Source organism: Oryza glaberrima, chromosome 10 (genome assembly GCF_000147395.1).
Source record: "Oryza glaberrima chromosome 10, OglaRS2, whole genome shotgun sequence".
Classification (NCBI taxonomy): domain Eukaryota; kingdom Viridiplantae; phylum Streptophyta; class Magnoliopsida; order Poales; family Poaceae; genus Oryza; species Oryza glaberrima.
In genome coordinates this window covers 17,454,184-17,524,915 of record NC_068335.1, presented here as the reverse complement: position 1 = coordinate 17,524,915, position 70,732 = coordinate 17,454,184, and the positions used below count along the sequence as shown (strand labels likewise).

General features: G+C 40.9%; 5 protein-coding genes, 2 long non-coding RNA genes and 1 pseudogene across 15 annotated transcripts; 4 read left to right on the top strand and 4 right to left on the bottom strand.

Annotated features, from left to right (window-relative positions):
• The first annotated feature begins 327 nt into the window (after nt 1–327).
• LOC127785921 (replication protein A 70 kDa DNA-binding subunit B-like) lies at nt 328–2,750 on the top strand. Its single transcript, XM_052313259.1, has 10 exons — nt 328–460; nt 545–647; nt 805–947; nt 1,029–1,107; nt 1,191–1,311; nt 1,395–1,549; nt 1,633–1,754; nt 1,819–1,983; nt 2,441–2,521; nt 2,611–2,750. Exons 1-10 carry the CDS (start codon nt 328–330, stop codon nt 2,748–2,750), a joined length of 1,242 nt encoding a protein of 413 aa, XP_052169219.1.
• A 13,052-nt stretch (nt 2,751–15,802) lies between these two features.
• Nucleotides 15,803–23,025, bottom strand: LOC127753385 (UDP-xylose transporter 1-like). Of its 4 annotated transcripts, none has more exons than XM_052278869.1 (8): nt 22,740–23,025; nt 18,854–19,471; nt 18,493–18,677; nt 18,343–18,410; nt 18,082–18,214; nt 17,787–17,948; nt 16,816–17,106; nt 15,803–16,176 (listed from the first exon to the last, which is right to left on the bottom strand). In XM_052278869.1, the coding sequence occupies exons 2-8, from the start codon at nt 18,981–18,983 to the stop codon at nt 16,027–16,029; spliced, it is 1,119 nt and encodes a 372-aa protein (XP_052134829.1). In that variant the 5' UTR covers nt 18,984–19,471; nt 22,740–23,025; the 3' UTR covers nt 15,803–16,026. The 4 variants fall into 4 exon arrangements, with proteins under 4 accessions (XP_052134829.1, XP_052134830.1, XP_052134828.1 ...); XM_052278870.1 differs by having other exon boundaries at nt 18,854–19,374; XM_052278868.1 differs by having other exon boundaries at nt 18,854–19,005.
• A 2,255-nt stretch (nt 23,026–25,280) lies between these two features.
• On the bottom strand, nt 25,281–27,980 carry LOC127786023 (mitochondrial import inner membrane translocase subunit PAM16 like 2-like). 2 transcript variants are annotated; one of them, XM_052313348.1, is made up of 4 exons: nt 27,848–27,980; nt 26,979–27,066; nt 25,763–25,893; nt 25,281–25,634 (listed from the first exon to the last, which is right to left on the bottom strand). In XM_052313348.1, the coding sequence occupies exons 1-4, from the start codon at nt 27,848–27,850 to the stop codon at nt 25,506–25,508; spliced, it is 351 nt and encodes a 116-aa protein (XP_052169308.1). In that variant the 5' UTR covers nt 27,851–27,980; the 3' UTR covers nt 25,281–25,505. The 2 variants fall into 2 exon arrangements, with proteins under 2 accessions (XP_052169308.1, XP_052169309.1); XM_052313349.1 differs by lacking the exon at nt 27,848–27,980 and adding an exon at nt 27,640–27,793.
• Nucleotides 27,981–29,069: 1,089 nt separating this feature from the next.
• Nucleotides 29,070–34,039, bottom strand: LOC127753357 (probable cytokinin riboside 5'-monophosphate phosphoribohydrolase LOGL10). Its single transcript, XM_052278834.1, has 7 exons — nt 33,634–34,039; nt 32,721–32,818; nt 32,488–32,518; nt 30,445–30,544; nt 29,947–30,017; nt 29,714–29,857; nt 29,070–29,596 (listed from the first exon to the last, which is right to left on the bottom strand). Exons 1-7 carry the CDS (start codon nt 33,733–33,735, stop codon nt 29,528–29,530), a joined length of 615 nt encoding a protein of 204 aa, XP_052134794.1. The 5' UTR covers nt 33,736–34,039; the 3' UTR covers nt 29,070–29,527.
• A 15,303-nt stretch (nt 34,040–49,342) lies between these two features.
• Nucleotides 49,343–55,601, bottom strand: LOC127752758 (putative pentatricopeptide repeat-containing protein At1g13630). 5 transcript variants are annotated; one of them, XR_008012406.1, is made up of 8 exons: nt 55,059–55,601; nt 52,648–54,710; nt 52,449–52,550; nt 52,271–52,338; nt 51,272–51,445; nt 50,610–51,164; nt 50,266–50,468; nt 49,343–50,178 (listed from the first exon to the last, which is right to left on the bottom strand). XR_008012406.1 is itself a non-coding variant. In XM_052278168.1 (3 exons), the coding sequence occupies exons 1-3, from the start codon at nt 55,441–55,443 to the stop codon at nt 52,976–52,978; spliced, it is 1,959 nt and encodes a 652-aa protein (XP_052134128.1). In that variant the 5' UTR covers nt 55,444–55,601; the 3' UTR covers nt 52,827–52,975. The 5 variants fall into 5 exon arrangements, 1 of the variants encoding a protein (XP_052134128.1); XR_008012405.1 differs by having other exon boundaries at nt 49,346–50,178; nt 50,971–51,197; XR_008012403.1 differs by having other exon boundaries at nt 49,347–50,178; nt 50,610–51,197.
• Nucleotides 55,602–59,947: 4,346 nt separating this feature from the next.
• Nucleotides 59,948–61,467, top strand: LOC127786182 (uncharacterized). Its single transcript, XR_008019924.1, has 2 exons — nt 59,948–60,292; nt 61,078–61,467. It is a non-coding gene; the product is annotated as an uncharacterized LOC127786182 (long non-coding RNA).
• A 549-nt stretch (nt 61,468–62,016) lies between these two features.
• On the top strand, nt 62,017–64,150 carry LOC127752766 (uncharacterized). The gene is made up of 2 exons (XR_008012408.1): nt 62,017–62,400; nt 63,848–64,150. It is a non-coding gene; the product is annotated as an uncharacterized LOC127752766 (long non-coding RNA).
• Nucleotides 64,151–69,442: 5,292 nt separating this feature from the next.
• Nucleotides 69,443–70,228, top strand: LOC127785920 (exocyst complex component EXO70E2-like; annotated as a pseudogene).
• The last annotated feature ends 504 nt before the right edge of the window (nt 70,229–70,732 follow it).

The following is a 70,732-nucleotide window of genomic DNA, read 5'->3' as shown; positions in this document are numbered from 1 at the left end:
ATGAGAATGAGCGCCTTTGTGTTCGATTATCTAGACTCTGGGATTTCTGTGATGCTAAGGATGAAAGTAAAATTTTTCACAAAGACCTTGTGTTGCTTGATGCAAAGGTAAGATAGTTCAGCAAGTAAATTTTGAGTTCGATAATGCTTTACATGTTTCCTTACATTGATTTGTCATATTATATAGGGTAATAGCATCCATGCACAGATCTTTCCTCCTCTTACGGAAAAGTACAAGCCTCTGCTTACAGAAGGAAAAGTCTATTACTTAGACTCATACACTGTCAAGTATGGAAATAGGTTATACAGGCCAGTTCCCAATGAAATGATGATCCTATTTACTACTTGGACTGAAATTGAGGAATGCATTGGTGGCCCTGCTGATTTCCCTACTATTGTGTACTCCTTAACATCTTACAATGATGTTCCAAATCTGGTTGGCAATGCTGATCGCTTTGTTGGTATGCCCATTGCTGTTATGTCTTTACAAAGTTTATAAATTACTCTGTTGGCTCTGATATTTACAACTTTTCCATTTTCCCCAGATGTTGTGGGTGTCATTACTGAGATAACTACACCGACAATGCTACGCCCCAAGTCAAGAGAAGCTGACAGCTTAAAAAGGACAGTTCAAATTTGTGATGCCAAGTAATGGTCTCTCAACCTGTTGTTTCTTCTCCTAGCTATATTGATTTATATTATATACTAACCAGTGGACTAACCTCAAACACAAACAAGAACTAGCATAGGGCATTTAATTTTTTTAACATGCCTCCCAACTTTTTTTTTATGTTTACACAAATAGCAACTCTATTTTAAATGTCGCTCTTTGGGGTGAACGAGCACTGGCCTTTCAAGCTGAGGATATATACAATGCTGGTAAAAAGGAACCCCAGATTGTTCTCTTTGTTGGGACACTTGTCAAGGACTACACCAAGTCTGGGATAGGTGAGTTCTAATAGAAAGCAACAAAATATACCTCATACATACAACATATATATGCCATATCTAATTATTGTACAAATGTAGGCTTGGCGCTGTCTGGATGTTCTGCATGCAAGTGGTATATTAATATCGATATACCTGAGATAGCTGAACTAAAAAAGAAGTTAGTGCATAATTTCCTTTTTGCATGTGCAGATTCTAAGATAGGTATGCTGTACATATTTTCTCATAACAATCGTTATACAGGCTTGGGGAAAAATTGCAGCCAATCAAATGGGTTGAAACAGCAGCCACTGTATATGAAGATGACACTGTTGAGCGAAAGACTGTGGCAGAGCTTAAGAAACTCAATCCTCACAAATGTCGGGTTAGTGTTGGGTAGGCTAGATTCACATTGTCTATCAGACATTGCTTATTTCTTATGTTGTTTCTCTTTGTTCATTGGTGCAGAGGCTTCGATTTATAACCAGTGTAACTATAAGAAAAATCTGCAACGAGAACTCTTGGTGGTATCGTTCCTGCCAGAAGTGCTTCAAAGGAGCAAAGCCATATGGATACACGTACAAGTGCGGCAGCTGTTCTTGGATTGGAATGGCAACACCAAGGTAAAGTAACGATTATTGTCTATTTTGACATAACAAGTTCTGTTCCATTCAATAACTCTCATCTTTTGCGATATAACATGCAGATACAAGCTAGCACTCACAGCAGGTGATGACAGTGATAACACCGAGTTTATCCTCTTTGGGAAAACGGCTCAACGCCTCGTGCGGAAGCCAATTGAAGCTTTGATTGACAAAATACCAGAAGGTTCTAACTTCATCCCAGATGAGATAACATGCTTGCTTGAGAAACAATTCGTCTGGAATGTCAGCATCACAGAGAACTCAGAAACTGCGAGGTTTCATTCCAAGTGAACAGCATAATCTCAGGGGATACTTCTGGACAGCCTCTTCTACTTATGTCCCCAACATCTTCTCAGACTTCATCAGCTATGATGTCACATGGATCAAGCAGTGCTCTGTTGTCACCAACAAAAGTAATTAAGGTTGGTTGTTCTTCCCCACCATCCACTGCAACAGCTTCTCCATCTGCGGCAATTAGCACACCCAAGAAGCAGGCTTTACAGTCCTCAACACCTCACACGCCAACCAGCAAGTTCTCTTGTGCTCCAACAGAACAAGTAATCTCACTTGACACGCTTTTTCCATCGATGGCTCAGAAAGTTCAGGATAAAACTGCAATGGTATAAATTTCATAATCTGTCTAATCTTTTTATCTTAACACAATTTATGTTATTACTCTTGGCTACACAGTACCTTACTTCCCTTTTTGTAGAAAGCAAAGGTTGTGGCTGTGCATGATAAGACTTTAATCCCAGTTGCTCCTTCGCCCGCTTCTGCCACTACCTCCAAGAAGAGGTATAACTGTTATCTCTCATTGTCCTGTTACTGAATTTTCCACATCCGCTTATACTAAAATATGTCCTTCAACAGAGCGCACCCTTCTTAGACAACACCACCAGTTAAGAAATTGTTCACTGAAGATAACAACAAAGAGAAGGATGACACTGATAGGTATACTCACCAACTTATAGCTAATACCAAATTATAAAACATGTTAGTATAGATATAGTTTCTAACAATGTGTTCTCCTTTTTTTTCAGTGCACCAGCTGATGCTTAATGCATCATTCATGTATCCCCAGTCAAGCATTTTGGTCATCATCCAAGTTGTAGCGTCTCCATCAACCTTGTTTGAAGTACAAGAAACAATGGTGCCCCTGAGACTTCTGTCTCCTAAATGATGCTACATGTCTAAGCCTTTTGCTATAAACTATGCCCGTCTCTTTATTACTTCAAGCCTTTTGGAACCATCCTTATCTATATATGTATGCTATTGTTGCTGTTATGTTTAGTATGCTCCAGCTATATGCTCAGGATCCATTACAATTGCAGCTAACCTAGCAGAGCAATGGGTCCTGAACAATTAGCAGAGACATGGCCACATGTTACTTTATCATTCTGTTATGTCAGACAAATATTAAGACTGCTTATGGTTATATCCTCAGCTATCTTCAGATCGTTACGTTGTTGCTATGTTCCATGGAGTTGCTATCTTTACCTGTGTTACATTGCCAGCAGTTACCTTCTTGTTTGTATCTTCATAGTCTCTCTGCAATGGCGTGCCCTACACTGTTTTTAATGAAAAGTATGAATGTCGTTCTTGCTATATCCGGTACATGTAAACATTTGTCACTTTTAAAACTGTTTGTTTGCTTTTTATGAAACTATACTTTTTGTTCTGTCATTAGCACCCTGATAGGGCGCGCATAGCGCGCTCCTATGTCTAGTGATATGAAAGCGAGGTATGGTGTGTGAGAGCCATATAGCAGGGATGGTCAAAATGACAAATGATTTTACTTGTCTCTCACGACATGAATGTATTGCGAAGAATTTTCGAGCAATTTGGGACATATGAGGTGGTACATGAATTGTGTTTGTGTTTCCTCAACTTCAGTCTTCTTTTAACATTCCAAAAGTTTTGAGGGAGATGGAAAAAATCAGTTACAGTGAACATGGCCAGCTTGGTTGGTCGACCAGCTTAATTTTCAGAGAGACTGTGTCCACTTATTTAATGGGACAAAGCGTAAAAATGCCTAATATATAATTTTGAAAATGTGAAACCTTCTTTTGTTCGTGTGGTTTCGTATCCATGATTCCATGATCGAATAAACCTTGCCATTAACAAGTTGAGGCAAACGGTACTAATGGAAAGACTGTAAGACAACTGAGCATTTGAAGTGTGAACTCATTATTAAGCACAAACTAGAGGCAAATTATCTTACTGATTTATTGCCACCAAATCTAAATCGCTTTGCTGTATAATACAGGCATACAGCTAAACTCGCCCATTTTTATGGTGCAATTTGGCTTCATAGATATTTATTGAAGAAAAAAAAACAAACACAAATCACAGATAAATATGATTTTCCACATTTTTCATATCGCTAGTAGTACAGCTCATTTCTCTATTCGTTGTAATTAATGTCATCAAACAAACTTGAAATCAGTCAAACTTGGAATTGATGGTGCAATAATATCACCATACATGCAGAACACATATTTCTGCGGCAAAAGCAGAGTCGTATCCACCTGTGGCTCTGCCAAGTTCCAAATTAGATCGTCGGAACATGCCTTCAAACAAATTAATTAAGTGATCATCGGACATGCCCTGCACTGCAGGTCGCAAGTTGCTTGTTGAATTTATTTTTCTTTTTTTTCCTTTTTCTAATTGTCTGTCTTTTTATTATCTTAAAAAAAATTGTCTGTGTTTTTCGTCAGGGTCTAGCTGGAGTAATGGGCATACTTGTTGCCCTTGCCCATATCATTTCAATTTCATCATCTGGGTAATTAAATGGGAAACACACTAAAACTGCGAAATGCAATTGCAACAAGAAATGTTAGGGGAAAAAAAGGGTTATAACAAAGTTGATAGTGGTATATGCTGAGCAACACGTACCGAAAACTAACAGCGGGTCGCATGGATGACTGAGGAATTGGAATGTTTTCGCGTGGAATTATTATTTGCACGAACGGGGATATACGTGCGATAAAAACGTCTCTCTCTCACGTAATTTCTTCATATAAACCAGACACAGAGGTGCTCCTAAGTTATAGGTACTAACAATGGTGTGATGCCCGCTTATAGGAATACATACTCCCTCCGTCTCATAAAAAACTAACCAAATACTGAATATAACACATCCAAGTACAAATGAATTTGGATATGTCTCCGTCCAGATTCGTCTTCCTATGATGTGTCACGTCTAATACTAGATTCGTTTTTTAAGGGCGAAGGGAGTATGCGATGAAGGGGAGAGAAAGATGAGAGAGAAGATTGACATTTGTTAGATAATACTCTCTTTTTGTCTTAGAATATAAAAACTTACGACTGGATGTGACTCAACCTAATACTATGAATATGTCATATCTCATGCATGTCCCCTGTCTAGATTCGTATTAATAGGTTGAGTCATATCTGGTTATAGACAACCTTATACCGCATATATACATCACATACTATCTATCTCTACTATTATAAATATTAAAAAATTTCTGGCCAAAATTTTGATACGTCATCCTATTTCGATATGATGTCAGTGTGTGAGTACATGATTTTTGCTTATATATCTACTTAAAATAATATGTAAGGCTTCGATGGATTTTTCATCCGTTGTCCAGCTTTCCGACGCTCGCCCCCCGTCAGCACCACTTGAGCTCGTCGCCAACTCACGCTCACGAGCCATCCTCGCCGGCTCTCCCGATGCCTATCGGTTCCTTCGCGGTCGCTGTCTAGATTTGCCTCCACTCCTGCCTGGGCCGCCACTAACACAAGGCAAGCTCCCACATGGCCGCCGCTAGGGGCATCGGTTCCTCCACCTCAACTTCCTCCGTCTAAGTTGTCTTTACCAAGCTCTTCACGCTGATCTCTCCCACCATGCTCCTGCTGCCTAGCGCTACCATTGGTCGGCCCCACCACCACGACACCCTCTCCATCGCTGGCGCACAGAGGGACTCTTCCCGTCGGGCCACCGTCTCTGCTCTTCCCCAACCTCTGCACAAGCTATAGGTTGTCGTTAGATTGCTGGCGCAGCCTTGTAGCCATCCGCCTCGCCGATGGGGCATTACCCCTGCACCTCGTCCCAACTCCTCTCCAACATCATTCGCATCTTTGGCATCCTCCCTTGACCTGTACGTTCGAGACACCAATGCACGGTTGTCGCTGCCTAAGGGGAAGGGGCGACCTCTTGTGCCCCGTGGTCTCTCGACAGCTTCGGCGCTCCACGCGGGCCACCACCAGTTATCGCCTGTGCCCCCCGAGCGTGTAGTTGTCGCCTACTCGAAGGACGCTCGTCTAACCGGCCTGGTCTGCTCTGCAGTCTCTGCTCCCTCCGTGCTCTCTTGTTGTACTCTTTACTATGAACATGTGCTTCTGCCAACAAAAGAGAGAGAGCTTAGATTATAATTTGGTCAAGGTCGACTATGGATAACTGGAGGGGAACAGAGGATGTCCATACACCACTGTTGAACTGATGATGTTGTATCTTTTTTATCTGTTATGACCTTTTCTTTTCCAAAACAGAGTTTTGGTTTTTTTAAAAAAATTAATTTAATAATTCTTAAAATGTCGTAACACAAGAAACATTTTTTTAAAGAGTAGAACTAAGTAATTGAAGCGATTTTAGAGACAACAACGTACCACTGTTATCCTTGACAGCTAAAGCCGACGTGCATGCATCACGCGGAAACCTTAAACGGAGTCGTGGGATGACGCGGCGCACGAGCCGATCGACCAACCACGCAGATTAAACAAGTGCAACCACGCACGCAAGTGTGCGCAGCAACACGGCCACCTCGCGCGTCACCGTGGCCTACCATGACTTTCCTGCTGCTGATAGCGGCAGCTGCTATAGTTAACTACCAGTATGTGTTAGTCTAGGGCTGTGTTTAGATTTAAAGTTTGGATCCAAACTTCAGTCATTTTCTATCACATCAATCTGTCATACACACACAACTTTTCAGTCACATCATCTCCAATTTTAACTAAAATCTAAACTTTGCGCTGAACTAAACACATCCTAGGTGTATACGTATGTTACACTTCGTACGCTAATTGGACTTAGAATCATTATTACTCCCTCTGTTTCGAAATATTTAAAGCCGTTGACTTTTTAAAATATGTTTGACCATTCATCTTACTTAAAAAAAATTAAGTACTATTAATTCTTTTCCTATCATTTGATTCATTGTTAAATGTACTTATATGTATACATATAGTTTTACATATTTCATAAAAGTTTTTAATAAGAAGAACGGTTAAACATGTGCTAAAAAATCAACGGTGTCAAATATTTAGAAACGGAGGGAGCACTTTTTTTTGGGTGTGTGTACATAACACATGGTTTATATATGTCACACTACGTGAATTATGTTATATTTTTTACTAAATCAAAGAAACGAGGACAAACCTTACTACTATATTACAAAAAATAGATAAAATACAGGAGTTATCACGATAGTAAAGGGGACTCTAAATCTTAAAACGCGATGAGATATATGTGAGCATACGAGCATAATCGGCTCTTCCTGCACGCCACAAATGGAAAAAAAGAAAAAGAGAAGAATCTGAGAACAGAATGGAAGATTGCTAACCAACAGAAACATAATAAATTACTAACAAACTCAATTAGTAGCTAGCGTGATTCACACTAGTTTAAACTTTGGTACCAAAAATAGAGGCAATTTTTGGTATCCAGAATAGTTCTAGATCCTTCTTTCAGTAAACTAAAACGTAAAATGGGAAATATTGTATTGCCAATTGCAAAATGCCAATTTTGTGAAAAAAAAAAAGTAGTCGAAAGCATCAAGGACTGCTAAATGTAAACGGATAGTATTATTTTAGAACGGACGAAGTATTAAATTTTAAACCAAATCAACCCTGAATTTCTAGTTTTAGATGAGTTTAGTTCACGCTAAAATTGAAAATTTAGTTAAAATTGGAACGATGTGACGAAAAAGTTAAAAGTTTATATGTGTAGAAAAGTTTTGATGTAATAGAAAAGTTGAAAGTTTAAAGAAAAAGTAAACTCGGCCATTGCTGTTACTTCTGCTGCCCACTCCATTTGGCTCGAAAGCTTTGAGTCCCAATTGTGATATCCTCATCTGGCAATGCATGCACGAGTTTATATATCCTCCTGTCACTAGCAAAGATGCTGAAGAAAGAATGGATGAAAAAGTTCGTGATGAGCACTGCTCCAGTCTGCACTCTGCAGTCTGCAGGTGAGTTGTCTTCGTCTCCATCGGGGAAAGCGATCGAACCAGCCTTTTCTCTGAATCTCTGCACTGCTCTCCATTCACTTTTCTGCACACACGCAGCAGCAGCGTCGCACGTTGATATACGCAGAGAGAGAGAGAGAGAGAGAGAGAGAGAGAGAGGCGGTGAATGCTGTCGTAAAATCGGGTGTGACGCGACGCGAGGCACATTTGCAGCAGCAGGGAGCTTTGGCTGGCCATGCACGGGCTTCAGAAATTTCGTACTCCGTACAGTTATAGTCAGGGAAAATTTGAAGTACTCACTCCATCCAAAAAAAATCAACTTCTACGGTTTGAATTTTGTCCCAAAAAACCAACTTCTATCATCCTATCTACTACTACACTCAAACACGTAAAATGAGAAGTTTCATTCCTTCAATGTGCTTTACCTACTTATCATTCTTACTACTTTTTTTCAATGATTAAAGGCATTTTAGTCATTCTACATCTCCACTAAAGCCACCTTGAAATGCTAGGAATCTATTTTTTATGAGACGGAGGGAGTACTATCACGATATAGTGATTTTTTTAAAAAAAATTGTACACTCTAAACTGGTTTGAAAAGATTCTCTAAGGATTGGATCATCCTTAGGACATCCACAATGTAATACTCCCTCCATCCCTAAAACCCTTATATTTAGGGACAGATAGAGTATAAGAGCAGGTAATAAGTATTAAAGTACTAGTTGATACCCACGCTTTGCCACGGGATATATGGATGAATACATGTTATATATTATAGAAATGATAGTTTTACATATTTAAATAATTTGAAAATGATGTGGAGATAATAGCTTAACGTTGATTGCGCATTAAGTTCTAAAATGCAATAAAATTACAAATGATATATCATATTTACATAATATTTAAAAATCTCTAGATAATAATTGCTAGTGGGTGATGATGTGACACACTTACATGCTAAGCTTCAGAAGTTAGTGGACATCAATTTTATACTAAGATAGGATTCCTACTACCAGATGCTGTAAAAGTAGTAGTACTACCTATTTTTACTACCAGATTATAAACACTTTATAATGGGTCACACATATTTTTTTTAATTGTGATATGACTTATGTTTGATACTCCCTCTGTTCCAAAAATAAAGTATTTTAGGTGGATGTGATATTACCTAGGACTCTGAATCTGAATAATCCACCTAAATCTCTTATATTTTGTGGAATAATTATTTAGGTGGGTCTCATCTTACTGCCCACTTTACACACATACATTGTGTGGTATTTTTACTACCTAGTTTTGTAACAACCATTAATGATGCCGTAAGATGGTCAGCCTGGCAGCCGAGAGTTTTTCCTCCTTGTAGTTGAAAACTGTAGTTTTCGAGTTCATATTTCGTGCACACTCTCCTGGTAATAAAATGTTATTTTCTGCTTAATGAAATTTTTGGAAAATATGCAGGTTTCCTGAGCTATTAAGCAGTGCGGTTTTACGAAACTTTCTACGTATGAACTGCTGAACAAATGATTTTTAACTTTATATATTCAATTTTTTTATTTGTACCCTAAAATAATTATCACAAATCATCCAACTATTTATCCATTCTACACAAAAGAACAACCCGAGATGGCGGATGTCTCAAACATTTCGGATCATTTTCCTTTAGTTTGAGAGATCAGCCTATCGATTAGTAACTTAATTTTAATTTGGCTAATCGATCAGATAATTAAGATTAAAAAGGCTCAATTGAAAAGATCCGTGCTACCCACTTTAATATTCTAACTTAACCACTTTAATATAGGAGAATTAGAGATAGGTATAGGTTGGTTTGGAATATTGTGCTTTCGTACTCTTCCAGGGTGTAATTTTCAGAGATATTCTCTTCGTCCGAAAAAGAATTAAATCCTGACTACAAATATAGACAAAGCTATATCCATATTTTAAGATTTGATTTATTTTAAGACGGATGGGGTAAAAGCTAGCACGCGTGGGACAACAAACGTGGAATAATGATATTTTACTAGATTGTGTTCTAATTAAGACGAGGGTTGGGAACCCGTCTCTCCCTGTACGAGAATAGAGCGATGGATTAGCGTATAATTAATTAATATTAGTTTAAAAAACAGATTAATATGATTTTCTAAAACAATTTATCTATATATAGCAGTTCAAAAAATATGCGTGTGAAAAATGAAAGATTAGAGAAGTTGGGAAACGAGAGAAAAACTGACAAACTGGAGCAATCTGAGAGCCAAAAGAGGCCTGTGGTCCCACTGTCATAGTGGCTGAAATAGCTGAATATCATCATTGCAGTGATGGTAGTACTTGTAATGTTCTTAGGACCAGTTTAATTAAGGACTGATGCTATAAACAAATCCAAGTGTCCATTCTTTAGTTTGGAGATTCTCCAATGACAAGGCATGGAATAAAAATATCATTTTCTAATATATATTTGGCCAGTTGGGAATCGGATATTAAAACCCCTTACCAGGGTGAAACTCATTTGATCAATTTATTCCGGATGGTAGCAAACAATTTAGTGAATTAAACATGGCGTGTCTTTTTATGGATTATTAGTGATAGTTCAGTTTTTTTTTAGAACTAATGATGACAGTTTAGTAGATACAGTTTCATTGAGCACTCACCAATAATTTCCAAATGTAGATATGACATTTTAGACTTCAATTTAGTATCTGATGCAACAAATTAATATGAAAGAAAACTAATGTAATTTCTGTTGAGCACTATTACTTTATCAAACTCATATCCACTTGTTCTCTACTTTATCCAGCTCTAGTACGTACGCTGATTAATCTAAAGATCTAGTCTTTGTGGAATAAATAGGGTATGTGAAGATAGAAGTATTTTGGGATGGAGATAGTAGTACCAGCTCCATTTGAAAATTTTAAAAGTCCTAATTACACACTTGATTCAAACTAGTACTACGTACAGAATTTCTTATTCCTCTTTCATTGCATTTGTAGCTGAGTCAATCAATATATTCCTCTGGCTATAGTCGCAACCATAGGCTGACAATCACATGCGATGCACTTGCACTCAAATTAATGTCCACAATTAGAGCAGAGTAATAGCACGGTTTGACTCATTATTAGACTAGGTCCAGTCAACTCTACGGTACGAGTAGGATAATCGCTGTTCATTTTTGCCGATAACATTATATATTTGAACTAAGTTTGGTTTTATATATTCTTTAACTAACCTCGACCCACAAATCAAATAAAGAGTACTATTCAATACTTTTACCTACCCATTCACCGAATGCTGCTTTGCTATTGATGGGAGTATTTTCATAAACTTTTTTACTAAAATTTTAAGATATACTATGTTACGGTAAGAATATGTGCGCCACGTACGCGCCACAGTTTGTAGCCTATACCTGTATTTCTTTACCACCATAAATTAAAAAGGTTGAAATATGTAAATAAGGTTCGGAATTTTTTTTTTCAGAATATATTATAGCATTGGACGCATCTATTTTCGCCCACATGATTTTCAACCAATTTTGTTTTCCAGGCATACTTTGACCTCTTTCGATTGATATTCAAAACGAGGCCAACTTTGTTGCGTTCTTTTTTTTTTCCCTCTGTTATTTTGTCCTGGTATTCCACGTCCAAATTAACTAAAGCCTACCAAGACTAAATCTTGTAGCTGAAGCTGATTCTCAATGAAAACGAAAGAAATCCAGTAGGTAATTTGATTAAAAACCAAGTAATTAGATTACTACAAGATTTAGGGTTTGGTTGGTAGCGTGCTACCACTACTCATGAAAATTCAAGCAATTAATCAAGCGCTTTTCAAGGCAAAAATCGCACGAGTTTGTCGCTGCTCTGCACGCCAACATTTTAGCACCGACAGTCCGAAAGAGCTGCTCGTTTGTCGGCTCAAAAACGGGCGTCTCATGAAATGGAAGGAAAAGATATACTACTACCTCCGTTTTTTAATAGATGACGCCGTTGACTTTTTCTTAAATGTTTAACTATTCATCTTATTAAAAAAATTATGTAATTATAATTTATTTTGTTATGAGTTGTTTTATCACTCATAGTATTTTAAGTGTGATTTATATCTTATACATTTGCATAAAATTTTTGAATAAGACGAATGGTCAAACATGTGAGAAAAAGTCAACGGCGTCATATTTAAAAAACGGAGGGATTATATCATACGGCCGGTTTATGTCGCTGTAAACGTCACCTTTTTGTTGATCCATATGGCCAAAAATATTCTCTCCACCAATATAATTATTCCATACAAGATGCAAAAAAACAATTGTAGATTGACTATCTCGACTATTGACTAGAAGCTGTAATTTTTTCGATGCAATATGGCCCTACAAAATCAATATGATCGACGCTCCTTTTAGAACACATAATTCTTTTTTGGGAGGTTAAAAAATGAGATCGTTCGCACAATCCAACCAATTCAACTAAAAACTAACGATATTATTAAAAAAAGAATTTTAATATGATGAGAGACAGACATATAATTTACTTGTGCTAATTTTTTTTTTTAAAAAAGCCTATGGTCATGTGCTACGTACAATGATTTTCAGTCCGGCATTGTACAAGAAGACATCCAATCCCTGCCAAAAATTGCACAGGGGATCGATCAAATTCATGGGCAGAATGATTAACTATCCACGAGACAGCGTAATTAACTATCCAGCTGCATCGCATTATTTACAAAGCCACAAAGGCCTGCATGACACACGTGATCAATCGATCAGATCAGGAGGCTAATATCGTGGTTGGCACGAGCTACTCCCTCCGGCCCATAATATTAAAACCTAGAATTTGATGTGACGTTTCATAGTACAACAAATCTGTACAGATGCATGTCCAGATTTATTGTGCTATGAAACATCCTATCCAATCCTAATTGTAATATTATGGGACGGAGGGAGTAGCTATTACGGCGCTGTGTCCCCTTATTGGGCTATGGTTTAGTACAACATGAGTTTGCCTAATTAAGTGGATAGCCATGGTCAGTCACATGGTGCCGATCAACCTGTGCGTGTTTTACTGATTTGTTAATTAATGTACGATAAGAAGAAACAGCAGCTGATGATGATCACCAGGTATAGGATTAGGGATTCTTATCTGATCGACGCTCCTTTAATTAATTGTTCTCCTGGGTGCAGATCGACAAATGGTACTGGCGAAAATCATCCAAAGCCGCTGAAAAGCTTACCTGCTTTTTTTTCGAGTTGAACTAAACAAACACCATGTCACATGCACTAATTTACGGCGAGAAATTGAGAATTGAAGGCCAGCAAAGGCGAGAAATTTAAACACGACTGCACGAGCGGCGCCAACGAAAACAACGGGCGCCCGCCTCTCCGCTTATTCGCTGCACCACATAGTTAGGATCTACGGAGTATTTGGCATAGCTCAGCTCCGGCTCGGCCATACAGTTCAGCTTTAATAAATTAGAGGTAGAGCTATGGACCCAACTCCATTCTAGACGGAGTTGGAGTACCGAACAGATCCGTAGTTTCCTGTTTTAAAATATAACAACATCTGACAATGTGTATATATATACTACCACTATTTTTTTTAGAGATAATCCCTTATATGCCACTAAAAATTGGTCTGATCCCTTATGCCATTGAAAATTAGCTATTCCCTTTTATGTCATTGGTCTAATTTTGCGCTCACTTTTATGCCACTCCCGTCAGTTGACTGTGGGTTGACTGCTAAATCCAAAGTAAAAAAGACGTATTTACCCTTCTGAGTTGTTAGGCATGTCCTATGCTCAGAAGGGCAAATACGTCTTTTTTACTTTAGATTTAACGGTCAACACACAGTCAACTGATAGTAGTGGCATGAAAGAGTGCGCAAATTTGGACCAATGGCATATAGGGAAAGAGCCAATTTTCAATGGCATATAAGGGATCAGACCAATTTTCAGTGGCATATAAGGAATTCTCTCTTTTTTTATGATTTTATGTTTGATCATTTGTTTAAAAAATTATATAAATATTATTTATGTTGTTGTGACTTGTTTTATCATAAAAAGCTATAATATTAACATATATTTTGACATACATATTTACGCTGAATTTCTAAATAAAATGAAAGATTAAATGTTATGAAACAAATCAACGGCGTCATTAGAAAAACAGAGGTACTTCCTTCGTTCAAAATTAATATAGCAAAATTTAAGAATGGATGAGATACACTCTAATAGTACAACGATATCTACTGTTGTATTATGATATACTCCCTCCGTCCCAACATCCCCTTCTAAATTGAGGTTTTTTTTTTTTGGACGGAGGGAGTCCCGTTTTATGTTCTTATGAAGTGTAGTATATATTTTAAGACAGCCGTAGTACGTCAATACCATCCTGACAACGCCGATCGAAACATCAAAACTCGGACGCGCGTTGGCAGAGCCTGGTTGGTTGGTGATTTGGGCATTTGGCCGGGCAAGTAGCGCGCATACTTCCTCCGTTCAAAAAAAACTCAATCTCATAGGATGAGACACATTACACATCCTAATACAACGAATATGGACATAGGATGTGTCTTATCCTTTTTTTAAAAAAAATTTAGGATGTGTCTTATCCTAATACGAGGTTAAGTTTTTTTTTAACAGAGGGAGTAGGTTAGAGGTTGGAGGCAGAAGGCCGGCTGGCTGGCACGTCCGTTTCTGTTTGGGACTTTGGACACCATTTTAGCAGTGGTGGTGGTAGCGCCCGTGCCGGTGCCGCAACGCAATCTCGTTTACCTTCTGGCTCGTACAGGTGCGGCGGCCTAACTCCCATCATCCACCACACGTAACACGCAGTACATACGGTCGTGGGGGGGGGGGGGGGGGGGTTGGTACAATTTGGCGAAGAGCTTGCCAACACACCACAGCCGCCTCAAGGTTCACGCAACGTTGTATTACCACGGAAGCTTCGAGCTGTGTTTCATAAAGCTCGAGTTGGGACCTCTTTCCCCATTGCACGCAGAATAAAACGATGGTTTAGTGCATGATTAATTGAGTATTAGTTAAAAAAATTTAAAAAAGGATTTTCTAAAACAACTAATTTTCTTTTCTCTAAAAGAACATATATTTAGCAGTTTCGGAAATGTGTTCATATAAAAATGGAGAAACGGAGAAATGAGAAGTTGGGGAAGTAGACTAAATAACACAACCTTAATTTATCCTTATCCAGATAAAGCAGGTGAATGATGATGTGTATGTACAGTGTACCCCACGGATGGCAGGTAACCAGTCCACTTGACTAGGATTTTCCCCTCGTGTCGTGTGGTTCAAAGTGGTGGTGAAGTGGATGGCGAAAGCAGATGCGCTCCGTCCCCGGTGGCGGCTCAGATGCTGAGATGCCCCCCTCCCTCTCTCACTTGGATAAAGTTGATGTCGACAAAATGAAGCCATCGCGTGGCGATTACAGCTAGTAATCCTTCCGTCCCATTTAAAATTTTTCTATGATTAGTATTTTTTTTATTAGATGATAAAATATAAATATTTTATGCGTTATTCTTTTATAATTTTTTTAAATAAAACGGACTGTCTGACTGCTGTACTTAAAATGGGACACGGATGGAGCACTACTGCAAGGTAATTTGTGCTTAGGAAAGCCACAGCCCAAGCCCACAACAGTTAGCCCAGGTACGTAAATGTAGCAGGCACAACATATATGGGCCAGAGTTAATTAGGCCATGTCTCGCAAACTTATGAGATTCTGATAACCAGCGGGGTATCACTAGTACTACTATCTATAAAGCTGGTGAAATCTGATGATTACTTGGTCGTTTTCAAAATTTTACAACTACCTAGTTTCACGATATGAATTGTTTGAAGATGCTGGAGATTTTTAGAGTAGTTACTACAGTTGATACCAGATGTCCCAGCATAGGGCTTAGTAAGTTTATAAGGTTTCATGAGATCTGTTTCAAACAGAGGATGCAGTGTACTCAAGGAAAATAATGGATTTTTTCATGATAATAACCTTAACCCTTTCTAGAAGTGCTTATATTTGTGAACGGAGTTAGCATATCTGTCAGAACCTCTCGATGCTTCCCAAGAACCATTAAAAATTTCAACAAACCAACACATTACGCCATCATCTACAACAAAAAAAGAACAGAAAGAACTGCGGTGAGATGAGACGCGTATGATATGTTCTTTCCCCCCAAATTCTCCTTGTGCTGTCGCAGCCCAAATTGCACTAGCTACAGTCCTAGCTGTCACGCGCGCACGCGTCCGCCCTCGTCGTCGTCGTCACGGCCGGCTGAACGCGCTCTTCGCCGTCCTCGGCACCTCGTCGAAGCTCTGCAACCCCTTCACCTCGTTCCACGGCGAGCTCTTCGCCGCCGCGCCGCCGCCGCCGCCGCCGCCCAGCAGCGGCTCCGAGTCCTTCATCTCCCCCATCTGCAACACACAAGCACACTCATGTCACTATGTCAGCTAGGATCGATAGTCTTATTTCCAAAATCTGAACCTTTTATCCACGGTCAAGTCATTCGTAATGGACGTAACAATTTTATCATGACGTGGCAAGACAACATTGTCACACCATTTAAATTGGTGTGGCAATGTTGTTTTGCCACATCAGATTGGTTGGTGTGATCAAGAGGTTTAGATATTTTTTTTTAACGCAAAAAAGGGTTCAGATATTAAAAGCTACTCCCTCCGTTTCTAAATATTTGACACCGTCGACTTATTAGCACATGTTTGACCGTTCATCTTATTCAAAAACTTTTGTGAAATATGTAAAACTATATGTATACATATGAGTATATTTAACAATGAATCAAATAATAGCAAAAGAATTAATAATTACTTAAATTTTTTGAATAAGACAAACGGTCAAACATATTTTAAAAGGTCAATGGCGTCAGATATTTAGAAACGGAGGGAGTAGTATTGAAAAAGTTTGTTTTCAAAATTAAAAATTGAATAAGTTCAATATATATATATATATATATATATATATATATATATATATATATATATATATATATATATATAAAGTGAGAGAGTAGCTAGAGTGAGGTATGGTGGATGGACCTGGGAGGAAGAGATGGGGAGAGGAGGGGAGGGGCCGTCGGAGAGCTTCTTGTCACGGGACTCGGAGACGGAGAAGAAGGAGTAGAGGCCCATCCCGAAGATGGCGACGAGGATGCCGGCGACGTTGCGGAAGGTGAAGGGGTCCCTGAGGAGGACGTAGCCGAAGGAGAGGATGAGGCACGTCTTGAGGTGCCCCAGCACCTGGTACGTCACCGGCGACGTCGTCCCGATCACCAGGAACGTGCTGAAGTTCACGCACACCGCGATCGAGCAGGACAGCACGATGAACGCCTGCAATTCAACAACAACAACCACAAGAACACCATGTCAGCTCAGGCTCTGTTTGTTTAAGCTTAAGATTATTGTAACATAGATTATTCAATCAGATTACTATAAGCTAGATTATAGTAAGCTAACATAGAATAAATTGTAATTTGTTTGTTTCTTTGGATTATTTGAGGCATCTAATAAGGGTAGTGGGTCTTTAGACACACAATAATCTAAAAATAACTCCTCCAGAGAAGATTATTAGATTATACTCCCTCCATCCCAAAATGTTTGACGCCGTTGACTTTTTTAAATATGAATGACCGTTCGTCTTATTCAAAAAAAATTATGAAATATATAAAACTATATGTATACATAAAAATATATTTAACAATGAATCAAATGATATGAAAAGAATTAAAAAATACTTAAATTTTTTGAATAAGACGAAAGGTCAAACATGATTAAAAAAGTCAACGACGTCAAACATTTTAGGACGGAGGGAGTACTGATATGGATTATAGATTATAATAATCTATCATAACAATCTACTTGTTTGTTTTAGCTTATTACTAATAATCCAGATTATAATAATCCTAAGCTGAATCAAACAGGGCCTTAATCACGTCAACCATGGCGGCCGCGTCGTCGTCATTCCTTCACTAGCATGATATGGCTTGACACACCAAGGTATACGTACGTACCACGACTTGGAAGGTGTAGGTGAAGGCGAAGACGTCGCGGTTGGTGAGGAGCTTGTCGACGAACGGGCCGGTGACGAGCAGCACGGCGGACTGGTACGGCGACGACTGGTACAGCAGCTGCGTCGACGACACCTTCAGCCTCCTCTGGATTTGGTTCGTCAGCTTTAGTTTCGCTCCAGGTGAAGGAGAGACAATAATCACACAAATTTGTAGAGTTCAGAGAACGAATAATGTTCAGAGTGTGACGGGTTTAGTTCCTGATTTTAGTTCATTTGAGCTAGAAAATTAAGGATACAATCTGGCTGACGCACGTCGCGGCGATGGTGAGCACGGCGATGATCGAGCCGAGGAGATTGAGCTGGAGATCGGTCACCGACGCGATGCCGACTCCAAGGAGCAAGACCATGAGGGAGATCTTGATGCTCCGGCTGCAGGACAGTAGTGTTCAGTGTTGTGAATTGTGAGAAAAAAAAAAACATCTTTGGTTGCATCAAAGTCAAGTTGATTCTGTACAACATAGTGCTATCAGAGAGTGAGGTGTGAATTTGACAATGACCTGAACTTCTTGCTAAGAAAGATGGTTTCCAAGAGCATGGTGAATGGTATGATAGCCAGCTTGGTCATCTGCAGAGAAAAACACCCATGATTTCAGAAGTGAGAAAACCAAAATGCAGTGATTGGGGTCAGCAAAGTGAATGGTGCTTGCCTGGTAGAAGCCAACTGAGTTGAATCCAAGGCAAAGGTTGAGGAGGCCAATGGAGATACCATTGAGCAGCCCGAAGGAGATGACGGTCTGCGCATCGATCGGCTTCGCCTCGAAGAACCGCAGCCGCTGCGCGACGTACAGCGTGCAGAAGGTCACCATCAGGTGCCAGCTCGTCAGCGTCGTCGCTGCATTTTCCACATTTCCAAAACACAAAATGACATTCAGAAACATCTCTACACACCAGAGACCAGACATTACAATTTACAAAATTACAACCAGTAAAACTACTTGACAAAAAATTTGTCGGACGGAGTACAGTATCTGAAAATCTCTGAAAGTAAAAAAAGAAATTTTCACTGACCGAAGAAGAAGCCCAGGGTGCTGATAAGGTACTTATTGCAGATGACAATAGCCACCGACGACGTGACCGACATCCCCAGAGCCCCGGCGACGCCGAGCCTTGACGCCGCGCCGTCCGTCGCTGATGACATCTCCTCACCGGCGATCACCTATCTGGTGGAAGAAGAAGATCCCATCGGTGAAACAAAAGGGAGGAAAACCTCTGTTACAAAATCTTGAACCACGCAATTAAATACACAGGTGAAAGAAGAACTGTCCCCTCTTGATTTGTTTTTAGGAGAGACGTGATCCCAGCAAGGAAAACCGAGCGTTGACATGGACGGCAGCGATCCCGATGGCGACCTCCATTACTGTACGGCTCGACCTCTGCGTGATGGGGGTGTGGTAGAGAGCACCATAGCGTCCATGTGAAGCATGTGTTCATGACAACATTGATGAACTCACTATTCATTGCTCCATTTCTTTTTGCATTATATGACATGCTACCAAAATGTGACAGGGAGAAGTGTACACTAGTAGAATCTGAAAATTGGGTTTTCTGTCATGTTCTGTTGTAAGATCGAGGCATATGACTGCGGTTAGTTCAGTTATCACACCCAAGTTTCAGTTATCGAGTGACCTGAAATTAACATGTTTGTCTGCTTAATTGCATATCTTATATTGACAATGCTCAACAGCCAACAATACATGTGCCGAACAATGGGGTGCTCACATCACAAGAACACACAAAATAATTGGAGTGTTTATGACCATCTTACGTTTATATATGTATACTCATTTGGTAGATGGTCACATCATCAGCACTGTGTGTGTGGCAGATGGATATGAAATGGACGGATGCTTCAGCAGTTCAACGCTTCAACAGCACAAGAGATCAATCATCAATGGCGTCCAAGCTAACTACCAGTACTCACTCCGTTCCTTAATATTAAGAGATTTTGACATTTTGCTTGCACTGTTTGACCACTCGTCTTATTAAAAAAAATTGTGCAAATATAAAAAACAAAAAGTTGTGTTTAAAGTACTTTGGATAATAAAGTAAGTCACAAATAAAATAAATAATAATTTTAAAATTTTTTGAATAAGACGAATGGTCAAACAGTGTAAGCAAAATGTTAAAATCACTTATATTAGGGGACGGAGGGAGTAGTACTCGATCACTATCGTACTCTTGACTAGTACTAGTACTATAATTGACACATGTGATGGTCCAATCTGTACATAGGAGACTGCATGCATGGTCTTCGATCGCCTAATATTGAATAATTTAGTTGAAATCTGAGCTCTAGGGCTCTTGATCTGAGCAGTAATTTGCTATAGCCAAGGTCATTATTTAATTTGTTCGGCAGGAAGTACATTTGGGCTAGTAACGTATATGTAGCTAGTCAAACGAGGTAGAGGCTGGGACGTGTGAGATTCTTGTCCATTATTAGGACAAGGAAACTCTAATGTGCGTGTCCAAGGAAAATTTCTAGGGAAATAAAATCCTTTTTACCTTTCTCTAGAACACTTGAATTCCTAAGTCATTCTCAAGGCAAGATCTGCCTTTATTTTTTTAAAAAAGAGAGGCATCCTGCTGAAATAAATGATAACTAGTATGGTGGCCCGCGCAGATTGCGCAACTAGCATCATTATATTTTCTCTCATATAATAGCATATATGTTTTCGCATTATATTATTCAAATATATTAAAATGACAACATAATTTTAAATTTTACAATAACTTTACAAAACTACTAATGTGTAATATTGATATTGTATTTTATATACATGTTAGTTATCAATTATTTTTAATATCAAATTTTAGTTATTTGTAAATTATATATATTCCTACATGGACTGTAGACTCGTCTTTTAATATTTCTTTTTTTTAGTTCCGAATTTTCTGTAAATTGTATTTCTATATAGACTCTAAGCTCTTCTTCTAATATTATTTATTTTTATTTCTGAATTTTTATTATTTCTAATTGTATTTCTATGTGGACTCTAAATTCACCTTTCAATATTCTTTAATTTTTAATTTCGAATTTCAGTTACTTCTAAATTGTATTATTATATTGACTTTAAACTCTTATTCCTATGTTTTTCTTAATTTCGAATTTTAGTTATTTGTAAATTTTATTTTTATACGGACTCTAAACTCTACTTTTAATTTTATTATGTTTATTCCAAATTTTAGTTAGTTTTAAATTCCTATATGGACTCTATACTCTACTTCTAATATTCCTTATTTTTTAATTCTGAATTTCTATTTTTTTCTTAATTGTATTTCTATATGGACTCTATACTCTACTTCTAATATTCCTTATTTTTAATTCCGAATTTCTATTTTTTTCTTAATTGTATTTCTATATGGACTCTATACTCTACTTCTAATATTCCTTATTTTTTAATTCTGAATTTCTATTTTTTTCTTAATTATATTTCTATATGGACTCTATACTCTACTTCTATTATTCCTTATTTTTAATTCCGAATTTCAGTTATTTCCTAATTGTAGTTCTATATGGACTCTATACTCTACTTCTAATATTCCTTATTTTTAATTCTGAATTTTAGTTATTTCCTAATTGTATTTCTATATGGACTCCAGTCTCCTCTTCTAATATTCCTTATTTTTTAATTCCGAATTTCAGCTATTTCTAAATTGTATTTCTATATGGACTCTACCTTTTCTTTTTCTCCGATTAATGTGAGAATTTCTAGGCCATGAGAGCGAACGTGGAGACTCATTTTTCTATTCCTTTAATAATATAATAGATTACGTAATTTCTTTTGAATAAGACAAATGATCAATCGGCAATTGCACCTTAAAAAGTTAAACGTACCATATATCATAAAATGGAATGAGTACTTACGCACTCCCTCTATCCAAAAAACGATGTCATATATGATTGATCACTTATATTTTAGGATAGAGGGATTATTAAATATGACGGTCACCCACGCCCAAAATTAAATTAGGTCGGCCTCGTGCGCAATTGCGAGATGAAGGTTCGCTCAGGAGCCAAAGGAATCGCGAGGGAGATGCCGCCAGCGTGGCACCGCCACGTCAGACGGCGTGTGACGTCAGCAATTGCACGGAACGGGACAAAGGGATCAATCATGCCCACTTATCTCAGCCAGTGAGCGGAAATAAAAACGATGCAAATGATCTACACCTCTGAATTGATGGATTGAATAACTAAATAAATAAGCTGCTGGAACAGCTAGGAACGACTTTGCTATAGCTAATACTAGCTGCATAATCTCGATCACATGATTCATGAAGTACACCAAAACCAAAGTCAGCCTCTTGCAAAGCTCTCCAGTTTCATTCAGTTGTACTGCACAATTAGGGAACGTACGTACTAGCTAAATAGACAAAAAAAAATTAAAAAAAATAATAAAAAAGGCAGGAAATATGGTCACCATATAAAAGGATTAAAATAAAGAGAAACTCGCAGTTAACCCATTCCTTTCTTTGCGACGTGCGTGCGTTGAGCTAGCCAACTCGATGAAATGCCAATTATTCAACCAAAACGAAACGACTCGATCAAACAAGCACAACACGCAAAGTACACACACAGAGAGATATATATGCAATCCATATCCAATCAATCCGTTCTATCGATCGAGAAGGGGAAAAAGGACAAAACAAACAAGAATACAAGCCAGAGATGTCGCATGGTTTTCAGGGAGCAGCAGTATAATAACTTCAGCAGCAACGCAAACGCAAACGGAAACGACGCATGCATGCAGCGGAATTCACTCCCCAAATTTTCAACCGATCGAAACAAACACAAAAAAAAAGAATTAATCCAGACGGGAAGAGATAGAGATCACGAGGAGATCGAGAGGAGAAATCGATAAACACGGGGGGATGGATTATGACGATGAATACGCACCGCTCGCTTCTTCTGACGACGACGAACACCTGATCGAATACTGCTTTTGTTCGATTTTGGAGATCGATCTTCTTGAGACGAGAGAGAGAGGGGGATATATCGCTAGCTAGCTCGCTCTTGTGGTTTCGATTAATACGGAGAGGAATTGAAGAGGATGGATGAGGAGGATTAATAATGGTTGTGGTTTTTGTTAATCGTCGCTGGGTTTGAGCAAGCTAGCTAGCTAAGCTAGTTGTTGGAGGGACAGCGAAGGGGAGAGGATCGAGTCGTGTGTACTCGTGTTGTTGTTGTTGGGAGAAATGGAGGGTAGGTGGTGAACAACTCAAAACACACATGCACACACCCGTCCGCGCGCCGTCGCCCATGGCCCTCTCTCTATGGCATGTGGGCCCCACAAAAGATGAGGCCATTGAGGATCTTTTTTGTCGTTTGTGGAACTAAAACTTTGGCCCTGTCTAGATGGCACTACAACGCAAGTAGTCTATATTTAATACTCTAAATTAGTGTCTAAATACATATACTAAAGTTAAGTCACTAGATTCAAACACCACCTAAATTATGGGCCTACTTGTAAGTAGAGGGAGATAAGCTTAGCTCTTTTTTACTTTTAATGGAGGGATTAATTTTACATGAATTCTGCGTAATCTCCTTCATTTCTATCTATCTATCTATCTATCTATCTATCTATCCTATCTTATCTATCATTGTTATTGTATTTATTGTTCAGGTAGTTTTAAAAGAAACTGCTATATTCTTTGAAGGTTAGAAATTATACAACGTAAATCATAGAAATAGAAAAAAAATATCTACTTCCTCTATCTAAAAAAATCCTGTCATGAGAATAAATATAGACATACATTATATCCGGATTCATCTCCATGACTCCAGGAATTGGTTTTATGGGACAAAAGAAGTACAACATTTTAACCGTGTAATCAATAGTTATACACAAAATGAAATTGTGGATATGCAAGCTAACAGTTGTATAGTACTAACACCACATCATCTCAGATCTATCTCCAGATAAAATTATGCAGGAAAATCCACTAGGTAAGCTAATACCCATAAAATTTCTACATGTGCAAACCAAACATCCGCTCAAATTTTCCCCTACTATTTTTTTTGGTATTATAAATATATTTATCCCTTATTAGTACTAATCCATGTACAAGCTATCAACACTACATTACCAATATCTCATAGTGCCGAAGCTTGTCAAGTGCGAAGCTTGTCCAGCACTTGACAATGGGTAGAGATAAAAATGCCATTGTTGCTCTACTTTTTTTTTTCAATACTCCTACGAGGAGGTAGAAATGGTTTTATAAGCTTAAAGTTAGAGCTTTCTATATACTCCTATTTTGGATTACATGGTTTGGATTAACCTCTCGTGTGAGGAGGTGGACACATCAATTGATCAATCATTCACCAAAACGAAAGGCGCCGATCGATTGCCTCACCTCAACTGCCGTTAGTTCACAACGACACCTATATTTTAGCAGCAGCTTAGCAAAAACCTTCGCTCCCCAATCGTGTCCGGGCACGTGACGGCACGCCGTTGCCGTGCAAAGTCTACGAACAATTCGTAACGTGTGTTCTTCAGACGAAAGTACTATGAATGTTGTGTATTGCAATTTGCGTGTATCTTATGAATTATGTCGATCGTCGGTTGAGAATGTGAGACGGAGAAAGAAAAACACAACTGATGCAACCGTGAGAGAAACATTGGTCAGGCCTAGCTAGAGGAAGAGATCCCATCTTTTCATTTATGATTATACTTATTAGCCAAAATTTAAATTTTCAACCTTAGACTTAGAGTTGATTTTGGGGTTTTTTTTTTCATCGCAGTTTATTTTCCAGTCTTTGCTTTTCGTTTGCAATGTTGTTTGGCTTATTCCCTAAATAAGCCAAACGATAGCCCCGCAAATCTGCTGTAATTCACAAAAGATTTGCGCATCACTGCGCCCCCGAGCTTCAAATTGAGTAATTTTTGTGAATGGAATTCAAATCGAGCAATTGCCAAGTCTAGGCCATTGAGATGCCAAAACCTTTGTTTGGTGACACAAAGTGCCTGCCTGACCGCTAGCAAAGCTAACGCAAATGCCAATGGCATTGAAATGGTGAGCGAGATCATTCCATCTGGTTATCTACAGCATTTTAAAAGTTTAAATTGCAGGAATCCACTTCAAAACCGAAGAACCCTTCAACTTGCACGTTTTATAAATACAGGAATGGATCGATGGTAAGCCTATACCAAACAGAAAGCAACGTGTATGACGCACGGATGTGTCCAAAAGAAAATGTGCTTGTGTCCTATCACCTTTAGGCAACATATGTTGACACTCGACTGAACATTTGGACCAGAAGCTTTGGATGTGCAAAATTCCGTAGCTGATTGATTAGCATAACACAAAACATTGTTTTCAACATTGGTCCATCTGGCAGCCTAACTGCAATGCCAAACTTTGATGAGGGACAGTACATGTTCAAATGTTTAAACCTAACTAGCAGCCACCAAGATGACAAAATTTGCATTGTTTCCTAGGTCAAATCAAAAGAACAAAATCGTACTTCATGCTAGAGTTTATTGAAACCTCATAAAACAGTTTTCCACAATTCCAAGGTCTCGCTGCACTTTGATTCTTATTGATTCCACTACGTGTACACTACAGTTTTCCACAACAGCAGCGACCAATTCTGGTATGTACACTTCTCTTATGAGTGGGAAAGAATATATCTGAAAAGATGCTTTTTCAAGGACTGCAAATTTCAAGGTGGTGTTCCATCTTGCTTATTCTTTTGGTACACATTCTCTAGGCATTCCTTTGCTCGGTGGACCTTCGACTGAAGATAAAAGCTCCCAGATTTTGCATTTCTTTCAAATAAATTATCATAGCGCTGCAATTTTTAAAATATATTTGTTAGGATAGTCGAATCATAATCAAATGATTTTTTTAGGAGCGCTGCGACCCCCCCCCCCCCCCCCCCAAAAAAAAAAAAAAAAAAGAAGAAGCCAAGTAGCAGACCTGTGCAATCTCTTCCCAAGTTGACTGCTCAGATACACCGAGTATCTGCCTAGCTTCTTGCTCAGTCATTGTTTTGCTGGCTCTACGAATGTTATTAATTGTTTCATGGGCCACACCAGTTTTATTTGCATCTGGCAGAATATAGGAGGAAAACTAACATAAGTCATCCTTCTTTCAAAAAAGAATAATAACAATTCTCCTACAGTCAAAGATTTGGCAGGAAAATATTAAGAAAGGTCATATTTGTCTTGTGGTGGCTATTAATAAGTACTAATGTATTTCCATTTTCTGATATTCAGAAGTTAGTTGTGAACATGTTTTTAGAGTTGTAAAACTTTAGATACAAGCTAATCAGATATATAGTTGGCCTGATCTCATAATTATGCAAATCAGAGTTCTTAGATAACACAGAGGTGAGTTCTGTATCATTGTATTGCAGACGACATTTATGTTCAACTTAGGCAAATAAAATCCAGGCAAACAAGTACCATTAAAACTAGTAAAATAGAGTTTGTGCCTTTATGGTACTTCTTTAAAATCTACCATAAGTTAGGCAAAAAAACAAAGATATCCATTTCTTCATAAAATCATAAAACCGAAGAACTGACTTAACTGCAGGTACCAAATTGTTAAAACATAAGTGGACCCAACTTGTAAGTAGCTAGCACAGAATGATATTAGTAAACAATGAAAGTTCAAACTTGTTATGACAGTTTTAAGCCCCTAGATGCTAGACATCCATGTATCATAAATATGTCTCGCATGTGAGAAGAAATCAAACAACAAATCTCATGAGCAACAGGCAACATAAAACCAAATTGATATTGAGGGAGATAGCGTTATATGTGTAAGTAATACCAAAAAAGTTATAGTCCAAATGCAAGCATCTATAAAACAGGGTCATATCTTACTTGGACAATGACAATATGAGGAATTTTAATTAATAATTATTTGACAAGACAATGTCAATATAAGGAATTTTAATTACTAAGTATTTGATAACATCGTTTATGGTTCATTTTATAGAACTTGGTGCAGTATATAACAAAATGCAAAATTACCGTCCATTTTAGTTTTTGAGCGATTGTTGCTCCACGTAAGCGGTCTTTTCACTAAAGTTTGCTGATATCAATCCACATCTCATGTTTCTATCTACTCAGTCAAGGAACAAAGAGGTAACCTCTATATACAGACTGCAATGGATGAAAAAACTTACTATCAAGTGCTTTCCGGTATGCTTGGAGCATAGCTCTTCCTATAATCCCAGAGCCCATGACAATCAAGTTTGCAATAAGCTTCCCTGCCTGTAAATCAAAAAGCAAAACTATGTAAATAAGCGGCACAACTCAAAATAGCAGTAGTTCATGCATTTGGATTTTTTTTGGATATGTATGCTTTCAACACTGGTCCTTGGAAGGGGGAGGACATTTCGCAACATATCCAATGCCAAATCAACCATGAAGCAAAGCCAATCCATTCCAATCAAACCTACGGGCACGATACCACGCCACAGCGGTCGCAGAAACTAGTTACCACAAAATAATTGAAGAGCGAAGTCTCTAATTATCACAACGCGATGCCGTAATTCGGCAGCTTGCACAGACCAAATCATTTGCTGATGCGGTTTGACTTCGTTTGTACTGCCAAATCTAACAAACGAAAGCAAGGCGCGATCCAAGTATAAAAACAGGCAAATCCCTGTGCCGGTTTATATTCGAAAATTATTTTTCCCCTGGAGAAATCTGGCAAACTGAACCCCCGGGATCGCATGCTGTTCTTCCACTCCCCTACCCCGCGAAACCGCGATCCATTCCCTCATGCGCATCGAATCGAGCGATTACACCAACCACACGAGGAAATTTAACCCGTGATCTTACACAGGCGGCGTGTCGCCCATCGAGGAGCCCCGAATCAAGCCAATCGAATCCGGCCTCAGCATCCACCCATCCACGGGTCTCTACTTCTCCCAAAACAACACAAAAAAAAAAAACAAAAAAACAAAAAACAAAATCAGAGCAGCATCGCGCGCGCGCCGAGCGGGATGGGGGCGAGGAGGAAGGGGTGAGGGATGCGAGGGGAACTCACCATGGCGGACAGGCGGCGGCGGCGGCCGTGGGATTGGGCAGCTGCGGGGGAGGGGAGCAATGGAGGGAGGGAGACGTGGAGGAGGAGGAGGGGTGGACACGCGTGGTGATGCTTTCGCTTCCCCGGGCTGGGCCTCGCGTCGCGCTTGGATCGTCCAGTTGGGTTGGGCCGGCTAGCTTGTTCTGGGAGGTTCTAGAGATGAAAGGAGCGGAGGCTCGGACCGGGCAGGGCTCAATAGCCTGTCTCTGGACTCTTCGTTCGGCCTAGTCCATTTTTTCCTTGCTAGTATGGGCCTACAAGCCCGTGGTTCAGCTGAGGATGGAAAAACACCATTTTGACTCTCTCAAGTACTATATATAAAATATATAAAATCTGAAGGCCTCATTTTTTTCGCTTATGCTTATATTTATTAGCCAAAATTTAAATTTTCAACCTTAAATTTAGATTGATTTTGAGGATTTTTTTATCGTAGTTTTATTTTTCAGCCTTTGTTTTTAGATTGTTAAGAACACGTATATAAAAATTTTATTCACAAATTATTTTTCATTTGTAAATATGCCATTTTGTTTTTTTTCTCCAAATAGCCAAACAATGGGGCTGTGATTCGCTCAACCACAGAAACCATGTATGACATCTTTCTCAACTATCAATACCATTTAATTTGTCTCCCTAGACGGTTTGGATGGGAAAATATGCGATGGAAACTACATATGCAGTGGAAACCTGTAAATTACCGTTGGATCGAAAAATAGATATATGAGATTCGTCCACGTTATTATGAGTAAAAATTTTACTCATTGTCCATTTTTTGATCCAAAGACAGTTTCTACTGCATTTATGATTTGCACTACATATTTTCTCGGTTTGGACATCATTTTATGTTATGTAGCAGCTACATGGCACGCTAACATAGTCTTTTAATCAATGTGACGTCCACGTGGTATTATATCCACTAATTCATTGTTAGGTTAAATTATTTCAACTCCTGGTTGACTGCCAATAAAAATTAAAATTCTAACGGTAATTCTAAGCATGTTCAAATAAGTTCCCAATCAACTAACATAGTTAAGTTTTTTTAAAATAAATAAATAAAGTTATTCCTATAATCAAATTGATAATCCATGGTGATAATCTGCTCAACAATTTACCATGGTGATAATATTATATGAATATTGACTCTAATCAAACACATACAAAGCTACTATCAAATTACCAAACGATCGATTTTGGAACCAATCCAATTCAGACCTCATGAGTCAGCCTCTCAACGCTTAGTTACACACATTGCATTACGGGGGTGATACAAAAACAACTTTGCTGTGGTCAATCGAATCTGGATATCTTGAAAATTACTGACATACATACGCTACTGGAATACTACTACTACTACTACTAGTTCTTATCTCGGTAGCTAGGTAGAAGATCAAGAGGACATCAAGCATCCAAGTTACTACAGTATTCAAGCTGCCCCTGATCGAAGCAAACATATACAAAATGGACGCACGCACGCCACACTCTCGTTCTTGGCTTTCTTGCTGCATCAACCAAATCTTTCCCAGCTTCTTGATGATGAGTCGATCGACTTGATTCTTCTTCTTCTTCTTCCTCCTCCTCCTACGTCTTCTGATCGATCGATCGCCATTGCTGTCTGGCAATTTGCTGCAGCTGTAAGTGAGTACGTCAGTAACCTAGGTGGCCCATCTCCCAGTTCAGCTTCGATGCCACCCTGTCGTGGTAAGGCACGTACTCCTGCAGCAGAAATGTTCATCAGAGTCTGCAATGTTCAGAGGTCTGCAATGCAAGAACCTGAAAGTCTGAAACCCAAGTTCGATATATCGAGTGACTGTCTTGTCAGTCAACGTCTACCTCTAGCTTGTCCATCAGCTCCTCCGCCGTCGGCGCCATGACGATGATCCGCCGCGCGCTGGTGTTGATGAACCCTTCCTCCACCGCCTTGTCGATGAACGTCAGCAGCGAGTTGTAGTACCCGTCGACGTTGAGCAGCCCAACCTGAAGAACAAGACATTCAGACATTTTTTTCAGTTATTTTGCGGTTCTGAACTTTCTGAAGAACTCTGAGCATGCAGTATGTAATGTACCGGCTTATGATGGATGCCAAGCTGTGCCCATGTAATCACCTCGAGCAGCTCCTCCAGAGTCCCGTACCCTCCTGCATCATCAACACATTCCCATGATGAACTCTGAATGAATATTCGGTGCACACACACAGCAAGATGCTGGACAGATAATTTTTTCAGTGTTCATACATCCATCTACTACTACTCATCAGTCAAAGAATCACTTGCAGTGGTAGCTTAGCTAGCTCCAATTATTGGTTACACTAGATAGAAAGATAGGTAGCCCCAGCTTTCTTTTTTTTTTTTTCTTTTCAGGCATGTATGGTGCATGCACTGTTCAGTGGCAGAAGTTAATTTCTTGCTCCCATCTTGCTGAAACTCTCTCTGTCAGGGACTTGAATGTTCTTTTTCACCTGATCCAGATGAGATAAACTTGCAGACTATACTACTGTACTATACGACACCATGTTAGTAGCACAGTAACATTTTCTGACTGACAGTTTGTAAAGTAAATCTCACCAGGTAGGGCTATGAAGGCATCAGACTGCCTTGCCATCTCTGCCTTCCTTTGGTGCATATCAGCAACTGGCCTCACCTCCCCCACTGTCTCACCACTTATCTGCCAGAAACAATGAACCATGATTTGGTTTTTGCAATCAGCAATCATCCTGAGCAATGCATGCATGATAAAATGCAAAGCTGAACAGTAAAAAGAGTTTCTTGGCATGCCATGATACTATCATACTGTGTGTTGTAGTGGTGATGGTGGTGGTGTATGTGCAGTGCAGGCAAACACTAGTAGGAGTAGCTTATACATTCCCAAGAGGGCATGATTGTGCTCCAAGGGGAGCAAGAAATGACACTTGATGATTTAACTACTACTCTTTGCCTCCCTGAAGAATGGTAAAAGGGCCAGGTAGGAAGAGGACCACAAGAAATTGAAGACAGGTGAGTATGGATGGCCAGCTTTAATTTCTTTGTGGCATGATTATGGATGGTATAGGTATAGTGACATGGTATACAGGATAAGCACAAAAGGTACAGAGTCATTACTACTCCCATACTCTATCACACATTATGGGTCAATTATATACTTATTTTTTCTTAAGAGGTTTCAAATCTTGCATACCCCAAAACTCTTGAAATTATATACTGGCTGATACAGCCTTTGTCCCAAATAGTAACTACTTTTAGACTATGTACTTGAACAAACACTATTGTTATTCTAGTGTATGACAACCGACTTAGCCCTCATTTACAGCAAGACCAGTAGGCTTTATCCTTCTTTTTGAACAAAATAATTGTACTAGTAATATACTAGTACTGTGAACTTTTTTCTCCCAAAGTAATATTTTTTAACCCAAAAAGAACCTTTTTTTTTATCAAACTTCACACACACAACAAGAACATTCCTCTGGGCAAGACGCCATAGGCAGTCAAAGACAGTGCCCTCTACTTCTACACCTCTGCCTATAAACAACACCCTGCTTCTGCTCTAGCATCAAGAATTCAAAAAAGAAAAAGGAAAAAAAAAAGGTCCTCTTTCTCTGTAGAACAGGATGATGCCACAGCAAGACTTTTTGGGGTTAAGGAAATTAACATCTGTAAAGCTGCATCTCGGTGAGTTGTTTAATCTCACGCCAAGATCTGGATTTGTGCCCCTGAAACTGAAAGAGCATGTAGCCCTTGATCACAACTGCTCAGGATTTATTCTTTTTTTGCCCAAGTGCCAATGTCCCCTGGGACTCCAACAACGGCTGGTTCATGGGGTCCAAACTCCCAAACCCCCCATTTGATTATATTTTCTACTAGTATCACTTAACCAAAAACCTTAAAAACTTCCAAAAGATGAGCTCACTGCCATGATTGGGTTCGTGACAACGCAAGTACTGCTACGGGTACAAGCTGAAGTGGATCAACTCAAGGTTATTAAAATCTCGATTCTATTAACTGTCATACGATTTTACGACTTTGTAATCCTAGTTAAGATGTCTGATTTTACGATTCTATACAAGTAGAATCTTCAATTTTATGTTTTTTTAATACATACGATTCTATTATTCGATCTTACTTAGAACTTTTGATTCTATTCAGAATCACAAATTTAACAATAATGTTGTGATTATAACTGAAGGTGGAAAATAGATAGGGCCCAATCGTCAGTGACTCGTCCGGGGCAGTTTGTGTGCATGTTTCTTTGTGTGCATAGTGACTTACATGCCGATGAGAACCAACAATACATTATTCCTGGATAATATACTCCCTTCGTCCTAAAATATAAGAAGTTTTTCTAGTACAATGTATGTCCAAATTTATTATACTAGGATGTGTCACATCTATCCAAAATCACTCTTATATTATATACTCCCTCCGTCCTATAATATAGCAACTTAGACCTGATGTGACACTTTATAGTACAACGAATCTGGACAGTAAGCATGTCCAGATTCATTGTACTATGAAGTGTCACGTCCGCTACTAAGTTGCTATATTATGGGATGGAGGGAGTAGCATATAGGAGTACGGTAACTTTGTTGCAGGTAGACACAAAATGAGACGTACCTCTGGCGTCATGAGAGTCTTGGGAATGACCCTGCGCGTGGACAACAAGATGACAAAAAGAAGCGATCAGCACAAGAACTCGGAAACACAAGCTACTAGCTAGAAGTACTAGTATGCAGTAATTAAAAACTGCTAAAACTAATCAAACAGGGAGAGAGACATTCTCCTGGGGATTCATGCAGTAATTAGTACTAGTAGTAACAGTGTGCAGCTAGCATGGAGGAGTGGAGTACCCGATGACGTGGCGGCCGCCATCGAAGACCGCCTGAGAGACGAGCCCCATGAGGCCGATGCTGCCGCCGCCGTACACCAGGTCTATGCTCCTCGCCACCTGCATGCATAACACACACAGATTAACCATCTAACCGCGCGGTTAAATTTCAGTTCCAGTTATAACTCACGTACAACTACGGGAGACATGCAGCCATAGATTAATCAAAAGAAAACATGCTTTTAATGTATTTTAGAGCCGTTTACATACGTCGATTAAATTCAGTCGTACGTGAGTCGAACAGGTGGGTTGTGTGCACTCAAAAGGGGACTAGTATGAATTAATGACTGATCAACTGGGGTAGTAACTAATAAGCCGGCAAGATGCGGTCCAAGTTACTATTTTTCTTGGATTAATTACCCAACCTGCAGCAGCAGCAGCATGTAGCAGCTCATGGCGAAATGGTGATTGATCGTCTTTAATGCGAGGCGACATGGATGACGCAACAGCAGCGATGCTGAGCTGAGCTGATATGAGCTATGGCCGCAAATTATGGCGCCGTGAATGCAGTAGGACCCGGCTCGGCTATGGACCATGGAAAATTTCGGTCGGCCGCTGCGCATGAACAGATGGGACGGCGACGGGGAGGCAGGAGGAGGAATAAGAAGACGATCCATCAGCTTGGTGGAAGAAGTCGGCGTGTGCAGAAAGTTCAGAAACGAAATTCGCTATAGCTTGCTTGCTCAATGAGCAGTGGTAGTAGCAGAGGGGATTGTTTGGCAAAAAAAGTCTGCAACTTTTGCATTATATTTGCAGACCGATGAACTGATACGGTTATAGTGACAGACTGACAGTGACCATGGACAGAGGAGAAGAAGAAGAAGAAGAAGCATATGTAGGAGTAGCATGCATGGACAGAGTTAGAGTTTAATTACCAGCTCGTTGCCGAGCTCAATGGCGGCGTCATGGTAGCTCCTCTTCTTCCCCTGGCTGCTGCCGCAGAAGACGCAGATCCTCTTGAACCTCGACTGCCTCATCTCTCTCTCCTCTACTATTCTCTTCTCTTCTTGCTACTCTCTACGATCTATCTAATCCTTGCAGTGAAACAGCTAGCTAGTAATTGCCTGTATTTATCACCCTCCTCTCCTCTGCCCTTAGCTAGCGTCGTCGTCACTGTGCTGCTGCTAGTGCAAGCAAGCGCACTACGCTGCTGCTGCTGCAACGACGGGTTCCTTGTGATCAGCTAGCAATCTCCCTCTGAGCTAGTAGTGCGCCACCCATGGCTATATACTACATAAAAGTGGGAGAGGAGAGAGGAGGAGATTGTAGTGATGAGTTTTCACTTTCCGGCGAAATGGACGGGTGGGTGTGTAGTACGTTGATTACTGGGGTTGATGTGTGAGTCCGAGTCACCTTATCGGGATTGCCGGTGCAAATTGGCTTCAAAACAGGCCGAGCCGGCGAAGGTTGCTGCTAGCTACTGTATATCCATCGTGGGGTTCATCTCCATTTGCAGGGTCGTTTTAGGAGAAAGCTAAGCTAGCGCCTGCTTATACAATTATACTAGTGCATGCGACGGGGAAAACGCCTATTACAACTATACTATAATTAGATTTAAAAGTTTTTTCTAAAAAAACTTACGGCATTTTTTAAGATAGTCCATATTTTTTTCTTCTCTTTACTTTTTGTTATTACCTTTTTATTTGTTACTTCCACTGTCTGAAAACATAGCAAGTTTGTTTTAGCCTTTAATATGAGTTTTAAGAAGAGGTTTAAAAATACTTGGGTTACCTCTTCGAGGTGGGTGCGGTACAGGCTCATACTACTTAGGAGTTAGGACTATAATAAAGCCAAGTGATAGTAGAGATAGTATAGGTAGTTTAGTGACAAAATTTGTTATGTCTGAAACAAAAATTGAAATAGAAGTTGTTATATTTTAATACGGAGGAAGTACTGTATTTTTAATTATATGGTAAACGCACTCGCCACTAGATACATGATACCACACACACTGGGAATATGTTCCTAACACACGCTAAAAAAGACGGGGACCAACAACACATTTCTGACATCATTGAAATCCTATTGAAAACCCATCTTATTCGTGCGTAATATTTGTGGAAATTAGGATTTAAATATTAATAGTTGGAGTAATGCATCCACGACTTCATTATTCGCCGGTGCATCGCTTACTATTTTTGTTCTTTTCTTACTAATGCAACTACTTTCTATTAAATAAACCATATAAGATAGTGGAATATTTCATATTGATACAACAGAAAAAATTATAAGACTAGCCTTCGAAAGGTATAATCAAGAAAAAAAACAGTCATGCCACGCGCCTATGATAGAAAAGCTCACTACTGAGAGACAACAGTAAGACATCCCAACTGCACTCAAGACACTTTTGGGAACAAGAGGGGGTGGGCGAGAGAAGAATGGATCCACTCTCCCATGTACAGACTGCTAACATGGCCATCTTGTGGTGAACGGAAGCGCTTCCAAAACAGGATAAACCGTCTGAAGCAGAGATTGGTGAGAAAGGACCTGTCTAAAGCGAGGACGTAGTTTTCACCTGAAGAAATTAATTCCCTAGGGAGGGAAGGAAGACGCCAAGACAACAACCCCAAAAAAGTTGCGGCTCCAAAATGGCATCACCGTTGTCGGCCCTGAAACAGGATGGGCTTTAGCCTGGAGATCTTCCAGCTCTCCCATGCCACTATCTCCCCATTGCTACCATCTTCCATCAGTCAAAGACCGTCGTGCCATGCTTTCACCATCGCTCCTCCACGCCCATCTCCTGAGACCACTGCGCCATACCGTCATCACCAAGAGCCACTTTGTTGGAGAGACATTGGGTCTAGCTAGTCTAGAGAATAACATCGGATCCTGCCTTGGAGCTACCAGATCCGACAGCTCCTTCCACCCTCTCCACTGCCACCTGCCACTCCACCACCCCGCCATCCGCTGGCCCTCTCACTAGATACGGCTATGAATGGTATAGATCTGTACGACCACCTCCAACCTCTTGGTCACCTCAATGCCCGAACTGAATATGCTTTCTCGAGGAGAAAATTCATGTCGCCGCTGTCCTTATAGCCACGTGGCTTGTAGGTGTGCCTCTCAAACAGTGGCTAGGCATTATAGAGGAACAGAGGGTTGGTGGCTATGGTCGTCGCTTTGTCGTCTCCCGTGTCATCTTTAGGATTGGATGTGACATAGAGGACGGGTGAATGCTACTACTAATTTAATCCTTAGAATAGGACTTTGTTTCAAGATAAAAGATAAGAGATGTTGATTTGCTTGACATAGCTAGAACTCAATTAAGGCTTTAGTTATTCATAGATAGCTCCACATAAAGCAGCATGGACGCAAAATAGATGTTCTTTCTGTCTGCTTACTAATAAATACTTAGTACATCAACTTGCGTAGCTGCAAACAGTTGCACAGGCCAAAAACACGGCTAACAGTGGACGGCAATATGGATTATTACATGATCAAAACCCCACACAATTACGTGCTTGCGGTGTGCGCATATAGTGGTTTGCGTGTGTGTCTTCTGTGTAATCGATAAAAAAATAAAAAATAAATAAAAATCCAGCACAAGCATGACAGAAAGTGATATGAATATATATATATGATCTATCATTTGTCCAAGCTTAATGCCATATCTGATCTGCACCAATCGTATCTCTACTGCATTTTTTTTTCTCATTTTTGGTTGTGCAGAGCAGAGGAGTTAATTGACTCCACAGTTTGGTTGCTGGCGAGGCTGGTGCGAACATGCCAACCAGCAGCAGCAGCAGCCACGCCACGCCATCCGCCAAGACAGCCGTTGATGGGCGCGGGCCGGGGAATGTACGCAATGTAGCCGTGTGCAGGGGAGGCGCGCGACACCGGCATCTGCATGGGCATGCATCGTCGCGGCGCGCGCACACGAGGTGTTCGGCCCGCGCGCGCGAGGCGCGCTGCCCGCTACGGCCGCCGCGAGAGGGGGCGCGCGCGGCGCGGAGAGGCACGGGCACCGACCGGCACGGGGTGATGGGGGTGGCGCGCGTGGCGTTGCGCTGCGTGTGGGGCTCCGTGCCGGCGGGCGCGCGAGAGTTCGTGCCCGACCGACCGCACGGCGCGCGCTTTGCATTGGCTGGTGTTTTCGGTCTCGACGCGCGCGTGGTCCGGCAGCGGCATGGCGCGCGGGCCTGCACGTTGTCTTGGGAATTAAAACAAAAAAAACCAACACATGTAGTAGTATAAAACCCAGGGTGTACCACCGTACATTGCTCCTGAACTAGGTTGTTCTATGTCTCTTTGGTATTATAGATCGTTTTGATTATTTTTACTAGTTAAATTTTTTCTGGGTTCGATTAAATTTGTAGAAAAATATGGCAATTTCGTTTTAATTTTCATATTCATTTTTTTATATTTTATCAAAATATATTGGTTCCAATGTTATATTTAATAAAACGAATTTGGTATTGTAAATATTACTTTTTTATATAAATAAAGTAAAAAATGACTTATAATATAAGATGGAGAGAGTGCTAACTTATTTATAATCTACTCTACAAAATTCAGAGATGTGGTACATAGGGTTAGAATTCGGAGAAGTATGTTTCCTGACAGTTGGTTAGTTCGATGCTCAATTAGTTTAGCACTACATGTTGCATGCTTGCAGTAATGTACTTACTGTAGTGTAGTATTGCGCGTTGTCGTTGGCCGTGTCGGTTTCATAATCGATCCATGCTTGTTTGCTAAGTCACTAGTTGGACAACTTACTAACCGAAAGAGGTTAAAAAAATACGATTAACTTGCATGCGTGTTAGCGTTCGGTGCCGGCCACCCAAGCACGCACCGCACGCGCGCGTGCCCGTTAACCGGCGGCGCATGTGCGTCGCCGAGCCTGCGACGCCGGCCCTGCCGTACGTGCTCGTCGTCACCCGGAGAAAACGGTCTCCCCCTTCGCACCGTCTCGTGCGAGTCGTTCAAAAAAGAAAACGGTCTCCCCCACGAGCAATTTTACAGTTCTTGAAAAGGTATCATTTTTTCCATTATAAATTTGATACCTCTTGGTATATAAGTACTTTCTCCGTTTCACAATGTAAGTCATTCTAGGTATTTACATTGAGAAACGGAAGGAGTAGTAGGTACTATAAAGTACTAAATTTTATACTAAAATTTTAGGATCTCTTTAAGGACTGTAAAATTACTCCTCCCCCACGTTTAGAGAAAGTTTGTAGCAACCACAGCTTATTACAAAATCTTTGGTTCAGTCTAGAGAAGCTTAAGATTATAAGAATCCGTTGGTTGGTAATCAATTTGAATATGAAGAAGTTGGGTTATATAACTAGTTTCTTTTCTGAATTATATAACTAGAGATTCTTAGAATCTTAATAAGAATCCGGACTGTTTGGGGGAATTGGAGCATTTGAAAGAAGTAGCGGTAGCTAGAAGCTCTTCAATCAGGGCCTCTAGTTTCTCCGCGCATTAATTTCTCAGTTGCATTGAAAAAAATTGTAGTTGTAAAATTCACAAAATAATCTAGATATCAGAAACTGACAAATCCAGATTTTCGTTGACTACTCATAAATTACTCATAAATTAAACTGCTTTGAATTCTCTAAGCTTCCAAACAGAGGACACCTCTTTGTTTTTTGGGGGGACAAATGTTGATCCTTAATTATGTTTGCAGCAACGCAATATTTTCAAAGTAATTCTCTACACGCTGCATGCAAGATCTAATAGCAAATCAAAACAACTAAAAAGAAATGAAGACGACCGATCGGAGATCGGATTACACCAGATAGCCGGAAGGAGAGAAAGGCAGGGAGCTTTTAACATGCACGCAGCAGCAAAGCAAGCCGCAGCAGGTGATCGATATCATATCATCACTAATTAATCCTGAATTTCTGATACCCCTAATCCGATCCTTTACATGAGCTTAATTAACAGTGGAATCCACAAACTCTCATCCACCACTTACAAAGTTACAAAATTTTTATATTCCACGCAACTGTGGGGAAAAGCTACTAGCATCGCTTTCTCCCCACGGTTTCCATTGCTAGCTAATGACGCATCAGAATGAAGTATAGGTTAGATTATTAATTAAATAATTAGCACTCCATATTATAATTTGGGACACTGCTGATGTGCCTTCTGACAGCCGGCCGGTCGGATTTGACTGTCATTTGACCAGCCTCTAGCTCCTAATAACATATGCTGGCCCTGATGCATGCCTGGATGCATGCCTACATGGCTACAGAGAGCATGCAAAACAATTGATGCTTTGGTTGGTTAGTGATCGGTATGTCCATCCGTAAACAAGAAGTTACACTCTGACACTGACGCTGTCTGCTCATTTGGTCATGGAGCTATAGCACGCCACAAGTTGCCAAACTCACCCAGCAGTTGAGAGAACCAAAAAAAACCTACTTTAGGGGTGATCAGGGGCGTAAAATTTTAGCATATCACATCCGATATTATATAGGGCGTCGTATCAGGTGTTCGGATATTAATAAAAAAATACAGAACCCATCAGTAAACTTTAGGACGAATTTATTAAGTCTAATTAATCTATCATTAGCAAATGTTTACTGTAGTACAACATTGTCAAATCATGGAGCAATTTAGGCTCAAAAGATTCGTCTCGCAAATTAGTTGTAATATGTACAATTAGTTATTCTTTAGCCTATATTTAATACTTCATGCACGTGTTCAAACGTTCGATGTGGCAGGGTGTAAAATTTTTATGTGGGATATAAACTGGGCCTTAGTCTTTTCCAATCGATCAGATTAATTAAGACTAAGACAGTGTTTCAGGGAAGAGGAAAAGAAAAGATTAAGAGAGTATGTAAAATAAGATAGTTATTAACGCATGATTAATTGAGTATAATTATTTTAAATTTAAAAATGAATTAGTATAGTTTTCTCAAACAACTTTTCTATAGACATCTTTTTTTAGTAAGCGTGCACACAAAAAATTAAGATGGTAGACAAAAAAAGTAGCCGGAAATCTCTAAAATGAATCCGAAAATCGAATTCCGAAAAAAAAATTACTCGGAAATCCATAGAATGAAGCCGGTGCGTGTAACTCAATATAATACCATAAATCGACACGCCATATATGGCCAGGAAAAGAAAATACAAGTAACATTTAGATGATGGGAGAAACATGGACCGTCCAATGATCAAGGAGTAGGGTGAGGATGAAAGGGGATGGGTACCCATCCATGGCCCATGCACACACCCCACTCGACACCTAGCTTGGCAACCACTCCTAAAGGAGGAGGAAGAAGATGGTGCATGATGATGCATGAGCTAGTCTTATTCTATGCATGCGTTCGATGGCTGAAGATGGATGATGCAGCCTCCTCCTGCGTTGCCCCCCTCGTGCCCTAGGGATGGGAGACATATGCGCCTTTTCGGTAATGCTGCGAGTCCAACACCCACTCGGCCACCCTCCCCCTGATACCTGTATGCAGTTAGCTTACTACTCCCGTTTCATCTTAAAATAAATCAATCACTGGTTAAGAATCTCTCGTTGTCATAGTCAATCGCCATTTAACCACCATTGCCGAGATGATAAAATAAGCTTACTCTCTTCGTAAAAAAACAATTTCTAGGTACAAATCTAAACATAGACTACGTTTAGAAATTCATAGTTAGAAGTTATTTTTTTAAAGAACTGAGGGAGTATGTATATATGCATCTCATGCCTCGCCCTGTACTCATGCCTCGCCTCTTTACAGGCATGCTCCCTCCATAAAAAAAAATCTTAATCTTAGGTTTAAATTTAGACATCTAAATTTAGGATTGATTTTTTTTTATGGAGAGAGTATGCATGATGCATACACCTGCTATGAGTTAGATCAACCCATGCATGGCCGGCCAATTGTACTGTGGTGCCATCATCATGCGCCCATATGCACTGTATCCAAGCTGGTCCAAAACACTAAGCTCCCTGATCACTGCTCCCAAACACTAAGCCCCTGTTTGGGACGCGGTGCCTTAGTCTTTTCCATTAGTACTTTTTAAAGGGATTAGACTTTTTCACGTAAAACTATTAGGGTTTTCGTTGGAAAACAAAAATTTTACAGAACTTTAACATGAACCGGTTTGATCGATTTTCATGAAAAGCGTTCGGAATTCCTTAATTCGTTTCAAGCGAGGCCTTATGTTTTGAATGAGGCATAAAACAAGGGGCAGGTACCCCCTTAGGCATTAAGTGACGAAATAATTTTCCATATATTTTTTTAAGATAATAAGAAAACATATGGAAATTTTTCCATGTATATATATGGGCGTGGTTAAGAAGTTCTTGTATTATCTCCATGTGTGAAGGCTAATTATATTGGGGCTTTAGGATTTACTACTTCTCACCAGCATCTCTTTTTCTTTAACCTTGGACAGACAGTAGGGAAATCCCCTACGGTATATTAAGTTTCCTTAATATAACTGTTGGGTTTAGTCCCACATCAGTAACTGATGATGGGGAGCACGACTTAAAAGGTGAGGACGGTTCTCACCCATCAGACTAGTCTTTTGGGTTGTATAGGCCCAGGACCTAAAGTTGTGGCTCCGGTTGGGCTTGCGGTGGAGCAGGCCTAATGTGACCTGGGTAGCCCACGGTTGGTGAGCCAGGCTGCGCACTCTAACAATAACAAAGTTAATTTACAAAGTAAGCACCAGCATCTCTTGGGTGAAAAATCCTAAAATAACACTGCAAAAATGAGATATTTTGTGGTACATTAAAAAAACAAAGAGCTAGCTAGCTAGCCAGATGATCATCACCAGTACATTGTACTGCAATCTTTTTGTTTGAACCGTGCACATTGTGCAATCTACAGTTACAACACTAAGCCGAAATCAAGTTGGAACAAATAATAAGTGGACACCGGAAATACTTGGGCACATCATCTTTGTGGAGCATCATATCAAGGCCCCCTGATTAATTAAGTGACCAATTAAGCATTTGGTGCAACCTAGCTTGAGTCACCCAACACAAAACACACTGGGACCAACCATTAGCTCTCAGGCCATTCCCAACCATGACACTAGACATAGTTTCTATAAACTCTACATCATCAAGAAACTAGAACTAGACACTACTCTTCCAATGCAAACACCACTATTCCATACTTCAATTTAATGTTACTTATCTCACATGATGTCTTGGATATTGTGTATAAACCATGTCTCATGCAAGACATGGTTTCCTTCTCTTTCTTCATTTATTCACTTGACATATCATTTTTTATCCTAGGTGGCAACTTATTTAATGCTATAGATACCATTCTAGTCATTGGGTTAGGAATGGCCTCATGGGTAGGCATATTGGATCCAATTCTCGATTCCGATTGTTTAATTAGTTTGATCCCTTCCGTGTGCTTTTACGAGGCATTGCCACGAAGATTGAAGCTTTTAACACATCTTTGCCACATATAGTAAGGTTGTTTATATAAGGAGCGTATCCTATGCACACAGGCCCTCGCGTGTACACACCGTGTATACCAACTAAAAATTATCACAAAAAATTCTAGGAAAATTCATACATGTACTTTCAATAGTATTACATCTACGTGCAAAGTCGCATCTTCAAATTCATTCTACATAGAGAATAACAAAAAAGATAAAATTCTGACAAAATTGCAACCTTAAAACTGTCAGATTTTTTGTTTTTTTTGTTACGGCTAAAATATAATGAATTTGACGTTACGATTTTAACCCTAGGTGTAATACAATTGAAAGTATGTGTATGATTTTTTCTAGATTTTTTGGTGACATTTTTTAGTTGGTGTGCACGTGTGTACACATGAGGGCCTGTGTGCATAGAATATGTTGCCGTTTATATATGCCTGCTAGCTTAATTAATTATTTGCCATAAGCCATAGTCAGAATTTAATTTTTAGAACTTTAAGTTGATTTTTTTATTTTCCAGCTTAGACTTTTAAATTGCTAAGAATAGAAATATAAACATCTTAATTCTTATTCTAAATTTATTCTAGGTTGCTTTGCGTTTATTTTTCTCGGATTACAAGCCATAGCTAATTCACTTAGGCCTTGTTAGTTCCAAACTTTTTCTTTAAACTTCTAACTTTTCCATCACATTAAAACTTTCTTACACACGTAAACTTCCAACTTTTCTGTCACATCGTTCCAATTTCAACCAAACTTCCAATTTTGACGTTAACTAAACACACCCTCAATGACAGCTCTTGTACAACATGTTGCTAGCTGCTCGTTTTCGATGGTCGATTTCCAATGGCATGAACATATATAAGGTCTTCTTTAGGCACAATGAGTTTAATTTAACGGATTAAGATCGCACTTCCACCGACCAATTGAGTTGAATTCCTTAGAAATTCCAACATCGGCACCTGCTTGGAATGATTTGGCCCCTAGTGTGCTGGGCACTATAATATTTGAAAATCATAAGCCCCAGGAATCTCCCAACATACATGCATCACCCTTATCTTTCTCTCCCTGCCAAGCCTTTTTTTTTCTCTCTCTTTTTGTCTTGCTTTCCTCCAAATGATTATTATTTCTCCTTGTGATGATGATGAGCCGACAGTGCTCAATTGAGCTGTTCCGTTACATGCCCGGAAAAAGAGCTGTTGTTTATATGGACTGAGTTCCTCTTACTTAAGTTATGTGATTTTAGAATCATTAACATGTGGTGTCCATAGTAAAGAAAGACTACATGTTAGTGATTCAAAGTCAGGATGTAAATCCGTTGTTCATGTGTATTGGATATGCCTTCAAGTAAAAGGTAGAACAACAAGGAACGGGATATGTATGTTTCAGTTTCTAAAAGAATACGAGTGATGAGGAATAACAGGTTATTAAAATAGTTGCACAATTAATTAATATTATTGTCTACTACCTCCTTTCTTAAACAGATATCATTCTAAATTGTTGTAGTCAAAGCTATAAACCTTAAATGATTAATTAATAAAAAATATGAAGATTTGACATGAGAAAATGATATGGTATATTTGATCATCAAAAGCAATTTCATATAATTATATTTTTAATAGCTTTTAGAAACATGTAGTTAAAAAGTAGTGATAAAATATATATGTGCGTTGGTACTGGGTTGATTTTTAAAATGACAAGTAAAAAAGAATGCAAGAAGTAATAGATAAACATAGAGTTAGTTAGCAAAGGATGGACCATCTATAGACATGGCGCACATAAGGGTACGGCGCCAAAAAGTTTAATGATACGTCTCTAACGAGATGTCTAAACAGTAACCATGGTCTCTCATGCCTCTTTGTCTTATAAATTTTGGAATAATTAGGTGCCTTGTCCCAGTAAGGATTAGAGTTTCTTTTTCTGGATATGCCTATAAAAGCCATTTAGATTCCATTGCAATCAAATCCATCTTTTGCTATCACAATTCTTCCATGGCATGAATGAATTCAGCTGATAATCTCCCTTTATTTAAAGTAGTGAGTTTTCCAAGCATCGACAACGAGATCAAGCACCAAGCCACTAGCTAGAGACCCTTTTGTCCAACTGTAAAACCCAACCGATGATGTCCAACACTATACACTCCATAAAGACAATATTCCTGGTACCTTTGAGAAGTGGCACTAGAGGGAAAAATCTAGGCCCCTTTTGAGCCACCAAGAGGAAATCTGATAGGTTATGAGCGAAAATGACATTGCTCCCTTCTAACACCACTTGTCAGCAACAGTTCATTAACCAGTGGAAACAACTGTGCCTAAACACAAAGTTGACCGAGAATTCAAATGACCATTTTACCCTCTAACATGAGAGATGCACTTGATAGTTTAATGTATGGTTTCAATTCTGAGGTCTCGTGTTCAATCCCCAACATTTTCATAATATTTTTCTTAAAATATGTTAAAATATATTTTCTTATTATTCCAATACATGTAGTAGCTCTTCCTACCATTTTTTTAGTATGATGATCACGATGTCTCGCTTTCACTTAAAATCATCTTCTCTCCTATAAAAACAGTTCAACTTAAAAAACTGATTTCTTAAAAAAACAAACGTTATAAAAACCAAACAGATTAATCGGTCCAAATCCTTTCACCAAAGTAAATAAAAAACCGTTATAACGCACGGGCCTAACAGTCTTGAGTAAAAGTTCATCTACTGCCTAACTAGCACGCAGCACTGCAACCAACCAAACGAACTAATTCACCGAAGGGCTCTGCTCCGGTGTTTGGCGAGTTTAGCCGAGGCGCCCGCGCGAAAAAAAATTGAGCATATACTTTTTTTTTTAATAATTTACGTTCATGTATCTGTATGAGAAGAAATGTTACAAATATACGTGTCCCACAGATCGAATACGCGGGAGCGCTCACAAATCACGTTGTGGATTGTGGGAGCACCGTTTGGGCCGTTCCCGTTGAACGGGCGAGCGGAACCGCCATGGTCCCGCGGCTAAAAAATGTGGCAGCGTGGTGGCCAGCGGGACCACATGGCATCAAGACGGTCCCACGGTTCCGTTGTGTGGAACTGGCTCTGTGAATAGTAGTAAACAATGTCCAAACAGCGTAAACAATGTCTCAACGGTGCTAAACAGCACCGAACAATATTATATATGCCTCACCCTATATATGCACGGCCGGTCTCGCATGCCCAGCCCGCGGGACCGTCAATCCCGTGTTTTTAGGTCATACAAAACACTCTGTCCTGCGTTTTCACCATGTAGGATGTGCATATTTATGCAAATTCTTCGTATGCCGTAAATTATTAAAAGAAATATGTATATTCACAATTTTTTTTTTTTTGCTGGCCCGCGCGAGCGAGCGAGCGAAATCACGCGCCGTATCGAGGTTTTCGGTGGGCAGCTAGCGCGCGACTAGTCTGTGGCCGGTGAGTGGTGGTCTGATTTTGTGCTGCGTCGTCGCCGGCGGCGGTACGTCCACGGCAGAATGGGGGCCTCGGATGAGTTGTCGCGCTCCCAAAATTCCCAATAACAGTGGTTCATATTAGAGTTGACATCTATGATAACAACAATATATATACAATGTTCATCGAGAGTTTGACATCTATGACAACTTGGTGGCCCTGTTTAGCACGTTGGTTTTTTTGTCTTCTTCACAAGACCCACATCATGCATATCCATAAGCGATTTTATCATCTTTTTACAACCCGCACAAGATAGTGCGATATTTCTATTGATATAGTAGAAAAAATGTCATGTATATTGTCAAGGAAAAGAAAAACAAACTAAGCACACGACACCTCTAAGGAATGATCATTGCCTACTCGTTGGTTGGCTTATTAGCGGTAACCAAAATTTAAATTTTATTGCATTATTGTGGAGTTGATTTTAACTTTTTTCTAAGCACATTTTCCAGCCTTGCTTTTGAACCATTAAAATAAAGATATATGTAAACGTTTTACCTATAAATTATTTTTTCTTCATTTATTTTCTCACGGCTTTTCATCCATAGCTTAACCAATCAAAACTATATTAATACATTAACCATCTATCAACGAGAAAAGAAAATAAATTACACTCTTGAGTAGTACATGTATTATTCATAATCAAATTTTATTTTTGCCTCAACTTGAATAGGTCGACCTTTAGCTTGCATGTTAGTTCCAGAATCATAACCATGTGCCTAACATGCAAGGGATGAATGTGCATCCGCTTAAAGGAGTAAAATGACCTTTTCAAATTAATCAACACAAACCTCAACTAAGTTCCAGCTATATAAACACCCTCATCTGAGGATGCAATTAAACGATAAATTTGACCAAAATTTCTGCTTCATCGATCCAGATTGGTCTCGACGTGCATAGTATGTTTCAACAAACATGACATGCCACATGTACGGGGTATCTACTCTTTTTTTTTAAAAAAAAAAACTTGGGTATACTTCCTCCATCATAAAAATAAATCTATGATGGGATATGACACATCCTATTATTTATTATTTATATAGCACTCTCTTTGCTTAAAGTTATAGGGTATTTTTTTAGGATAAGATTTTGATCAATAATTACTGTATTAAAATATCATTTGTGATATAAAAGTTTTATAATCATAAGCAAGTTCTTTTTAATATTCTACTATTATAAAAATTGAAAATATTTTGCCGGTATTTTGATACTCTCTCCGTTTTTTAATAGATGATGCCGTTGACTTTTTCTTCAATGTTTGACCATTCCTCTTATTCAAAAATTTTATGCAGATGTATAAGCTATAAATCACACTTAAAATACTATGAGTGATAAAACAACTCATAAAAAATAAATTATAATTACGTAAATTTTTTTAGTAAGACGAATGGTCAAACATGTGAGAAAAAGTCAACGGTGTCATCTATTTAAAAACGGAGGTAGTATGTCATATGCATCTAAGTAGGTTTTTTAAGTTTGTTCGCTTTTGGAAATACATATCCGTGTTTGAGTCGGATTTTAAGTTTGTTTTGGGAAACACAAAAGGAGTCGTATAAGAAATATCTTTAAAAAAACTCACATGCTAACTTGAGATGAAAGTCAGACTCTTAATTGCAGCTCATGATTTTCTAAAAAAAAATCCAAGCGAATTCCTAAAGTGAATTTCATTCTAGCTAAACCGTATAACAATAATAAGATCAAAATAGCATTCACCCGTAGCAACGCACAGGCATTTTTCTAGTAAATATAAAAACTTTATTTTGTGTCACAAAAAGTGTATCCTAGTAGAGCAATCGTTGATCAAATTCTTATAGTAAGAAAACAAAATGTGTCATATATTTTAAAACGGGGAGATATATAATATTAGCAGCCCAAGCCCCCTTGTCGTCATCTCATCATGATCATGCTGACAATTACTCCCTCTGAAAAAAGAAATCTAGTACAGAATACGATATCTTTTGTCCAGATTTATAATATTAAAATGTATCATATTTCATACTAGGATTATTTTTTATTAAACGGGGAGAGTACAAGTTACTACAGCGGTACAGCCCATCCTTCCATTCATGATGGTATAACGTACGGAAAGGAGTCGCCGCTCCCGAGTAGTAACTAGTAAGGCTCCATTCGAAAAAACAGCTTGGCTTAGTTTTTTTAAAAAAAAACATTAAACGACAAATAATATTATCCTATACTCTGTTCATTAAGTACTTCGTCCTGTACTCTGTTCATTAACAACTTCCTACTTTTAAAATTTGTGTCACAATATGATAACTTCTCCACTTACACTTTTCTCAACTAATCACAAGTTCACAACCTTCTACTATTTAAATTCCTTACATATATTCTTTTACCCAACAAATCATAATATTCATCTATTTAATTTCACCAACCTTTTTTTAATACCCATGTTAATTCTGGAATTACGTATATTTTGGGACCGAGGTGGTATTAACTTATTATAAACTTGAAAAATGTGTTTGTTTGATTTCTCTTTAAAATAACCTCTGTAAAAAAAAATTCTAAAAAATAAAACACCCCGTTTAATGATTTAAGAGAACATGGCCCAATAAGTCGGTTGGACTCGGTTTTTTTCTGGTACTATATCCGTTCCAAAATAAGTATAGTCATGGGTATCCATGTTTAACATTTAACCGTTCTTTCTTATTTGAAAAAATTAAGAATTTTTTTTAAAGAAGTACACTCATGAAGTATTATTCATATTTTATCATCAAATAATATTACAAATACTAACCATAAAAAAGAATTGTAATAAGACGAACAGTTGGTACCTGAACTAAGGTAAGTTAGATTTAGGAGCTGAGGTCTCCCAAACGGGCTCGTAGTGAAGTACTGATCCATCGCAATGCTGGCCATGCACCCAGCAGCAGCTCATCCAGAGAGCGTGGCATCCAGCGATCTCAGACAGGAGTAGTCTTTCCCCCCACGAAACACACCACGACGCCACCCCGCTCGGTGTACGTGAGGCCCCAGATCGGCCGAGACGACGACCTTGCTGATCGAGGCAGCGATCAATCAATCATAATGCTCCCTCCGGTTTTATTTTAATTAACGTTTTAAATAATGATATGGTCTATAAAATATATCTTTGACCTTATTTTTCTACTATAATATACCTTATCTGTTTCAAAACATTTGACACCGTTGACTTTTTAGTACGTGTTTGATCATTCGTCTTATTTAAAAAATTTAAGTAATTATTTATTCTTTTCATATCATTTGCTTCATTGTTAAATATACTTTCATGTACACATATAGTTTTACATATTTCACATTTTTTTTAAATAAGACGAACGGTCAAACATATGCTAAAAAATCAACGGTGTCAAACATTTTAAAACGGATGGAGTATATAATAAATAAATACATGTTTACTTTTATTATGGTGCTTATTTATACTAAATATTTTTAAAGTACATATGTAGAAGACAAAACTACATATGTTGTTCTAGTTTATTTATACTAAATATTTTTAAAGTTATGGATGGTCAAATTATAAAAGTTTGACTTTAACCTTCTTCAAAACATCAATTATTATAGAACCAGAGGAATTACTATACGGGATCAATACGGGATCAAACCGCGGTTTTGCAAAACAATGCACAAAGTTGCCGCACTCCCGCATCGCAAGTGACCAGGAACACTAATGACTGCTACAAATTACTGTAAAATCGTTTGTTACTCCGTACTAAGCATGTATAAGAGCACACCGTATACTACCAGTAGAGATTGATCGAGATCACAGTAAAATAACTCCAACTCAAATCTACTTTCCCGGCACAGTTTACGGCCATACTCAGTGTCCTGTGTCCGTATACGAGTATACAACAGATAGGTGCAGCGACAAATTCTGAGGCTATGTTTAGTTCCCACGCAAAAATTTTTCACCCTGTCATATCGAATGTTTAGACACATATATGGAGTATTAAATTTAGATAAAAAAATCTAATTACACATATTGCGTGTAAATTGTGAGACGAATCTTTTAAGCCTAATTGCGCCACCATTTAACAATATGGTGCTACAGTGAACATTTGCTAATGATAGATTAATTAGACTTAATAAATTCGTCTCGCAGTTTACAGTCGGAATATGTAATTTGTTTTGTTATTAGACTACGTTTAATACTTCAAATGTGTGTCCGTATATCCAATGTAACACGCCAAAACTTTTCACCCTTGGAACTAAACAGGGCCTGAGTATGAAACGGAGGTAGTATATGCTAATGTACTGCACGAGCAGTAGACAGCATTGCAGTACCTCACCTTTCTTCCTCTGCCATCCTCTCTTGCCGCGGCTTTCGCCAACAACGACAGCCTGCTATGCTCACATCGGTGCCTCCAGGTCTCCACTGGTGGAAGCCAAAGCAAGCAGTGTGTGTGCCTGTGAGCCTGTGCAGCACCTGGCCCATGATTCTGCTTCCACCCTTGCCTTCTGAAACGGGCAAATTTACATCTTCCCTTTTCCCCTCCCTGCTGCCAGCTGCTGATGATGCGTTTTCAGAAGGTAACAGAGATGAATGCCATCCATCCAGATGTCTGATCTGCACGTACTAGTACAGCATGGATCCATTCCTGGCCATTGACAAAATTCGGGACATTTTACTTGCCATATGAGTTCAGGGGACAGATGCAGAGTGCTTGGCTGGTAGACTGGCTTACCGTTCTTCATTTTTTTTTTTTACCATGGTCAAGTGTCACTATCCCTCTTGCCGCAGATCATCAACAGTGGAGGCTTTATCCGATTGTCCTCTAGCACGTTGTCCTTGAGCTTGTTGGGCATCAGCTTCACATTTTGGCGCCATGCCATGAATGCACACACTTTATACTCCATCTAGCTTCCAAATCCTGGGTCTTCCCTGTTCCTGAAAGAAAAAAAGAAGTTGGGGTGCAGACTGTAAGTGACATCAATTCACTCAGCTAAAGAATCACAAAAGTGGTGACCAGGTTTACAATGTTCTCAAGTAAAGACACAGTGTCATCTCTCTTAAGGATTGATGGCAAACCTGATCTGTTGTCTATTCACCTGGATATATACATGCAGTTGGCTACATCATGAATGCTGTACATCTTAATACAAAGTGCTATTGTTTCTGACTAAATATTCATGATCTGATTACAAACGTGTAACTGTGAAATGCATGTTAGACAAACTACATAAAGAGGGAAACGCTGGAATCCCAGGATGGACAATGACTAAAGCACATGAAGGACAAAAAACAACAGAACAAGGGTGGTCATCTACCATTCCACCAAGCCCTGAAGTTGTGGCTTTCGGTCATACAACAGATACTAACAGAGATCTCAGGAGATGCTAGCTTGGTAGAAGAGATCTTTGGGGCTTAGACTAGAGATCCTGGGGGCCACCTGACAAGATGCTCTTCAGTAGGAGAGTGGGATGGCTAGCCTCATCCTTGTCCTCTTCCATCCGACAAGTAGGAGGTTTTCATGCTTCATGGATCCCCTCTGATCAACTTGGTTTTCAGTGATGCCCACACAGTGACCCTTCAATGACCAAAAATTCGTCGTTACATGGATGAAGTTCAATTGGGGTGGCATCTCTGTTGATACGTTGGAATTTCACATTCCATGACCTGTACCATGGGCAAGTCATTTTCTCAATGTTATACCAGCACACGATAGATTGAAACAGTTAACGAATCCGTACCTCCAGTCAGCACCGAGTGACACTTAATTTTGGTTACATGGCCTCTCTGCAACTACTAGTGACATTCATGTTACTTTCTTGATTGCTTTGTTGCTCCATCCACCGACGAGCCACGGATGGCTGATGGTGATGGCTCACCTTAATGCCATCTGCCTATCTGCCTCATTGATGGATCTAAGAATGAGAGAACAAAGCATTCTTCAGAAAGCATGACAGGACTCCTAAACTCTGCTTACTGACAGTGCCATAGTGGACATATATTCGACTCTGAGTGAGAATAAAATGACAAGACACAAAGTGACACACCTAGCATTATTTCATCATTCTTTTGATTGCAAGAACACATAAATGAAATTTTGTTGTCTGTACACATTATAATAGCCAAACAAGAATATGGAGCTTATTTATGACAAGATATGACAGGATCTTAGATATTGAGTTGTGAGTTTAGATATAGACAATGAACCAACTGAGCTTTTGTATAGTAATGTTGATGGTATTTATAAAACAAGTCTTCATCACCAAGAAATTGTAGCAATCCTACCAAGCAACAATCATGAAACTCAGATGAAACAAGAACAAATCTATTTGACATACACCTAGAGTAAGCAAAATAGTATTCTTGGATCTCCAAAACAGTGAGTGCACGGCTTCACGGTTGCACAAATTCCATGATTTATGGTTTAAAGAATGACCAAGCCACATTAAGTGCTTTGAACAAAACAAGCCATTTCACACATATGTTTTGTTGATTGGGCAAGAGCAAATAAGTACTTGTCTGTATCCAGGGCCCACCTGCTTTGGATATTTTAAATATCCTCCTAAACATGTACTTTAAATATATTGATATAAGCATGCAAACAGGGATGAAAAATGCAACAACCAAGTTCCAATAGTGGAGAAACCAACAAAACTTAGCAAAATTCAAAAGATATAACAACTACATGGTTATCTTTTAAACAAAACACTACAATGACTGAATGGTCAGACTCCAGTTACCTAAGAAATATTCACCATTGCAGATTCAGCTAAAAAGATCACCAAATGACATGCGCTCAGTCCGGGCACTGCCAAAAGAGGAGAAACAGAATTTTAAATATAGTCTTGAGCTCTTAAAATTCTTGATTCAGATATTCTTATAAAGTGATTTAATATAAAAGAGTTGATTTAATCTTACTCTTTGGCACAACATATGGATCCTGTGATTCCCTGGGCCAATATTGTCCTCAATTGTCGATTATCGAGACACAAGGAGTCAAGGGCATAGTGCCTATAAAACCTGTACAACACCAAACATCAACCAAAAGGTAAAGTATGAATTAGTTATTCAATGTAATGTACACTATAAGTAAAAGTGATAACACAGTCGCACTCACATGCTCAAGGTATTAAATACCAGTTTTAACAGCAAGTGCATTTAATATGGGTAGATAGACAAGCTCACTATTTTTCTGCAGAGCTCTGCCTAGCACACAATATATTTGAGTATCTGGGTAAATACCAACAGATAGCATAATCGGGACAAACATAAAGGCTTCTTTGGCAAATTGTCTTTTGCAAAGTCGATTGATTGCTGCACTGAAATCTTCAATAGAAGCTTCAAATCCTGCATCTAGAAGCTTACCAACTAACAAAACAGCATTGATAGGCATTCCTTTTGCGCACTGAGCTTTGATAAGTGTTGTGTACGCAAATTTTCTCAACTTAATGCCATTTTCTCTGAGGGACTCCAAAAGTATTTCTGCTTGAATAACTTTTCCCTTCAAACACAGCACATTAATAAGCAAGTTATAAGTAACAGGTGTCGGCACAAGGCCACGGCATAACATGATGTCATGTATGTGGAAAGCCATCTGAACGTTTTCTGATTCACAGAAACCTTGTATAAGGGTATTGTAAGTTATCGGGTCAGCATTAATACCTTTGCTATCCATATCTTTGAGAACATTGATAGCCTCGTCAAATCTGAGCTGCTTACAAAGCCCTTTAACAACGACACTGTAAGTTACTGCATTTGCCTTGATCCTCTTTGCAACCATTTCATCAAAAAGACTTAGCATGGTATTAACTTCTCCAGCTTCAGAGAGTGCATCCATCAAGGTAGTGTATGTCACTGCTGTTGGTAGAAGTCCACTTAGCTGAATAGCCCTAAAATAGCTCTCGGCAAGTTGCAGATCCCCAATTTTACAATACCCATATAGAAGAGAATTGCATGTGACAATGGTTGGGTGCATACCAGCTACAGTGATCTGATCATACAAACGAACAGCATTTACAATATCACCAAGTTTTGCATAACCATCAATAACGACATTATAGAACACTACATCAGTTGGCTGATATTTTCTAGCTACATTTTCCAAATACCACCTTGCTTCAACTAACAATCCTTTCTTGCAAAGTCCTAGAAGAATAGAAAAATGGTTCAGTGATGTTGGCATTACCCTCTGAGAACTGCACATTGCATTACATACTTGAAGAGCCTTTTCAATTTCCCCTAGCTTGCAATACCCATGGATAAGGATGGAATATGCGATAACATCCATATCCAAACCAATATTGTAGATCTCGCCGAGTAGGTTGTCAATTTCGCAGAACATGCCTTTTTTGAAGAGAGCATTGAGAAGGACACTATATGTGACAATATTCAACTGCAAACCTTGGTCTAGGACATCCTTCCTTACCTTCATTCCTTCTTCAACATCACCACTTTCGCAGTGACCAGCAATAAGTATAGTATATGTAACAAGATCAGGTTCAACACCTTGGCCTCTCATCATCTGGATGATTTTAGGAATTTCTTTTGTTAAACCAAGCAATCGGTACCCATTGATAAGGCTATTGTAGGTCACAATCTCAAGTTCCATTCCTTCTTTTGTCACTCTCTCGAAAAGATCCAATGCTTCCTCCATTGAACCTACTTTACATAGACCGTGTATAAGGGTAGAAAAGGTATACCTGTCAGGGACTAATCCATATTTCAGCATCAGGCATAAAAATGATTTTGCAGACTGAACAAACCCCCAATTACACAATGCAGACATAAGAATGTTAAAGGTCATTCCCAAGGGTTTAAACTTTCCCTCCTTCCTAGCTTCCTGAAGGAAAGATAAAGCTTCTCCAACCTTATCTTGCTTACAGAGGCCATTAATAATAATACTATGCGAATATTCACTGGGAGAGACACCACAAGACTCCATTTCTTCAAAAAGCTCCAATGCCACGTCTGTCATCCTTAAGCCGTGCAATAAACTGTCATAGGTGAACACCGAGATTTGCATGTTTAGGCTGCTCATTTTACTAAGAACGTAAAGGGCATCATGAACCATCTGAGCTCTAGCATAACTGTTCGCTAGAGCATCCCATACACAACCGTTGGTATCACACTCTCTGAATCTGTTCCATAAGATGTCACAGAGAGCAGCTGCAGACCCAGATCCTACAGCAGGAAGCGCAATAAGATTAAACGCGAACAATTTTTATGTTACTAGTTTGTCATACTTGCAGAGACCTTCTAGTAAAAAACGAATTACAGTAATAATACTACACCAAATACAACTATGTATGCATTGCTTTCGACCCTTTTCTTACTGTTTTTTATATGGTAATGATCAATTGATAATGCCTCTGGAAAAACAATATACCCTGTGTCACACATTCATATCGATCAGAAGTTCAAAACTACCGATGCCATTCCTACGCCTCCTCACACCAATCACCATAGTTATTCAGATACCACATGAGTAGAGTTGATAATCAGAATGGGGAAAATTCATAGCATGCTCACCTTGCTCGGTCACCAGCTGCGCCAAGGCTGCCCGCATCGCGCGCCACCTCCTCTCCCGCAGAAGCTCATGGCAGAGCTTGATCCGCGCGACAGCGCGGGCCTTCCTCTCGACCTCCTCGTCATAGGCAGCCCCCCCGCCATTGCAGCCAACCCTAGGCGCTCCCCGTGCAATCCCGCCGATGGAGGGAGGGGCTCGGGTGTCCCTGCCAACAGCCGCCGCGTCCTCCTCGGACTCCGTCACCTCCGCCGCCGCGGCCGCCGCCGAGGGATAATACGAGAGCGATCTCCACGCGGGCACGGGCGGGCGGGGGGAGGAGCGGCGGCGCCGGAGGTGAGGCAGGAGGAGGAGGAGGAGGGGGAGCGGGAGGCGCGGTCGGAAGGGCATCCGAGGAAGGGGCAGGGTCTCATGGCGCGGGGAGGGTGTGCAGAGCTCCGGCTCCTTCTCGAGCTAGGGCCACCGGCGCTGCACGGCCGCGGCGGCGAAGAGCATCTCCGGCGGCGGCGGCGGCGGCGGAGGCGGGGTTTGTGTGGGCGGCGCTTCAAGGGAAGGGGATTTTAGGAGAGGTGTGACGGGAAAGTGGGCCGAATGTTTGTGGACTTATGGAGTTTTTGGGTGATTCTTTGGAGGCCCATATTGTAGGGCACTCCAGCCCAAATATTCGCCGAAAGGAATACAGTTAGCAGCACAGAAGTCTATACGAAGTCCTCCAGCATGGACTCAAATTTTCCTCTCTCACTGCAACATCAGAAGCTGCATTTGCTTGAATTTTGAAAATCAGGTGAATTTTACTTCCTTGGTTGGTTTGCACAGTGATTTTCTTTTTTATGTGGTGTCTACGTGGTAAGCCCCACTTATCAGTTAGAAACGATAGACCCACATGTGAGTTACAACTTCAGTCTTCAACCCCACCTCCCCTCTTTCTCTCTCGTTCTCCTTAGTGGCACTGTCTGCCACAACGATCTCCTTGAAGACGCTTGAATCTAGCGGTGGAGCGATGGTGTCTACTTAGACTCATGCAATGAACCTGTGGACAACTCCGATCGCCTCTACTGCACCTCGATCTCATCCTTAAGTTTGATAGGGAGGAGGATGAGAGCCATATTGTCGTGTGCCTGAGGAGGAGGAGTCCTTGCCGGACACGCTCACGACTAGATCTAGTCTCTCCCACTCTACTCCCTTTCTCCGGTCTCCTTCGCGTTCGCTACCTCCGCCATACACCCTAAGCTCTGCTGCCACCACGACTCTTTCTCAAGTTCGGTTAGGATAGCTGCAAGCTAAACTTGAGGAAAACACAGGAGAGATGAAGGTGGTGTATCCGTGTATGATCTCAGCGCCACCTAGAGGTTAGCTAGGATGACAACAGCGTGATGCTATTAGGGGAGTTCAATAGAGGCAGTGAGATCTAGAAGCTCAACGAAGCCGAAGAAGCGACTCCAACGGGCTAATTGCATCAAGAGCCAGGCATGGACATGGTGCAGCTTTGGTTGGAGCATCAAGACCATTGTCTTGTCGCTGAAGGCCACGGTTAGCAGAAAGAGAGTAGTAGAGGGAGAATAGCGTGATAAATTAAGGTTCACTAGCATGTGGGCACTACAATTTTTCTTAGTGACTTTAGCATAGGAGACCATGTCAGCATACCACGTCAGACAAAATTAATGTACAATCTAGTCATAGAGGTAAGTTGACTCTAGTTTTCAAAGCTAAGGGAGGTGCAGATCTTGGTACTGTGGTTTGAGGAAGCGAATTCGGATTGAGCCCCTAGGGAAGGCGGTGATATAGACATTTTCTGGGAGGAAATTAGTTGAGTACGTACTCCGTATTAATTATTATAAAATTGAAAATTGGATTTATCTGATATTTGAAAACAACTTCTATATGAAAAATTTTCCGTACGAAATAAACTATTTAACAGTGTAAACCGTTTAATGAATTAAAAAGCATGCGATTCTTCTGGACATTAACAAATGTGTCTATTGCCCCCGCGTCACCCCCACGCTGGCGACCGGAGAAGGGTGAACTGAAACCCTAGCGGGCACTCCCTCTTTCCCTCCCCTGCCTCGCCTCCACCGGAGCTAGCCGCCAGACACCGCGCGGCTAACTAGGATGGTGACGGGGGGGCTCAGTTTCATCATCCTCATGTGCGGAGAGGAGGGCTAGCGGCATGGAGCAGGGCCGCATCAACGCGTTGGGGACAAGTGGCAGCGATGGCCACATCGGCGCGTCAGGGACAAGCGGCGGTGACGACGCGACGAAGTCAAGCGACGGATGGCATGATGGAAATACGTGGAGACGACGGCGCCCCCAGGGGACGCCAAGCCGCTCAGATCTGGGGCCATCTCGGCTTGCCCTCGCTAGTTGCTACAAGCAGCTAGGGCAACAGGTCGGCATGGCGAGGAAGGCCCTCCCACGCAATGGCAACGCAATGGGGCGAGGGTTGTGCAGCGCTGGCGGCACGGTTGGTGGCGTGGCGGCGGCGGCGGCGGGTGTGGGGTTCCATACCCACCTTGGTTCAAAAGTGCTAATGGGCAGTCAGTCGCGCGCGACTGGACACGTGTCGCGTGCGGAAAGGGGGCACGGACGGCGTGCGTGTGGAGACTGGAGACGATTTTTTCGGTTTTTTTTCTATTTCTATTTGATTTTTTTTCTGGTTTTCTTTTGGTTTCTCTTTCTTTTTTTTAAATATGTACGTTTGCAAAGTTTGTATTTGTATGTATACCAAATTTTGTATTTGCACGTATACAAAGTTTGTATTCGTGATTTTAATATGTACATATACAAAGTTTGTATACACATACGTAAAGTTTGTATACGCGTATACAAACTTTGCATACGTGTATACAAAGTTTATATATGTGTACGTACGGGATGCAAGGCTTGTATACGCGTATACAAAGTTTGTATTTGTACCTACGTATAAAAACATAAAAAAAATATATGTATATAAATTTTGTAAATGTGTATATAAACTTTATATATGTATATAAAAAATTGGTATACGTAAGTATAAAAACCTAAAAAAATACACATATACAAACTTTATATATGTGTATACAAACTTTGTATACATATATACAAAATTGGTATACGTACGTATAAAAACCTAAAAATACACGTATACAAAATTTGTATTTGTACGTATATAAAGTTTGCATACATAAGTATTAAAAACAGAAAAAGATATGGAAAGAAAAAAAACAGAAAAAAAACAAAACGGAAGGTATGGAAGAAAAACAGAAAAAACCAAAAAAAAAGAGAAACCGAAAAAAAACAAAAAAGAAACGGAAAACGCGGGCGCTCAAGAGAAATCGAAAAAAAAAACAGAAAACGCGGGCGCTCCAAGCGAGTGCTGTCCGCCGCACTAGTAGTAGAGAGGAGAGACTAGAGGGGTTAGAACTAATCGCGCGGGGCGCAGAGAGCACGATTGATCGCCCATTAGGGCTCCCCACCTTGGTTGGTTTCGGCCTGCTCTGTCGACGACGGTCAAGTCGAGGCGCGAGGAGTGCCCGCTGCGGTGCTTGATCGAGGAGAAGTAGCAGCAACCAGTGGCATGCAACCTTCAACAGCTGACGACGTGAGCGAGTAAGCGGCTGGTGGTGACGCTTTCTTCTCGGTTGCCGGCCGACCAATATCCTTTCGGTGGAGCTCCTCCCATCCTATGGCTAGATTCCGTTCTGGCTGTGGGGAGCTTTGGGGGGAGGGTGGAGGCGCGAGCTTTGTATAGCAGAGGATGACGCGCAGCATGGTGGGTCGGTGGCCTCATGGGCCTGCCTGAGTTGTGGGGTGGTAGGCTAGGCATGGTGGCTAGAGAGACGGTCCGATGGTCCGGCGATGTACATTGTATGGATTGGTTGTGTGGTTTTGGATGAAAATCATTGGCGAAAGCCTTGATTGGCCTTTGGTTGGCTCGACTACGGCGGCGCCCTTAGGCATCGTTTCCCTCCTTGGAGGCGTCATTATGGCGTCTTTTCTCCCTCACCGTCAATCTTCCTGCCCGTATCATGGTCGTTGGTAGACTTCTGTGTCGAAACTCTATAGGCCTAGCTGTTCGGTGAGGCCTTCACATTCTAGGCTCCATTATTGGATATGGCGAGCGTCCAACCTTCTTTGTTTCTGCTAGGTGAAGCCAGAGCTGCTTCGTTGTGATGCGATGAAGCTTGGTTGCGATAACATGTTGCAGTCTTCCAGGGGTGGGTGTTAGCTGTTGTGCAAGAAGTGGTGTTTGGCAGCTTGGGCTGAGGTCCAAAGCGGGCGTCGGTATTGTTTTGTTCGTTTTGGCGATGCCTTTGGTAATAACGGTGTGTTAGCTATGGAGTTGGAGCTGCTGTGTTGCTAGGCGACAAGCTCGCCAATGATAACACTTGTCTCACGAAGTCATAACCTCTGTGTCGCTTTACAACAAACTCTTTATCGATGGATGCTTTGGGCTCCACCATTATTTTTTTTTCCGATTATTGGTAGCGTAGGTTTGCTAGAGTTGTTGTAGCTGTGGTTTTCGCTTAATTTTTCCTAATTTTTTTTTTAAATGAGACAACTTCTTCCCCGTATAAAACGACGCAACGGCGACCGTTCGGGGGGAAAAAAAAGCGTGCGATTATCGATCAGATCACCTGCTGCGCTCGCGCATACTATGCGGTAGACGTAAATGGAACGAAAGCTAGCCGGCAAGTTAATTTAACTTAGCGTGTGAAGAACCGAAGCGCATAAAGCGTAGTAATTGACTCGACCGCGAGCGACGTCGATCGATCTGTCTCCCTCGATCCATAACCGACCGACCAATTACGCGCCGTACGTACGTGGAACATGGTCGAACGATCCCTCGATCGCACCACACGATGACACCACAACCCCACCCCCCCCCCCCCCCCCCCCCCAAAAAAAAAAAAAAAAAAAAAAAAAAAGCTCAGCCACCTGCGTCTGCGTGCCAGGCGGCGATCGATCGAGTAGTAGGCGAGAGATGCTTCCGGGCGTACGACGTCGATCGGTACGAGTAGTTTTCGCTGCCAGATCAGAATCAGGTTCTCCTCGCTCGTCGATCGTCTTCCGCTACTTAACCCCCGCGCACTCACCGCCCCCCATTTCCATCCTGCACACAGCCATTTCACTTGCTTTGCTCCACGCCTCCACCTACCTAGATCGCTCTCATTAGTACTCAATTAAGTCGATCGGCGAGCGATTCAGCGCGGCTCCTCGACCGATCTCTCCGTTTCGTCAGATCGATCGATCGATCGATCAGGTACGTGCAACACATGGTGTACTTTTCACATATATGTCATTCAACAAATTAGGTAGCATCATTTTAGTAGTGCCAAGATTGATTCAAACAAGCCCTATATCAATTTTTGTGTTTATTGCAAGTAGCCTTCTCTCACTCAGCCCATGTGCTCTGTAGTCTGTACAAATATAGTACTACTACTATCGAGTTGGGAGATTCAGTTTAGCACATACTGAATTAAGCCCGAGTTTAGATCTAAAGTTTTTCTTCAAACTTTCAACTTTTCCATCACATCAAAACTTTCCTACACACAAACTTCCAACTTTTCCGTCACATCGTTTCAATTTCAGCCAAACTTCCAATTTTGATGTGAACTAAACACACCCTAAGGGCATGTACAAAGGTAGAGTCTAATACGAGCTATCTATATTAATTAATATTATTAGAGACTATCCTCCTACAGTAGTAGAGACAATAAGATTTCTAAACCATTAATACACTAAATAATTTTTTATTATACTTCTTTCCTTTTCTCTATCCTCATTGCAATAAATTTTCCATTAATAAATAATAAGAGTCGACTCTAATCCGTTGTCATGCGTAACAACGATATTTCTCTTTTCTTCCCTCTTTTTCTTCCACGTCATCAAATTTACTTGCATGACAACGAAAAAAGCTCGTTATTAACCACCATTGTACATGCCCTAAGCTGGAACTGACATATATGTGTATGCATGTATCGCTGGTTGCTGATTTGGTTGAGATGGGTTTAATTTAATTCTATTCAATTTAATTGTTGTTTGCAGGGCTGTGTATTGCGCCGTGTAGTACGTGAGAGGATCGGAGTCGGAGCAGCGAGCGAGATTTGTTGAAGCAAATTAAGTAGATCGATCTCATATCGATCATCCTTAATTAATTTATCATGGAGCTGGTGCTGGTGATATCGCTGCCGCTGCTGGCGCTCATCATAATCGTCGCCATCGTCCTCTGCGTCATCTGCCGCTAGCTTAGCTGATTCCTTCCTGCCTCCGCGATCATTTTGCATACATGTAGTATGTCAGTATGTGCATCAAATGTGATCATTTTGCCGCCCGTTGTTGTTGGGCACGGTGATTGACGACAGAAAGAAGTACTTCCTTCATATTTTAATGTATAACATCATTGACTTTTTAACCAACGTTTGACCATTCGTCTTATTCAAATTTTTTATACAAATACAAGAATACTTATGTCATGTTTAAAGAATATTTGATGATAAATCAAGTCACAATAAAATAAATGATAATTACATAAATTTTTTTAAATAAGACAAAATGTTAAATATTTGTTAAAAGGTTAATGGCATCATACATTAAAATGCGGAGGGAGTACTATGGAAGACATGACTTCTTGTTCCTTCTTCGGCCTGGTATGGTGTGAGTCGTTGTGACTAGTGTGCTCCCAATCCAGGCTGCCTATACGTTTGTCCATTTCTTTTTCTTCTTCTTCGTTTTTCCGTTGGTTACCGATGAGTTCTTTTGCTAAGGTTTCCAACTCTTCTCTCTTATTTTTCACGTGTATATGCTTTCTAAACTACTGATCAATATCTTTTTTTAAAAAAATTTCTATGCGAAAGTTACTTTAGAAAATCGTATTAACCTATTTTTTATTAAAAAAGTTAATACTTAATTAATCATATATTAATGAGTCAATCTATCCTTATATGTATGAAAGATTAGTTCACACCACTACCAACCGAACGCAGCTCTAACACGAAAGGCATCGATTCCAAGCGTGAGAAGATGATCCCAACGGAAGAAGAGCACATACCGTGCACAGTACAGCTCCTGTGCTGTGTGTACGCCTAGCTGCAGGCAGCACCGGCCGGCACGTGGCACGCGGTTTTTCTGGGCTTTTGGCCTCTTCCCCCTAGGCTCGCACCCCCACCACCACCCGATTCCCGGAACCCGCCCCATTTCCGCCTCCTCCTTCGCCTTCGCGGCTTCGCCTCTCTCCCACACATGCATCGCCATCGCCGTCATTGTCAGGACTAAGCTCTGCTCTGCATCTGCACCACCACCCAGCTGCAGCCGAACAAGAAGACGAGCATCTCATCTCATCTCATCTGCCGATCGATCGATTCGCTGCAGGTACCTACTACTACCACTACTAGTACGGTCCTTACGCCCTCTAGTGTCAGAGCTAAGCGTCAATCGATCCAGCCTTTTGGATTCACGCCGCCATATAGCTCGCCCTAGCTCCCCCCAAATCGTTCCCGGTAATACTTTTGCTGCTGGTTTCAGGCGGGCGAGCTGCTCTGCAGCTGCTAACTCGCCATGGCACCATCAACGCTGTAGAGCTCTCTGTCGTTGCTGCATCTGTCCTAGCTAATTAAATCAAGATTAGCTGCGGCTGTACTGATGTAGTAGTGCTAGTACTGCACCTTTTCATTTCATCGGGTGGATGAGTTTTTTCCAGATCTATTGATTGATCATCTGTTTAACTGTTTAAGATAGCTTTTACTACTATATAGTCAATTAATTAGCTCTAGTAGATTTGACATTTGAGAGTTTGAGGCTACTCATGCTTGCTTGCTCTGCGATTTTTTTTTCTCTAAGAAAAAAAGAGAGAGAGAGGCATTAATGGCTACTGGATTTGTGTAGGAAATGGAGTGGTTGAGAAACCATCAACTGTAGCTTCCAATAAAATTGTTTGTAGTAGAGCAAGGTTCAAGATTCATCTGTTGACTTGTGGAGTCATCTAATAGTAACAGTCAAGAGTGAGATGTGGGTTAGTAGTGTTATCTAATTGGAATCGGATCCAACTGTTGCCAACTAGTACTAGTACTTGTAACATGGGCAGACACTCCAGCAGCACAAGCAGCTACTGTAGTGTTTAGCTGTACATTTAGCTGATGAAAAGATGACGATGCTACTATTCTGATCTTAGCTGAATCCAAGAGGCAACGATTCCTGTCGGAAATTGATCTCTTTTTTATGAAATAACCGGAATTCCGAATGCTTCAAACTACAGCAAAAGAAATTCAGTTTTACGCGTTAGAAGTTAAGCAATCCTTGAGAAATTCGGTGAGGTTTATCTCCTCACTCGCATTGATTCCAAAGAACAAATGTTGATTTGATAGATTATGATGTGCGAGTGCGACTTTCTTGTAATCGCGTAGCGATATCTCCTCCTCCTCCTCCCCTGTTTCGTGCGGTTTCGCTGCCACGAGTGTGAGGTGTGTGAGGAAGCTTTCCATCCCCTCTCTTGCTCTGTACCCTAACTCGTTTTCGTCCCTTTAATTCATGAGGTAGAGCTCCTGCCTTTTTCGCTCAATCACATCATATTTACAGTTACTTCACCCATTGATATGTTTTCTCAAGAAAAATTATATGCGACTAAATTCATCGTGCTATACAATTTTGCAAAACGCAAGCCTATGGTTGGAGCACCCATATACCGCATGTTTCAGAACACATAAGTACAGAAAAAAAAAATCATGACAGCATTTTGCTGCTTTTCTTTTTCTAGAGAAGTATTTTGGTACTGCCTAGAAGTGACGAAGAAGGAATTTATCAATTTTGGTTTGAATTGCAGGGAGAGCTGAACAATGGAGTTCGTGTTGATCATCTCGCTGCCGCTCCTCATCCTGATCATAATCGTCGCGGTGGTTCTCTGCATCATCTGCCGCTAGCTGAATGGTGACACCTCATTGTTCTTCTGGCCCATATCTTGATGTGAACATATCATGTATCAATTGATTAGTATCTCATGACTCACAACAGAGCAGTCTCGTACTCTCTTTGGGGGGCCAGTGTGGTTGTGATTAGTTTGGCCCTAGCTTTGATGAACAAAAAGACATTGATTCTGAATGTCATACATACATATGTGCTGTGAGAATCCCCTCTCTGCTTTGGTTCGTTTTTGATATTATTCATACGGGAGATCGGACAGCTGAAAGCATGATATTCTCATTCTCTGTCATTCTTCTGAAGATCAGAAGCATCATCTGCTTTGTGTTGTTCTGTACCATTTTGTTCATGCCGCCCCATGAGAAAAAAAAGCCACATAGTGACCATACTTTTGAGCAGGAAACGCAAAGAGAAGCCTGATGAGAAAGGAACATGTGGACTGTTTGGTACGCCTTGTTCTCACGCCTTTTGTGTGAGATCTTTGCTTTTGCAAAAAAATATATACATGCATATAGTGCATATGCTTTTGTCTGTGCTCTTTCGGATGTTCTTAAATCTTAAATTCTTTAGTCTTTTTTTTTTCTTCTCTTTTTTGAGTTGGATATGTGCTGGGGCTGAAAAAGTCTAGCAAGTGTAATGCCGACACTTTGGTTCAGATAAGAAACACTTCCAATCCCATTAGAAACATCTGGTAAATGTGTGCTGATCTGGGCTGAAAAATAGCCATGGCGAGCAGGTTGCAATGGCATGGGTCATGTGGAATCTTCAGTTACTTATTGGTATTGCGTTCTTCAGACAGATAGAAAGAAGCATGGTGGAGCCTGAAGCTTCGCCTGTATCTGAGTCGAGCAAAGAAAAAGTTGCTCAAGATGTACACGCACAATCAGATAGACATGACAACACCTGTCTACCTGCTACTGGTCTTTACATGAAAGATCAACTAATGACAAACCTTTTCAACAACTAAGTACCTATTTATGATCACAAGGTCTTCTTTTCACACGGGGGTATTCAGCTAACGTCACTTTTGAAACCAACATCTGAACAAAAATCACTGGAAGACTGGTTCCGTTTCTAGTCCTTTCATGGGTTCTCCACGCTATCACTTCGCATTGGAAACCTTGGAGATCAACAGGCAGAGGACGCCAGATCCAAATGGAAAACATTACCAGGAAACCTGCAACAAAATGGATGAATTCAGTTGATTACAAGTATCAAACAACCTGTTCATGACATTTGAACATTACTATGGGGGACTTTGAGGCCACTCAAAATTTCAGTTTGTGGTTTTGCTTTGATAAATGCTATTCTGTGCAACAGACGAAATGAAGTGAAAGAGATGATACTTCCGCCATAAGGTGAGCATAATATTAACCAGAAAAGGGGAAAAGAGTAAGCCATAGCACAGGCACCTTATCTAAGAGTTTTTTTTTTTTTTTACTTTCTATTTTCGAGACATTGGTATGGTATCCAATACACACCTTTGACTATTGATTTTTCTAGTTATATCTTAGTAAGATCACTAAACATATAATGACATGAGAGAATTCTTTGTGACATATCTACTGCAACTGCAAAGGTGAGAAAATCTAAAAATCAACAGGTGGCAATTAAACTGTTATCTCTCTGTTGCACTGGAGCAATGGGAGAATCGAAGCAGTACTAAGAAGAAATGCATTTGTGATATAGATCGATTAACAAACTACACAGAGATAACATAATATATTAAAAAGTCAATAGCTATGGTTGCTGTCGACTGCGTCTGTACCAAGTATGGGCCTGAACATTGGCTCGGTGTTGGGCACTGCCATAGCGCAGGGCGCCTGCCTGGGTTAGATAATATCATAATAGTGTGGCCAAAAACACTATATGCCTTTGATAAAGGACATAAACTAGTTGAAATTAAAGTCCTACTTATATATAAAAACAGTCAGTACTCATTGCCCTCAACGAAAGAAGGGAACATAATAAATCGTGGTAGAATGGTATTTGCAGCAAATGTTTCCCCCCTTCGCTGCTGCCTTAGAAAAAAGGTATATTATATGGACAGAATAAACAAACCTTTATCATCAGTTTTCAGTTCATTAGAATTCAGAAACAGTCATCTTCTTGATAAATGTCCAGTGAATAAATATGGCAAGATATCCCTTCAGGTTATTCTTGCTCATCATAAATAAAATATAGCTCACAAGCTGCCAATGCTTTAGACACCTCATCTTGTTTTTTTAGAAAGCTTTGTTGAGGACAAAATCTATGTTATTGCCATCATTTAAACCTAACTATTTAAATATTATACAGGCTAATGAATGGTATTGTCCTTCCTTTTCTTTTGTCAATGTCAGCTTAAGAAACAAAAGATGGTCAGTTTTGGAGTTGTGGTGGCATGATAAATAGATACGTGTTGGAAGCCTTAACTCTAGTTACACCTCACGGTTAAGTTTGGAAAAATATGTGAGAATCAGATCTGCTACAGAGCTTATAAATTAGATTTTGTTGAGTCAAAAAATTTCTTTGTCAAATATTAAGCTTCAGCAAATGGTTATTAAAGGCATGAAGTATGAACAGCACAAGAAGGCTTGAAACTTATGTTCAGTGGTAAAAGTACCGAAAGCACATGATGGAGCAGAGAATAACAACATGAACAGGGTGTAAAATGAATGTAATACAACTACAAACAGAAACACATTCAAAATTTGCTGTTAGTTGCTACCACCCCATAGTTCAATAAATGTGAGCCAATAAAGCTTTACTGAAACCTTGATAGCATAAGCATCAAACTAGTGCTTAGTTTTAAAACTTCCAACCACCATTCAGGGTACAAGAGGCACAAGTAGCACCCACAAGAATAACGAATAGGTGGGTAGGAGAGAAGCTCTGAAAGATCTAATTCATCTAATTCAGAAAATGAGTCTACACAGATATGTTTAATTACTCTTTACAAAATTTTGTGGTTCATTGACATCAACATTAAGAATTATGAGTACACCAGGTTCGAATGTACCGTTCAGCGGCAGCATAGAATCCATAGATCAAAGAAATCAGGTTTTCATGAAGTAAAGTTGTTAACAATCATAAAGCATAAAGTGTTCGATGATAATACGTGGTGGATAATCAGAATTAATAAGGACCAGAGACTAAATATTAGAAGTATTATTGGAGAAATCAATCCTAATCCACCAAACATATCCAGCCAAAACACATCATTATCCAATATGCAATACCTAATCTAAAAGGATCCCCATATATTGTCAGGTAAGAAATTTCTATTCATAAGCTGCCCTACAGGTCAGTACACTAAAAGAGAAAATCGAAGCAGCGCTTAGACCAACAAGAGAAACCAGACCAAAATGTGCAAATTGTGATTGATTCACCGGAAAAAAAGGAGTAACAATTTAGCATTTCATGAACCTTCCAAGAAGCTAAAATTATGCAGATTTCGTGCGAATCACCCGCGTAACAGGACATTCAGACAGTCGGTCCTCGCACATCAAGGACCAGGCTAGCAACCTGTTCTCTCGAGGACTGTCTATCAGTCTATCTCCTCACAGAGTCACAGCGCCACAGTGCACGGGTAAATTATTAGTAGCAGTTGTACATTTTTTTGCAATTCGTGCACCTTCATGATATTGATAGCCCACAAATTCAGCGAGATTTCAACTAGACATATTCAGACTGTCCTCGCACATCCAGACTACTCCTAGTTAGTAACAGTTCTTGCAACTGGCTATCATTCGCAACGTGACCGTACAAGGGTAAATTTGGATGAGAGAATTGGGGAAAAAAGGGGAAGAGGAGGAATTGGAGGAGCTTACATCCTGGGGCGGGGGCGGCTAGTGCTTCTTGCTCCGCGCGGGCTGCCTTGAGCCGTCGGTGGCGAGCCTGTAGATCCAGTAGCCCTGCGGGGGAGAAGGAGAGAGGGATTTTTAGGCCGAATCCACGGCAGGAGGGGTAGGGAGAGGCGCGTGCGTACGAGGGCGAGGACGTGGGCGGCGATGAGGAGGACGATGAGGAAGGGGAGGAGGTCGAGGAGCCACGGCGGGCGGAGGACGGCGGCGGCGGCAGCGTAGTCCCGCGCCATGGCGACGCGGCGGGAGATCAGCGCGGCGGCCGGGTGCGGGTGGTGGAGCCCCACCCCCACCACCACGGGGTCCGGCACCACCACCACCACCGGGCTGTTCGTCGAGCCCATCTCCCTCGCCCTCGCGCTCCCGCTCCCCGTCGTGGGCTTTGCAAAGTCGCGCGTGGGCTGTGCGCGCCTGCGGCTTTTTGATGGAACGCGTCGCGGTGGTTGGCGCGGCGAGGTGAGGCGCCAACCAACCCGACCCGACCGATGGGGTCGCCCCTTTTTCTGGTGCACCTAAAGCTGGGCCGCACGCACGTCGCACCGTACGAGATGGGCGCACCGGCCAGCGCCACCGCGCGCGATAAATGCCAACGTGCGGCCGCCGGAGACGGGCGGCGAGACGGTTGGGCCGGCCGAACAGATGCCGCGTGCATGATAGGTGGGAATAAGTCCACTTTGACTCCCTAATCGGGTCCTTAAACCACAAAACCAGATATCCTGACCTCCTCAATTGTTAAAACTGGTGCAATTTGATTCCCTCAGCGGTTTTAGAGAGCGGTTTTGTTGATGTGGCGCCTTGACCTAGTCAAACTAGTTGACTCAGCATGTGGGACCCACACGTCAGCGTAACATTTTTTTTCTCTCTCCTCTCTTTTTCCCATGCTGTCTAACAGCAACCGATGCAGATGCGGATTTGTAACGATGGCGCCGCCGCCGCCACACCTCACGGCACCGGGTACGGTGGCCACCTCGCCGACACCGCCGCAGGCGGCGCTTTTTTCTCTCGCTTCACATCGTCGGCCTCGACCTCCGCGACAGCCACCTCGCCGACACAGCCATTTGCTCGGCGACCGGACGACTCGCCGCCACGGTGGTCGCCGAGCTCCGCCGGGCCGCCCTCATCGCAGCCGTCGGAGAACACCGCGACGTGCACCAACGACGAACCGCGTCACGGCGACGGTGCACCGGACGCCGCCATGACCACGAAGACGAGCGGTGGCGGCAGCGGCGGCGGCGCTGGTGGGAGGGGAGGCCAACATAGCGTTGCCTCGAGGCTGCGAGCGCCGACGGCTCCCTCGAGCTCTGGCTCCCCTCCCCCGGCACCGTAGGCTCCTTCGCCCTCGCGGAGTCCGTGGCGCACCGGCCGTCGCCATCGAGGAGGGTGCTCAGGATGGAGTGTGTGTGTGTGTGGGGGGGGGGGGGGTTGGGTGCTCGACCAGAGTATGCGGCGGTGGAGCGACGCGCGTCAGAGCCGTGGTCAAGACCCTCCTCGTTGGCGAGCGTCACCTCTGCGACGAGCTGTTAGCCTCCGACGAGGAGCTCGGCCACGAGTGGTTCGCCGATGTCGCCAGGAGATGCCTCCTGCAGCTCATCGGCTTCGCGGACGCCGTCGCCATGTCCACCCCGGCGACGGAGAAGCTCTACCGCATGCTCGGCATGTACGAGGCACTCACCGCCGTCGAGCCAGACATCGAATCCCTCTTCACCGGAGACGTCCGCGACTTATTCTCCTCCGAGGTCACCGGCGTCGTGGCGCAGCTGGGCAACACCATCCGCCACACGATGACGATCGACCAGTTCGTCAACGTCATCCACGACGAGTCGTCGCGGCGACCAGTCCATGGAGGCAAGATCCACCCCATGACACGCTACGTGCTCAACTACTGTGGCCTCCTCGGCTCCTCGCTGAGTGCCGCACCACGCTCGACATGGTCCTCGCCGACAACAACAACACCAACGATGACCACCACGACGGCGGCGGCGCCTCATCGTCAGGGCGGTGCATGCGGGAGCTCCTCACTCACCTCCTCCGCAAGCTGGATGAGAAATCCAGGCTCTACGACCACACCGGGCTGCAGAACATCTTCCTCATGAATAACCTCTACTGCATCGTGCAGAAGATGATGGAGGAGGAAGAAGAGATAGACCCACAGTGGGCCCCACTTTTTTTTTGCGCGAATGACGAATGGGTCCCACATATATGTTTTTATTTCTGATGCCACCTAAGCGCCACGTCAACAGTATACCAGGCAACACTGCCACGTAGATGCCACGTCAGCAAAACCGCTCTTCAAAATCGCTAAAGGAGTCAAGTTGCACTGGTTTTAACAGTTGAGGGAGTCAAGATCTCTGGTTTTGTGGTTCAGGGTCATGAATTAGATTCGAGTCACTTTTAAGGGAGTCAAAGTGGACTTATTCCATGATAGGTGCAGTAGCCCGTAGGGAATAAGGATGGGCCTTTGGGCGAAGGACGTCGTACGTGGGGAATAACTTAATAAGTTTACTTTGACTCCCTTAACTAGTGACCGAATCTGATTTGCATCCCTGAACCACAGCACCTGATATCTCGACCCCCTAAACTATTAAAACTGGTGCAATTTGGCTTCCTCGGTGGTTTTGGAGGGCGGTTTCGCTGACGTGACACCTACGTGGTTGTATTGACCTAGTCTTCGTTCCACTTGGCGTTGACGTGGCGCTTAGGTGGCATTAAAATTAAAAAATGTGTGTGGGACTGTAGGATCGAGATGTCGACTAGAGGGGGGTGAATAGGCGATTTAAAGAATAAATAACACCTAATCAAATCTAACCTAAGTTGCTAGGCTTGGTGAGGGTGAACTCTAACTAAGCAACTAAGTTATGTTTTGCAAACCTAGGGTGATAGTGGCTCAATTATATCTCTAGGAAAGTAAATTGCACAAATGTAAATGCGACAATCAAATGAGACAA

Bases quoted from the DNA above. Each gene is read 5' to 3' on its own strand.
- LOC127785921 (XM_052313259.1), top strand. From the start codon at position 328: ATGATCCTATTTACTACTTGGACTGAAATTGAGGAATGCATTGGTGGC. The intron at 948-1,028 runs GTGAGTTCTAAT...GTACAAATGTAG, and splicing joins CTACACCAAGTCTGGGATAG to GCTTGGCGCTGTCTGGATGT. The intron at 1,550-1,632 runs GTAAAGTAACGA...TATAACATGCAG, and splicing joins ATTGGAATGGCAACACCAAG to ATACAAGCTAGCACTCACAG.
- LOC127753385 (XM_052278869.1), bottom strand. From the start codon at position 18,983: ATGTCATCAGCGACGGACGGCGCGGCGTCAAGGCTCGGCGTCGCCGGG. The intron at 17,949-18,081 runs GTATCCTTAATT...GCGAAACTAAAG, and splicing joins CGACGTGCGTCAGCCAGATT to CTGACGAACCAAATCCAGAG. The intron at 16,177-16,815 runs GTCCATCCACCA...TGTGTGTTGCAG, and splicing joins TCCCCATCTCTTCCTCCCAG to ATGGGGGAGATGAAGGACTC.
- LOC127786023 (XM_052313348.1), bottom strand. The intron at 25,894-26,978 runs GTAAGTTTTTTC...ATATTCTGCCAG, and splicing joins ATACCGGAAAGCACTTGATA to ATGCAAATAAAACTGGTGTG. The intron at 25,635-25,762 runs GTCTGCTACTTG...TAAAAATTGCAG, and splicing joins CTTGGGAAGAGATTGCACAG to CGCTATGATAATTTATTTGA.
- LOC127753357 (XM_052278834.1), bottom strand. From the start codon at position 33,735: ATGAGGCAGTCGAGGTTCAAGAGGATCTGCGTCTTCTGCGGCAGCAGC. The intron at 30,545-32,487 runs GTACGTCTCATT...TGTTTCTGGCAG, and splicing joins AGACTCTCATGACGCCAGAG to ATAAGTGGTGAGACAGTGGG. The intron at 30,018-30,444 runs GTGAGATTTACT...TTGATGATGCAG, and splicing joins TGCCTTCATAGCCCTACCTG to GAGGGTACGGGACTCTGGAG.
- LOC127752758 (XM_052278168.1), bottom strand. From the start codon at position 55,443: ATGCCCTTCCGACCGCGCCTCCCGCTCCCCCTCCTCCTCCTCCTCCTG. The intron at 54,711-55,058 runs GTGAGCATGCTA...TTCCTGCTGTAG, and splicing joins GCAGCTGGTGACCGAGCAAG to GATCTGGGTCTGCAGCTGCT. The intron at 53,032-53,192 runs GTATTAATGCTG...CTGTGTTTGAAG, and splicing joins CAAAGATATGGATAGCAAAG to GGAAAAGTTATTCAAGCAGA.